Source organism: Panthera leo, chromosome C1 (assembly GCF_018350215.1).
Source record: "Panthera leo isolate Ple1 chromosome C1, P.leo_Ple1_pat1.1, whole genome shotgun sequence".
Taxonomy (NCBI): Eukaryota; Metazoa; Chordata; class Mammalia; order Carnivora; family Felidae; genus Panthera; species Panthera leo.
This window is the reverse complement of record NC_056686.1, coordinates 28449266-28520141: the sequence shown is the minus strand read 5'-3', so window position 1 is coordinate 28520141 and position 70876 is coordinate 28449266. Positions and strand designations below refer to the sequence as shown.

General features: G+C 48.3%; 3 long non-coding RNA genes across 5 annotated transcripts; 1 reads left to right on the top strand and 2 right to left on the bottom strand.

Moving 5' to 3' along the window:
* Window positions 1–11593: 11593 nt before the first annotated feature.
* LOC122227423 lies at window positions 11594–39240 on the top strand. Of its 2 annotated transcripts, none has more exons than XR_006206026.1 (4): window positions 11594–11732; window positions 14603–14672; window positions 27640–27719; window positions 38737–39240. It is a non-coding gene; the product is annotated as an uncharacterized LOC122227423 (long non-coding RNA). The 2 variants fall into 2 exon arrangements; XR_006206027.1 differs by lacking the exon at window positions 11594–11732 and adding an exon at window positions 13033–13118.
* A 6966-nt stretch (window positions 39241–46206) lies between these two features.
* LOC122227216 lies at window positions 46207–53258 on the bottom strand. The gene is made up of 3 exons (XR_006205925.1): window positions 53239–53258; window positions 52099–52232; window positions 46207–46755 (listed from the first exon to the last, which is right to left on the bottom strand). It is a non-coding gene; the product is annotated as an uncharacterized LOC122227216 (long non-coding RNA).
* Window positions 53259–53326: 68 nt separating this feature from the next.
* Window positions 53327–65295, bottom strand: LOC122227215. Of its 2 annotated transcripts, none has more exons than XR_006205923.1 (4): window positions 65137–65295; window positions 62292–62547; window positions 62025–62136; window positions 53327–53455 (listed from the first exon to the last, which is right to left on the bottom strand). It is a non-coding gene; the product is annotated as an uncharacterized LOC122227215 (long non-coding RNA). The 2 variants fall into 2 exon arrangements; XR_006205924.1 differs by lacking the exon at window positions 53327–53455 and adding an exon at window positions 59517–60136.
* Between the last annotated feature and the right edge of the window lie 5581 nt (window positions 65296–70876).

Sequence of the window (70876 nt, the reverse complement as noted above, 5' to 3'; positions counted from 1 at the left end):
TTGGATTCGGTTTTTCTTTTCGCCTCTGGCCTGGGTGTGGGGAGCCTGGGCTCAGGCCTGCCTCGGTCTGAGGGTACGGTTGGTGCTGGTGTCTCGCCTGGCCGGGCGCTTGGAGCAGGGTTATGGGCCCGCTGTGGCATCCCATCAGCATGCCACCGGGCAGACAGGCATCTGCTTAAGTGGGTAATTTCATCAAGGGGGAGCGGCAGTCTGCTCTGTGCCTGGAATCCTAATGGGGGCGGCCACGCAGAGGACACGTTTAAACTCAGGAGCACCGTAGCTGGACCCCGGCTGCTGCCTACGCGTGGTCCCCACCCAGAGATTCAGCCCCATTTGACGACTGTAATCAGAAAGAAGCAAGAAAGCCAGAGAGAAAGGAAGGAGATTTGGGGGGGTGGTCTACGAACACAAAGGCCCAAGAACCTCCTGGAAACACTCACCTTAAGAGAAGAGAGGAAGACAGTACAGTCAGTTCAAGGTAATAAACCATCTGGGAGGGGAGATCTGAGCCAGGTGGGGGGGGGTTCCCTTGGAGGGGTCCCCAGCGCAGCCCCTGGGCCCGGCTTGAGTTCTGGGGCAGGGAGGCTGCCATCAGAGAGACCCTCTATTTCTCTGCTGTCTTAGGCGTTGAGTACCAGAAGCCCACGGAGGCTGGCTTAAGCAGAAAAGGAACCGTGTTGAGTGACATGGGGTGTCTCCCGGAAGGCTGAGAGTCAGAAGCTCTCCCAGTTCTCATTTCTCTTCCCTTCTCATCTCTCTGCACGTGCGTGACCTCCCTCTGCTTCCTCATGCCCAGAGTGTAAGGGGACCCCTCCCCGACCCGGGGTTCATCCGCAGCCACCGGCAGGAACCGACCTCGGTCCAAATTCCCGAGAGAGAGAGAGAGCTCTGACTGGTTCTGCGGGCTCAGGTGTCTCCCCGGAACCCTGTGAGCTAGGGCTGGGGGGCGCAGCCTGGCATTATTCCAAACACGGCTTCGGGGCCTGCCTGTGTGCCCGAAGAAGCAGTTCTGGTTCTTGGGCTCCCCACTGTGCCCACGGTCGCTGTGACACACTGAGCATTCAGGGCATGGGCCGCGTGGGCCGACCGTTTGGGCTGCAGTGGACAGGCTGGCATCATCGCGCCCAGGCGAGGCGCCTGGCGACTCTAACTGAAGGAGACCGTCGCCCCGAGAGCTGAAGGAGCAAGCAGCAACTTAAATGTCGCACCCCTCATTTGCCTGCCTGGAGTCCCTGCCTCCTCGGTGAGGGGAGTCTGCACCCCCCCCCCCCCCGCCGTGAGCAGCACAGGTACCCCTGGACACTGGCACCCTCCAAGCGGACGGCAGACGCCTGCAGAGGAACGCATTGCCCTGGGAGGGCGGAGGGGGCGCCCTTGTCGTGTGTGGGCTTGGCAGTACGGGAGCATCCTTGCAATGAGTCATAAAGTAGCAGAGACACTCAGTGGCCTGAGAGTCGGCGACATGCTCCTGGGAAGTCCCAGAGGCTTGTGGGAGGCGGAAGTGGGGCGGAGGTGGCGCCCCCCTTATGTGGGTGAAGGGACGAGCCAGAAACATACCAGCTTCTCGCTGCTACCATGAGCTTGCTCTTACCTCGGGGGCTGGGGTGGCTTGCAAAACAGGCCAGGGTCAGGGTCACCTTCCTGGGCCCAGTATCATCTGCTCATGACAACGGTCCTGGGCACAGACAGGCATTATCGTCTTGCCTGCATATATGAGCAAGACGAGGCTCCGAGGGGCCATGCTACTTACTGGCCAGTTCACGTCACTGCCATTTGAGACTGGAGGGGTCTGCAGGGAGCCCTGCGGCCACCTGCCCTGTGCACACAGGGCACCTGAGGGCCGGGAAGTTGAAGCGTGTGCTCACTGTCACACAGTATCAAGCAATGGAATAAACCCCACTGAATCTTTTTCTTTAACCTCCAGCCCTTACCGATCTTGCAGAGTCCAACTGAAGCTTGATTAGGACACCCTGCGTTTCTAAACTGAGGACAAATACCCCCAACCTGGTGTGTTGAGAGTTAGCCCCACACCCTTGTGAACTGTTTCCGTGGGCACACCGGTCTTCTCTGCCCGAATCCCCTCCTTTGCCCACCCTTGCACCTGCCCAGGGTGTCTCTTTGATCTTAGCTGATGTGGGGCAGCTCAGCGAGGACTTGTCACAGATCCTACTCAGCTAGAAGATTCCAATCCCGTTCCTGGTCGCTCCCAGGGGCTCCCCTCACCTTGAGGGAGAGCAGAAGGACAAAGTCCAGCCAGGCAGGAGCACGAAGGACACCCCCTCCCAAAGCCTGACAGTGTTTGCCCAAGTCCCAGGTTCCCTGCCAGGCAGCTACTGCGTCTTTGAAGCTTGAGCCTGTGTTATTGCTCTTTAAAAAAATGATGAATTTTAAAGCAATAAAATCTGTACATTAAACAGTCTGCCCTGGCTGCAGCAGCAATGTCTCCGACAACCTGCCAGTTCACTTTTGAGTCGGCTTTGCAGGGGGGTGGGGGTGGGGGCTCCATTACCTCCAAGTTCTGCAGAACTTCACCTCTAAAACACATTTGCAAGGGATATGCTGCGGTTTGAAGGGGATGCAAAGCACTAGTCTTCTAAATAACCCTCGGGTCAAAGAGGAAATCACAATGGAAATAGGAAAATGTTTTGAATTGAACAGAAATGAAAACAGGAACAAATCAAAACTCGCAGGAATGCAGTTAAAAGAGTACTCTTACCTGGGGTAAGAATTCAGGGACCCTGTGAACTTGGTTGGGAAAAAAAAATTTACACATTTATTTTAAATAACCTGGAGCTGAAATTTAGCATCTCCTTCAATCAGAAGTGTAGGCAGAGGACCACAATGGTATCAGAGGTATGCGTGGTGGCACCAATGGATATCACAGAAAATGGATCACCGCCCATCAGTTTAAGGATTTAGTGGATTCATTTTCTCTGCCTTGGTCTCACAATGTGCACCCAGGCTTGCCTAGATACAGGGGCACAAATGCAAGAGTTTACGCTTTTTCTCGCTTTATGAGCTATCTGTCAGCATGTGCACTGAAGAAAGATGCCTTGAGTTTTGCCAAAGAGGGGGCCTGGGCAAGACTTTTAGGTTACCGCACACAGAAACTTCCAGAGGTGGACCTTGCAAAGAGGGCAGTTAGGTTCGTAGAGCAGCCTGAAAAGATCTCAGATCTACTATCAGCCTCATTTACTTTTTAAAAAACCTGTTAATTTTGAATAGACTTCGATTCACAGGAAGTTACAAAGATAGTAGGGAGAGGTCTCATGGACCCTTAGCCCACAGGTTACGCCTTAAGTAAATATATCAAAATATATCAAAGTCAGGATATTGACATTGATAGGAAGCGTGTCTTCGGTTCTATGCAATTTTTGTCACATGTGTAGCTTTGTGTAACCACCACAATCAAGATACAGAACTGTTCCGTCACCGCAAAGATCTCCCTCATGCTAGCCTTCAGTGGACACACCCACGATCTGTCTCTCTCAAAAATAAATAAACATTAAAAAAAAATAAATGGAATGCGTAGGAGACTTTTGAGATTGGCTTTTGCGCTTAGGTAACGTCCTCGAGATCCATTCAAGTTGCTGCGTGTTATCAGTCATTTATTCCTTGTTAGTGCTGCGTGGTAGTTTACGGTATGTGTGTCCCACAGCGTGCGTAACCGTTCGACGATGGTAGGACATTTTGGTTGTTTCCAGTTGGGGGCTGTGAACAATTGCGTACACGTGTTTCATTTCTTTGGGATACGTGCCCACGAGTACAAACGCTGGATTGTACGGGTGTATGTTAAGTTTCTAAAGAAACTTCCAAATTATTTTCCACATTGCTGTAACATCTTAACATTCCCACCAGCCACGTCTAAGAAATCTGCATCTTTGCATTTGATATTGTCACCTTTTAAAGCTGTCAGTGTTGTAATAGGTATGTAGTGGCATTTTGTCGTGATTTTAATCTGCTCCCCCTATGGCTAGTGATGTGGACGTTCATGTACTTATTTATCACCTTGTGTTTTCTTTGAGGAAATGTCTCCTTGTGCCTTTTGCCCAGTTTCTAATTGGATTGCTTCTATACTGCTAAGTTTTAAGAAATTACGGTAGGATACACATAACATAAAATGTCTCATTTTAATCATTTTTAAAATGTTTATTTATTTATTTTTGAGAGAGACTTAGAGAGAGAGAGAGAGAGAGAGCAGGGGAGGGGGCAGAGAGAGAGAGGAAGAGACAGAGAATCCCAAGTGGGCTCTATGCTGCCAGTGCAGAGCCCAATGAGGGGCTTGATCCCACGAATTGTGTGAGCGCGACCTGAGCTGAAATCAAGAGTTGGACTCTTAACCGACTGAGCCACCCAGGTACCCCTTATTTTAACCCTTTCTAAGTGGATGGTTCTATAGTGTGAAGTATATTTACATTACTGTAGAGCCAATCTCCACAACTTTTTCATCTTGCAAGACTGAAACTCTATGTCTGTTAAACAACTCCCATCTTTCCCCTCCTCTGTCCTTGGCAGCCAGCATCCTACTTTCTGTCTCTATTAATTAGACTGTCCTAGATAACTTACGTGGAATGGAATGGAATGGAATCAGATGGTATTTGCCTTTTTGTGACTGGCTTATTTTATTTAGCATAATGTCCTCAAGGTTCATCCATGTTGAATTTCTTTCCTTTTTATGGCTGAATAATATTCCATTCTATGAACACACATTTTTCTTATCTATTCATTCATTAATGATCACTTGGATTCCTTTGACCTGTTGGCTATTGTAAATAATGCTGTAATGAGCAGGGATTTACAAAAATCTCTTTGAGACACTGCTTGTAATTCTTTGGTTATATATCCAGAAATGGAATTACTGGATCATATGACAATTCTATTTTTAGTGTTTTTTAAAAATTTTTAATATTTTTATTCATTTTCTGAGAGGTGGAGAGACAGGGTGTGAGCAGGGGAGGGGCAGAGAGTGAGAGGGAGACACTGAATCCGAAGCAGACTCCAGGCTCCTAGCTATCAGCACAGAGCCTGATGTGGGGTTTGAACCCACAAACCTCAAGATCATGACCTGAGCCAAAGTCGGACGCTCAACTGACTGAGCCACCCCCAATTTGAAATGCTTTTGAGTCAGCGTTATACTGTTTTCCACAGTGGAAAACACCATTTTACATCCCCACCAACAGTGCACAAGGGTTCCAATTTTTCCACATCGTTGCCAACACTTGTTATTTTGTTTATTTTTCATTTTATTTTTTTGTTTTTTTTTTTAATGTAGTAGCCATTCTAATGGGTGGTAGGTAATATAGTGTTGAATTTAAGAGTTCTTTATCCTAGATATTCGCTCTTTATCAGATACGTGGTTTGCAAATATTTTCTCCCCATCTGTAGCTTATTGTTTTTATCCTTTTAGCATGATTCTTTTCAGAGCAAATTTTATAATCTCAATGAAGTCGAATTTATTGATTTTTTTTTCTTTTATGGATTGACCCTTTGATGTTCTTCACCAAGCCCTAAGTCTAGAATATTTTCTCCTTAAAGTTTTTATAGCTTCATGTTTTAGATTTCAGTCTATGATACATGAGAGTTATTTTTTATATAAGGTGTTCACTTTTGGTCAAGGTTAATTTTTTTCTCTCCTGTGGATATTCAATTGCTCTGACATCATTTGTTAAAGACTATTGTATTCATTTCTTTAGCCTGTTAATATGGCAAATTACATTGATTTTCAAATAGTGAATGAGTTTTGCATTCCTGGAATAAACTCCACTTGACTGTAGTACATAATTCCTTTTATATATTTCTGCACATATTTTGCAGCTTTTTTTGTCCGGTGCTGTGCATTTAGGATTCTTATGTTTCCTTGGTGGACTGATTCTTTTATCATTATATAATGTCTATATTTTTCTGGTAATTTTCTTTGTTGTGAGTGCACTTTATCCGATAATAATGTAGCCATTCCTGCTTTCTTTTGATTAATGTTTGCCTGCTGTGTCTTTTTCCATTCTTTCACTTTCAACCTGCCATATTGTGATTTTTGAAGTAAATTTCCTGTTGCCATCATATAGTTGGGTCATTTAAAAAAATTCATTCTGCCAAATCTCCATCTTTTATTTAAGGTATTTAGATAATTTACATTTAAAGTAATTATCACTATGTTAAGGATTAAGTCTACTTTTTCGTTTGTTTTCTCGTTTTTTTGTTTTGTTTTTAATCTCCTTGCTTTATTTTTCTTGCCTTTCTGTGGATTAATGATTACATGTGGATTACATATTAAAGAATTCATTTTGAATTTTCTGTGATATTTTGAGTGAATCTCTTAGTATAGACATTTTTAAGTATTTGCTGTAGGCATTATACTATAATACATACCCTCATCACAGTCTGCTCATGTCAACATTTGTCAGTTTGAGTAATGTTTAAGAAACCTATTTCCTTTTGTATCCCTTCACTTTCCCCATTTATCATGTAATTGTCTTAAATACTTCCTCTGCATATACTGAGAACCATGTCAGTGTGATAATTTTTGCTTCACTATCAAACATAATTTAGAAAACTCAAGAGAAGTTTATCTTTTTTGCCTATATTTTTATTCTTCCCATTGTTCTTTCTTCTTTCCTGATGTTCTAAGTTGCCTAATTTTATCACCTCCTTTCTGTATTCCCTTATTGTCTTATCTTCTTAAATTCCCTTAGCCATTATTTTAGGGTACATCTGTTGGCTACAAATTCTCTTGGTTTTCTTTCACCTCATAATATCTTGATTAGTTTCATTTCTGAAGGATATTTTTGCTAGATATAGGTTTTAGTCAGCTCTTTTCAGCACTTGAAAAATGTGCCACTTCTTTCTGGCATCCATGGTTTCTGATGAGAAACTACTGTCATTCACAGTAGAGTATTGTTTTTCTCTGCTTTCAAGATTTTTTTTTTTTGTCTTTACAGAAATTTGTCTATAGTGTATCTTGGTGTGGACTTCTTTGGGTTTATCCTATTTGGGGTTGCAGCTTCTTAAATTCATTGGTTTGTGTCTTTTGCCACATTCCAGAAATTTTCAGCCATTATTTGTTTGAATATTTTTTTCAGCCCACCTTCTTTTTCCTCTCCTTCTTGAACTCTGGTAACATGAAAGTTAGGCCTTACATTAAAGCTCCACAGTCTCCTGAGTTTCTGGTCATTTGTTTTTCACTTTTCTCTATTGTTAAGATCTCTTTATTTCTATTCTGCAAGCTCACTGGCTTTCCTCTGCCCTCTCCATTTCACTATGGAGCCAATCCATTGAATTTAAAATGTGTAGTTATTATATGTTTCAGTGCTAAAATCTCCATTTAGGTCTTCTTTATATGTTCTATTTCTTTGTAGAGATTCTTTTATGCATATATATAAAATTTGTTTCAAATGTGATTGTAATTTTTTGGTAAATCATTTTTATGATGGCTGCTATCAAATTCTTGTCACATAATCTTAACATCTGTATCATCTCAGTGTTGGCATGTGTTGATTATCTTTCTCATTCCAGTTGAGGTTTTCCTGGTTCTTGGTATGATGAGCGAAATTGGGACATTTGGGGTATACTGTTATGAGACTCTGTATATATTATTTCACTCAGCTATTCTGTATATTCTTTCCCACAGCTATTTTAGCAGGACCCATCAGACATAGCTTGGGGGTGGAAAGGGGGAATGTTGTATTGTTACTGTCAGGTGGGGGATAGAAGTCCAGTTTTCCCATTCAACCATGGTGGGGGAAGGCTACTTGTTATCACAGTGTGGGGACGGGGATGCAGTCTTCTACTGATGCCACTCTGTCTGGAAAAGGCAGAAGTGCCTTGTTTTTGCTCTCCACATGGTCTCCTTTAACATGATGGGGATGGTGGTGGTGCTGGTGGTGGAGAGGCCTCATTAACTCTGGGTGGTGGTGAAAAGTCTCCACTCCTCACTAGGCCTCCTCTGATACTTCAGCAGGAAGGGGGGGGGAGGGGACTGTTAAAAAATGTCTATTTATTTATTTTGAGAGGGAGTGGGGTGGGGGGCAGAGAGTGAGGGAGAGAGAGAATCCCAAGCAGGCTCTGTGCTATCAGTGCCGAGCTCAACCTGGGGCTCAATCTCATGAACCATGAGAACATGACCTGAGCAGAAACCAAGAGTTGTAGGCCCGATCAACTGAGCCACCCAGCTTCCAGGCACCCTAAGGGAGGGGACTTTGACACAGCTGTGTGTGGGTAGAAGTCCAGGCTGCCCATGTTATCTCTACTGACACAGCAGAGAGAAGCCTCATTATTACTCGGTGGGTGTGAAGGTCCCAGTTCTCCATTTGGTCTTTTTTGACACCACCTGGAGGGGGATGGGAGAGGGTTGAGCACCTCATTTTAGCCTGATGATGGAGTTTGGACTCCCCCATTTAGTCTTTGATGGTAGGGGTGGGGATGGGGCCAAAGATTTTCTTAGATGTTTAGCTGGAGAAAGGCACTTATTATCGAGAAGTTTTCTGCTTGCTAAGATGCCCTTTTCTTGGTCCTTTGTCTACAGAAAGCAGACTTGACCCAAGGTTTTTCTTTTGTCTGCACCCATTGACATTTCCAGGTTGCTGGCTTCTCCAGCACTCAATGGGGTATATAAGGCAATAAATAAATAAATAAATAAAAAGATCCAGGGAGCTCATTTGACTCATTCCTTGGTTTCTGAAATCCTTAGCCAGTCTGTCTTCTTTTTGCTACCTTTCAGAGCCTTATGTTTGTTTTGAATATAATGTCCATGGTTTTAGCTATACTTAGCAGGAAGAATAGGGAAAAGTACATCTACACTATCTTTCTAGAAGCAGAAGTGCACTCTCACTTACTAAGAAAATTACCTAAGAAATAAAAAAAAAAGATCAAGCTTCTTTTTGCAAATGTTGGGCAATTTGATTATTTTGTTCTAAGGCTATGTCAGCAAATTCAAGAGCCGTCTGCCTGCAGTTCGAGGTGTCCCCATAATTAAGACCAAGACTTGGCACGGTTATGAATAGTGTACCTCCACGGTTTGGCCTTAACGATTTTGATGGAGTGTGTTCAACCTTGAACAAGGAAACTTTGCTAAATAAGCTGCTTTTGCGAGTCACTTTATCATTAAGATGAACAACAAATTCATTCTGCTCCTCAACGTTTTCACACTGGGTTTTGATGTCTCAGAAACACTGGCCAGCCACTCTCCTTGTAAAACCGGTGCACATTCATGAGGCAGAGCAAACTCTTCAAGGCGCTTTCCACAAGATGAGTATTCAAACCAGCCCTTGTTACAGAATTAACCCATCTTACTCCCCCACTGAGAACACTGAGGCAGTGGAGAGGCAGATCCTTTGAGGTGAAGCGTTTGGACAATTGAGGCAATGCTTCCGGCTCATTCGGAGGGTGCCTGAGCCCGCCCCTGTGGCTCTGGCAGTTCTGCCTGTCAGAATTGTACCTCCATCTGTTCACTTTCTACAGTCAATACCATGGTTTGCCCAGGAACTCATATTATGTTGTTGAAATTTTCTTAAACAGTTATTTCACCATCAAGAAATTTGCATTTAATGTCTCCCAGGCAGCATCATTATAAACATAGTGAACAAAGACCAATAAAATGCCCGAAACATCAACATCTGTTCAGTTGCACGACTGTAAGGTAAAGAACCCACGTAACCCTGTCTCCCAATTGGTGGTTCAAACATGCCTTTTTGAACACATTAAAATGCGGTCTTTTATGGTTCAGCCTATAAGGGCATTTTTTTTTTTTTTCTAGCTTGGCTGCCACTTTTGATCCCAAATCTCAGCCATCCTACAAACTACAGTTTGATCCCTCATCTTCTCTCCGTCTCCCCCGGTATGGGTGCTCTTTCATTCCAAGGGGATTTAAAAAAATTTTTTAATGTTTATTTATTTTTGAGAGACAGAGAGAGACGGAGCATGAGCAGGGGAGGGGCAGAGAGTGAGGGAGACACAGAACCCGAAGCAGGCTCCAGGCTCTGAGCTGTCAGTACAGAGCCCGACGTGGGGCTCCAACTCACGGACCGTGAGATCGTGACCTGAGCCGAAGTCGGACGTTCACCCGACTGAGCCACCAGGGGCCCCAATTCCAAGATGATTTCAAAAAAAATTGTGATACAATATACACAACACAAAATTTACCATTTTAGCCTTCTTAAGTGTCCATCGATGGGACATTTGTTTTTACTTCTTGAGTCAGGTTTTTTGATGAAGTCTTTGCCTGACTTTTGTTTGCTTTGTCAGGATACTTAATTTTTTGCCACCATTTTTGTCTCTCTTCTATCATCCTCCTTTCTGCCTCTGCCCTCTGTTCCTCATCTCTCTCCTGCTCCTTTTTTGCAGCATGTTTGGTGACTGTGTGATGTACCGCTGGGCTCTTGCTTAATGTGGAAAACAGATCATCTATTTCTCTAACTCAGTGAGGGTGAGTCCTGCTCGGTGCCTTTCTGAGGCAGATCCAGCAAAGTGAATTGCACACTAATGACCAAGCTCCCAGGGGGAATCACCATTTCACGGTTCACGTTGCTGGCACAGTTACATACTTAGTAGAGTGGCACAGTTAGCTCAGGCAATGGTGATGTTGTCACCCAGATTCCTTAGCTCTGGACAAGATAGTGGGACAATGAGAAAGAGATGTTTCTTAGTGTGGTTCCCCAATTCTAATAAATATTTTCAGAGAGCAACAAGAAAGTATTTCACCTATATAACAGTAAGGTGCCTGGGTGGCTCAGTCAGTTAAGCACCTGACTCTTGATTTCAGCTCAGGTCATGATCTCGCGGTCTGTGGGATCGAGCCCCATGTCAGGCTCTGTGCTGACAGTGTGGAGCCTGCTTGGGATTCTCTCTCTCCCTCTCTCTCTCTCTGCCTCTCTCTCTCTCTCTCTCTCTCTCTCTGTCCTCTCTCAAAATAAATAAATAAACACTTAACAAAACACAATGAGATACTGTAAAGATCTCATGGAAATAAAAATGATAGTTCACATTTAAAAAAATCAGTGGAAGACAAAGTCAAGGAAATAGGACATAAAGCAGGACGAAAAAGATAAAGGGTTGAACAATAAGAAAATGGTGGGGAGACACTTAGGGAATATACCCTAGAAATTCCACACCTGACTAAGAAGGCCCCAGAAAGAAAGAAAGAAGAGAGGAGAATGAAAGACACAGAAGAAAGAATCTAAGGACAAAATTTCCAAATTGAAAAATGTCAGGCTCCTGATTGGAAAGGCTCACATGACAAAGGGGAAACATAAGAATAAGAGAAAAAAGACCCGTGTCAGGACACATCATAGAAAGGTTTTAGAACCTGGGATTAGGAGATCCCTTAAAAGCTTCCCCCAAGCAAAATAATGCAAAACAGGTCACACACAAAGGACCAGAATCAGAACGGCATCAGACTTCTCTGTAACACCAGAAAGCAACAGAACGGTGGCACCAAAAATCTTACGGAATATAATTTTCAACTGGGAACTTCGCACGCTGCCAGGCTACTGATCCATTGTGAGGGCAGAATTAAGAATCTTCACCTCCTCCTTGCCACCCGCCCCCCCCCCCCCCCCGCGCCCAAGGCAATTAGCCTGCTTGAAACTCTGTCACAGAAAGCATTGAGAAAATGTTCCAGCAAACCCTGCGTCGTCCAAAAGAGGGGAAGTTACTGGAATTCAGACAATCAGGGAAGAGAAGGTGTAGGCTGACGACTGAGACGGACCCCAGCCAGGAGCGGAAGAAGGGGTTAGAGACGAGTATGTGGAAAGAATTAAGGATATGCTTATGGGAAATTTTGCAAGTAAAAATAATAATTAACTTTCAAAAACCACCAAAAAACCTGTACATGCAAAGAGGTCTACTCGTATACTGCTCAGCTCTGCGGTGAAACTATAAATAATTTGCTGCACAGCATAATGAAGTAAATCCTTATGTTGGTGAGGAATCTTCCCTTTGCAAATAACTCAAAGTGGCTTAAACCATAAAGGGATTTATAGTAGTTAGCTCACATGACTGGCAACTTTGAAGGCAGTTGAAACTGCAGATGAGGCTTGATCCAGGCACTCTCGAACACGTTTAATATTCACCCCTCCTCTGCCATCTGCAGTATCTCTATTCAAAGTAAGATGGCTTTTCCGCGTGGTTCCAGGGCGGATTCCAGCACCTTCTAGGGGCTTCGTGCTTCCTCCTTCAGGTCTATTAGGAGGAAAACATTTCTCTACGGGCCTCTACCAAAGAGCAAGGAAATTTTGTCCCAGTTTCCTCCAGGAAGCCTCTCGTTGGCTGATATTGGGTTACAGACCTTTTTTTGACCAATCACTATAGCTTGGGGGACGGGGTTCAGCCAATTGGAGCCTCCCTGTAGCTAGAGAGGGCGTGGTCACCCAGAGAGGGTGGTGACTATGTAGCGGAGCGGTGGATTGATTCCCAGATGGAAATCAGAGCGCAGTTAAAAGAGGAAAGGGAATCGATGTAACGTGGCCACCGAACAGTAAATGTGTTTCTTACGGCACAAACGATTTAACTACAAATAGTGAACTAGCTGTATGGGGCAATGCAGATTGGGGAAATGAAAGAGTCAAACCCACATCCATCATAATTCAAAATCAATAGAGAATGTCTGGAATGTATGGATCAATAAATAGCAGTTTAAATAATATTATTTAGAAATATGGAGGTAGCTAGTAGGAAAAAAAAAAAAAGCAACCGTGAGAGTTATAAAGAGTTATAAATTGTTACCTCCAGGGAGCCAGGCTAGAGAATGGAGTGGGATAGGGCACGGCATTATGATTTTTCATGAGAAGTTCTTTGTATGCTTTGATTTTAAAGCTGTAACTTTGCTTTAAAAAACACAGCCGTAACTTTGCGTGTTACTTTGATTAAAAATGAAAAAAACACCCCCATGCTTTCATGAAAAAACACGAAATCGCACAACAGGGAAAAGCAGGAGGGTGCTGGCTTTGCCCGTGACAAAGACGGGTAAGAGTGCAAAGTTTCCGAACGTCTACGCCGCCCCCTCCCCCGAGCCATTTTTCAGTTAAATCCGAATGCCACAGTGTGCGGTGTTGTGCGGCTTCGTGGGCCCTCCAGCACATGGCTGCATATCCCTGCGGGAGGGGGAAACGTGCCCTACTTGGAGAAGTGTAGGTGAAGACACATCAGGGCCAAGTGTTTGAAACGTTTTAGAAAGGGAAAACTCAAACTTTACTCCAGAGGAGCACCAAGGCCAAGGCCTCCTGTGCACAGAACACAAAACAGTAATACAAAAAGGAGTCTTAAAAGAGGCAGGCTTTGGGGTGCTATCAGGAGTTCTGCCCTGCCTCCCTTCTTTCAGGTGGCCCGATTGGTATCGCATTGTCACAGGCAGTATGACTGTTCATGTTGTTTCTTCTCTTAGCAAGCCTTTTTTTTAGTTTGTACCAGCAGCCTCATCCAAAACAGTTCCTTCCTCCAGGGACCCCCGACCCAGCAGGGTAGCATCCTGGAAAGAGCCATTTCTGGAGCGTAAATATAGGATGTCTCTCTTGGGGAGATTTTAGGGGTGAAAGGACCGACCACAAAGGGGGAGAGTGGTTGAAGAACCACAGGCCCTTCCCAGCTGCTGTGTTTGGAGATAACCTCCAAAGTAGAAAGGTGGACCCCAAAATTGATGATTAGAAGTGGTAGGAAAAGGTGCTGTTTTAAAAGCTAGCAACTTCCTATTTCACCAAGGGGATATTTGTGTATAACTCTGAGGGCAGTTTATGTCCTAATTTAAGAAAAATCCTTTGATGGGACTTTTGGCTCCACAACTGTAAGGCAACACATTCTTTTCTGAAATGCAGTTTGGAGGCAGTGAGGGATGAAACTACTCTTCACAATGGTGTTAACACTCTCCTTTTTTTAAATGTTTTATTTATTTTTGAGAAAGAGAGACAGGGCACAAGCAGGGGGGAGGGCAGAGAGAGAGAGGGAGACACAGAATAGAAGGCAGGCTCCAGGCTCTGAGCTGCCAGCACAGAGCTCAACGCGGGGCTCGAACTCACGGCCTGCGAGATCATGACCTGAGCCAAAGTCGGACGCCTAACCGACTGAACCACCCAGGCGCCCCGTATGAACTGTAAGTTTAATGCCTATATTGGAATTTTGCATTTTGTGTTGTTGGCATACCCTCCCATAGCACACCAGGTAAGACAGTTACTAATTAAAATTTAAATCACGCAGACATCACCAAACTCATACAAAAATTTTGATTCAAATTAGTATCATGAAACAAACGCCCTGAACTAAGGATGGCACCGGATTCGAATTCTATTAATGGGGGTTGCCAATTTGTATCCCCAGTTTCACTGATTGGATCCCCCAGTTTTCCCATCATTTTGCTGACGAACAGAATGCTGGCCCCAAAGTGGGCTGAGTTCTCAGGGAAGTGGCCCCAGCCACGTGGAAGCATCACAAACGGGGAGCTCCTCTCTGGTGGCTGGATGGGAGAGGTTCCTCCGGGGGAGCCTCCCAGATGGAGCCCCGCACAGATGGTGTTTCTTCTTCCTCTCTCTTGCCTTGAGCTGAGATTCCCCCTGGGGGGTTACGGGTTCTCAAGCAGCTGTCCTTGGGAAGCTGACCTCCTCTTTTCTCTCTGGCCCTCCAGCCCACAAGTTCCTGGCTCATTGCTGTGGCTGAAACATTTACAAGTGCCTCGTCCAGGCATCCGGTGGGAGGTAAGAGAGTGCGACCGTTGCGCACTGCCTTTGACGTCGGAGAGCCTGACTCAACTGCTTACCCTCTGTATGACCTTGTGTGAAAGATTTCAACTTGGATCTCAAGTAGGGAGGTGATAGACTCTTAGCTCATGGGGTTGCTGTGCTGCTGACGGAGATGTTGTGTGTGCTATCACCTCCTGCTGGAAAGTAAGGAAAGGGGAAATCGTTCAGTTGAGTCTAAAATATGAAATCAGGGGCGCCTGGGTGGCTCAGTTGGTTAAAAGTCTGACTCTTGATTTGGGCTCAGGTCGTGATCTGCTTGGGATTCTCTCTCCTGCTCTCTCTCTGCCCCGCCCCTGCTCTCGTGTGTTCTCTCTCTCTCTCTGTCTCTCTCTCTCTCTCGTCTCTCTCTCTCAAAATAAATAAACATTAAAAAAGTTGAAATATAAAATCAATACTTCCATCTAAAATTCAATTACTAATAGCAATTTTTAGGCCAAGGCCTTGATGGTTCTCCTTTTTGGCTTGTCCTAGAGCAGAAATGGATTAAATAAACAAGACCGGATTGTTTAAGAACATATTAACTCCTAGTTAATCAATATGTAACTAAGGTATTCTTTGAAGCAAGCCTGAAAGGCAAAGTAGACATTTGTCTGGCAGACAAGGGGCCAGCCAGGATGGCAGATACATGCAGTAGCCTGTCCTCTGCACTTCCCACCCGCGCTGCGTTTCCCCTGCCTGAGGCAGACATCATTAATCAATCCTAGATCTCATCTTGCTGAACCTGGATTCTGCATTATGACAGTTCTCTTTCTCTTTCCGTTTCTCCGTACTGAAGTATTTGAAAGCAAATCTCAGGTACTGTGTCATTATAGCCCTGTGGGATATACTTCTAAAAAATATAGATGTTTTCTTACCTAACAACAAGGCGTTATCACGCTTAACAATTAGCAAAAAAAAAATCCTTTGTATCGTCTAATCTTCAGTTCCTAATCCAATTTCCCCCGACAGTCTCAAAATATTTAGGATTATGTTTCACACAGCTGGGTACCAATGGTCAGAGTTTCAGGCAGGAGAAGTGACGTTTTCAGGCGCATGACTCAGAAGCATCTGCAGGCTGCTCTTTGAAGAAAGGGAAGGAAGGGCATCTTCTACCTCAGGACAGCTTTTTCCTGCGGTGTGGGAACATCTGTTTTCTACCATCTTTTCTAAGGATTGCTAGTTCCCTGAATCCTTTGTTCTTCCAGGAAGCTCGGAAGACTTCTTTGTAAACAGGACCCTAGGACTCCAGGGACCCCAGGTTTTCCAGGGGTGACCCAGGTGATCAGGCCCTGCTCTACCATGAGTGGGTGGGTGATACAAGTAGGGTTATGGAGATCCTCAGTCCTCAGGAAGTTTCTGATTCTACCCTGGAAGGCTGGCCATGGGAGTTAGACCTCCCCCTGCCCAGGCAGTCTCAGGTCCCCTCTGCATCCCAGGGAGCAGATGCCCTGTGTGCTTTGGAATCCACAGCCAGAGTGTCAGCAGGGACCGGCATGGATTTTCCATTTCCTGTGCATGTCTGCGAGGAGATTGGAGACTCAATTTCAGGATGCTTGGGCTTGCACAAAGGCAGTGATGATGTCTATTGTCTGGGAAATGGCCCATTGTGAAGATGGGGTGGGGGGCAGCCAATTAGGGAGAGAGTCTCGATCGATGATGACTGTCAATTCCTTCCTCGGGGAGCTGAGACTGTGCTCCCGCAGACAAAGGTCTGATTTAGTGTAAGACACAAGTCAGAGAGAATGTCCCTGTGGGGGAGAGGGGGAGCTGCAGAGGATTTCAACTCAGATCCACAGTCCTCAGGGTCTTGCTTAGGTCAGGGCCTCAGGCAGCAGGGCAGGAAGAGGAGCTATTAAGGGGCTACAGGGGTTACCTGGAAACTTTGGGATGGAAAGAGAGAGCGGAGGATTTGTATGTTGACTTCACGTTCTTTATGACACTGCCTTAGCCCTTCCAGTGAGGGTGGGACATTGATGTTTCCTGTGTCTCTCTCCTTTTTGTTTCTTTTTCTCCCTCCCTCTCTCCTTCCCTCTTTTCCTCCCTCTCTCCAACCCCCCCCTTCTTTTATTTCTTCATTCATTCATTTATTCACTCATTTTTCCAATAACCAATTATCAAGGACCTTCCTGTATGTCAGCCATTGTGCCCAGGACTTAGGTTAAGAAGGTCAAAGAGGCTGACATGGCCCCTGCCCACATGGGATTTATAGGCCCAGGGAGAGACAGACACAAACCAAGTGACAAACCAAGTGGCTGGTTTTGAGGTTGGTATTAGATGCATACACATTTGAGGTTGTTCTGTCTTCTTATTTGATACCTATCATATGAAATGTCTCTCCTTACATCTAGTAGTATTCCTTGTCTTGAATTCATTTCGTTTGATATTAGTATACCCACCTTGGCTTTCTTTTAATTACTGTTTCCATGGTGTATCTTTTTTTCCATCTTTTTTACTCTTAATCTTTCTGTGTATTTACACTTAAAGTGTGTGGATATAGCTGGGCCTTGGCTTTTTATTGTCAATTTCTGCCTTTAAATTGGGGTGTTAGTTCATTTACATTTAATGTAATTATTGATTTGGTTGGATTGAAAACTACTGTTTTGCTCTCTGACATCTGGTTTCCCCTTTCATTATTTTAAAAATTTTTCTTTCCTTTTTTCCTGCCTTCTTTGCATTTTGAGAGAATTTTGTATTCTATTTTTTTCTCATCTACTAATTTTTTAAAAATCCATATCACTTTTAAAATGGTTGTTGTTGGGGCGCCTGGGTGGCTCAGTCGGTTAAGCGTCCGACTTCAGCTCAGGTCACGATCTTGCGGTCCGCGAGTTCGAGCCCCGCGTCGGGCTCTGGGCTGATGGCTTAGAGCCTGGAGCCTGCTTCCGATTCTGTGTCTCCCTCTCTCTCTGCCCCTCCCCCGTTCATGCTCTGTCTCTCTCTGTCCCAAAAATAAATAAATGTTAAAAAAAAATTTTTAAATGGTTGTTCTAGGAATTGCCATATACATTCTTAAATTGTCAAAGCCTACCTTGAATTTATATTGTTCCACTGCACACAGGATGTAAGACTCTTACAACAGTAGATTTCCATTTCCCCTGTCTTTTGTTCTATTTTGACATCTATTTTATTTTTACATATGTTAACAACCATTATGCATTATCATTATTTTTTGCTTTATATAGTCATTTTTCTTTTTAAAAAATTAGGAATTGAGAAAAGTCTTTTGGGGCTCCTGGGTGGCTCAGTCAGTTAAACGTCTGACTCTTGATCTTAGCTCAGGTCTTAATCTCAGGGTCATGAGTTCAAGCCCCACCTTGGGCTCCACACTGGGCTTGAAGCCTACTCATAAAAAAAAAAAAAAGAAAAGAAAAGTCTTTCACATTGACTCATGTATATTACCATTTCTGGAGTTCTTTAGTCTTTGATAGGGATCTTAGCTCCCATCTGGTACCATTCCTGTTCAAGGAGAGAGGAGCAGGGGGTCAACAGGGGAAGGGAGCCTAGAGAAGGTGGTGAAGTATTGCTAGCTATATTTTGTTTATAGCTTCCCAGTGGGGCCCCAAAGAAAGAGGCAGCTGTGTGTTATTGAGCTTGTTGAAGAGGCAGGGAGAAAGGGGGGCTGCTGGAGAGTGCAATTAGCCAACCGTTTGAGACTGATGAAGTGGATGATGAGAGGTGCTAGGACAGATTTTTGTGCTAAAAAAAGGAGCTGGAGGAGAGACTGTTGCACGTTAACCTGCTCAGGCCTGATCTGTCAGGAACCAACTTCTTGCCAAAAATCCAAGGGCCAGAAGACTCCAAGGCTGGGCCAGCACCTCCTTCCCAGGTAGCCTCCTTGAGGATACTTACCATCCCCCTCCTCATCATTAACCCCGAAGATCATATGAGCTAGGTCTTGTGCTGAACAACTCTTATGCATCACCTTATTCAATATCTGAATCAACTCTATGAAGTTGGTTTTATTATAACCCATTTCACAGATGAGCAAACTGGAGTGCAAGGGAATAAAGGAATTTTCCACCGTCCTAAGTAGTGAAACTGACTTTCTCCCTATGGTCGGATACCCTCGCCTAATACAGACAGTTTTGGTCCTGGTCTCATTGTCAAGTTATACTTGGCTCCAGGAGTGTCCTCAAAAGAAAAAAAAAAAAAAAAGGAGGGACACATCTCCCAGCACCTGCTGTGTGTGAGACTCTATGCCAGACTCTGAGCCAAGCAGGTTACATTTCTTCTATTTTGTTTTTTCAATTATTTCTAACAACACTCAATGAAAAAGGTACTGTTTCACCAAAATTTTACAGAGGAGAAGGCTGAGTATTGGAGAAACTAAGTATTTTGCCCAAAGAACCAAATCTAGCAAATTGTGGAATGACATTGGAATGCATTAAACTTCTAGCCAGCAATTATATATTGAATGCCTCCTATGTGGTAGGCTTTATTCTAGGTATTAGAGATATAGCAATGAATAGAACAGATGCAAACCTTGCCCTCATGGGCTCACATTCCAGGGCGGATGGGGAGCATTGGCAGACAATAAATGAGCCAGACAGAGGCAAATGATACAGAGGAAAATAAGGCAGAGGAGGTGGGAAAGGAGGGTGTGGTACAGAGGACATAATTTTCCGTAAAATGTCAGGAAGGTCTCCTGCAGATGTTGAGGGGATTCAGACCATGGATATATACAGAAGAACACTTAAGCTAAGGGGACAACAAGTGCAAATATCCAGAGGCACAGAGTTGCCGAGTTGCCCAATTCCACGCACAGCATTCACAGAGCAAAGCGACAAAGTGAAGGATATCTTCTGGGGTGGTGCAGCGAGGGGTCCCAGGATGAGGTAGAGGGCGTGTGGGGCTGGAGCGGAGTGTTGGAGGGGGAAAGCAGTAGTTATGCATTAGAGGGGTAACTGCCATCAAGTGTAGGTGGGCTATCTTGCTCATTATATGGACACAGAGTCTTCTCTGATGTGAATAGAGAATACTGATCCCCAGAAGGGCAGTCAGCCACTTTGATAGCTTCCAATTTGCCTTGCGTTTTGCCTTCCCCTTGGGCTCTGCCACCCTGATGCCTCTTGCCCTTTGGCTGAAGTGATCCCACTTTAAATTCCAAAGTGTTCTACCGGGCTCACCGTAGCCCAGGTGAGACAGCCTAACACTATGAAAAGAACTTGCCCAAAACATATGAATGAAGAGGAAATGCCACTCACCCACTGTGTGACCTGGGCAAGCACCTGCCTTGGGCTGTCCCCCTCCACCTGTTGAGTGGGAGCCAGAGGAGCACCCACCTCACAGGGTGGTTGTGAGGCTTGAAGGAGGCAATCCCCTCCCTGGGGCAACGGGTGGAAGGTCCTTCTCTCACCCAAACACAAAGACCTGGCCTTGTGATACATAACACATCCTCCTCTTGTCCCCAGTCCCCGCTGCTGGGAGGGCCACCTCCTTTTTCTCCACTCATCAAAGTCCTATGCACCAAATTTGAGGTCCCGTAAGAATTACACTCCCCCCACCCCAACTCTCACTGATTAATATCTACACAATTCCTAGGCATCACGTTCACTGGAGAGGCAAGGACAAAGGTTTTAGCTCCAGACAGGCTCCCGACTTGCCTACATCTCTGGGTGACTTTAGAAAAGTCACCACACCACTGGAAGCCTCAGTTTCCTCATCTGTAGAATGGAAGCATTTGTCATGGAAGCATTTCAAGAATGAAATGAGATGATGCAAGGAAAGCACTTAGCATGGATGGCTCCACTCAACGTTATCATGAGCACTTCAGTAGGATCCCCAGACTGGGCCCTCAGATCAACCACTTAGAGTTTATCCAGACCAGAGGTCTGCAAACTTTTTCTGTAAACGGCCAGATAGTCAGTGTTTTAGGCTTTGCAGGTCACTGGGTCTCTGTTATAGCTGCTCAATTCTGCTGTTGTAGCTTGAAATCAGGCATAAATGAAATGTAAATGAATGGGCGTGGCTGTGTTCCAGTACAACTCCATTCACTAAACAGGGGATGGGCTGGATTTGGCTCGGGGCCATAGTTTGCCAGTCCTTGGTTTAACCCAATCACCTCACTTAATAAAAGGAGGAGAAAGAAGCCCAGGGCCAACAAATCACTGGTCTTGGGATGGTTGAGCCACCCAAGCACAGAAGGAGAGCAGGCAGGCAGGAAGCCTGACTTGGGATTCTGTCCTGAATTGTTCTCTTGCTGTTCCATATGAGCTAGCTTCCTCTCCCCAGTTGGTTTGCCAGTTGCACTCATGCTAGTTACTCATTAAATATTCATTTGGTTGGTTTAATATAACAATATATCTTTGACACCATCTTGGAAACGTCTCGATTTGTCCTTTGGAGATAGCTGTGGAAACAGAAGTGAGGAAGGAATCCTGGCTGCCCCAACATCCCTGGGTGAGTCAAGAGTTCCCGCTCCCCAGCCCCAGAGGGCATTGTCAGCATGACAAGGACATTCTTGCAGCACCAGCCAGTGTGGCAAGGCTCTGCAGCCGTGAAATTCTTCCTTTGGTTTCTCCAAGAAAACAATCCTCTAAAAAGAATCCCGTCTATTAATGTGATTATTAATCTGGAAAAAAAAAAAAACACTTCTCAATAAAATGAATCTATGACAAGACAGATGTAATAAACCTGGTTAGGATTTATGATGTGCCCAGGCAGCGTTTTGCAAAAGATAATGTTCCCCTGTAATGTTGATTTGCCGGATGAGAACCATGTAATTTATTCTGTCAATGTACATAAGAAATGTTATCTGTGTGGGGAATGACTGATGGCCTCATGAAAGCTGGCAAGGAAACAAATAAAACAATTTGGGCCTTAAAAATATAATCACCTAATGATCACGTCCCAGCATCTGCAATGGGAAGAAGAGGACTGGGGAGCTGTGTCTGTCATGAATTTGCTGTCCAGACTTGGGGCCATTTACCCCTGGGCTTGGCACCAGAGGGCAGCAGGGAGCCCTGAGAATCTCTCTTGACTGTTCAGATGCCTCTCTCTGGGCCCTTGTTCAGCTTGTTCCCTCTTCCTGGCTGTTCTTCCACTTATCCTTCAAGGTCTGACTCAGCGGGTCTCTCCTCCATGGCGACCTTCTGTGCCTGTAGTTCTCTAGACATATCTCCTGGCAACAACAGGGACTTTTCCTTCTTAGGACTCTTGAACTTACCTTCTGGGCCTCTTGAATGCAGCTCAACACTTGTTCCCATGGAAGCGAGTGATTGATGTCACCTCCACTTTGAGATTGCTTCCTCCCATCTTGGTTCAGCATCTTCTATAGGAAGGATCCTATCATGGTGTTCATGAGTGTTTGCTGAACTAATTAATGCTTGGAGGTAGGGCTGATGTTTGTTGAACACTTTGGAAGTGTCGGGTGCCGTGCTAGGTGCTTTGCAACAAGGACACGCAAATGGAACCACCCTGGGAGGTAGGGACCATCGTTGTTTCCTTTTTTACATAGTGGGAACTGGGGCTCAGCAGCCACCTGACTTGTCAAAGGTCATATATCTACCAAGAAGAGGCGCCAATTTTCAAATCCAGACTGCAGAGTCAATGGTGATGGGACACCGAGCCAACTCCTCACGCTGTTTGCCTTCTTCTGGTGACTGCCCTCTCCTTGAGACCCTTTCTTCTCACGGTTTCTATATTCTACATTCTCCTGGTTTTCCTTCCACTTTTCTGACCACTCCTCATTTATCTTTCCAGAAATTTCTTCCTCAAATGTTCCTTAAATCCTCCATCAGGCTTCGTGTTCAGCCTTTCTTCCTCACTCGGCAATGTCTTATTCACCCCTTAGCTTTCAATGCAGGGTCTTGAATCTCAGTTTTCTACCTGTGTCCCAATGCCTCTACCTCCTGCATGCACATCCCCAAGTGCACATTCTTAAGGCATTTCAACCCCAATATACCTGAAACTGATTTCGTCACCACTGGCCCCACGCCTGGCTGCTCCCCAAATCTGCTCCGTCTTTCGAGTTCCTGAGATTGGTGGCACTTCCATCCACCTAAAATAAAACATGGAGTTTTGAAGAGAAGCCAGAGTGCAGGACTGAGGACCAGACAGGGCCTCTCACCAGGGCAAGGCCATCTAGGAAGTGGCTGTGCAGCAAAGGGCAGTCCTGAGGAGGATGTGATGGTCAAGGTGCCAGACGTGGGGCAGGAAAGCCTGTATGTTAAAGGCACCCAAGCAAAAGGCCTGTAGAAGAGCCTGGATTTGGGAGATATCATGGGGCTTAGTCAAGCAGGCTTCAGATCACCGGGGTTGGACCTTGAATTTGGCAAATATGACTATATCATTCCGGGTCTGGTGAGAAACAGAATTCATCCAGCATGATTCGAATGAAGAAGTCCTAATGGATACACTACTTACAGAGGTAAGGGCAGGATTGAAGGAATCAACGAGGTGCCACTCAGAAAGGTACAGCAGCAGAGAGCTGGCCCTACCCCTAGGGTTGAAGAGACAAAGGGAGGAAATCATGCTCCTGGGGCCCAGTGAGAGCTGAGCTGGGGGGTTGGCTGGTAAGAGCTGTTGGTCACAGAGGGAAGTAGCTGCTGTCAGAGACACGGGGCCAAAGCAGGAAGTAGTGGAAAAGAAATGACCTCTCTCCCTTCCCACCTTGCCATTGGTTGAACCCAGCAGCAAGGTCAGATTCCTGGGACACAGAACAGATTAGAAAAGGAAGCAGAATTGGCCCCAGGTTGGGCAGAGTTTACTTAAAAAAAAAAGAAAAAAGAGGGGCACCTGGGTGGCTCAGTCGGTTAAGCATCCGATCAGGTCATGATCTCATGGTTCATGAGTTTGAGCCCCACATCAGGCTCTGTGCTGACAGCTTGGAGCTTAGAGCCTGCTTCAGATTCTGTGTCTCCCTCTCTTTCTGCCCCTCTCCCGCTGGCCCTCTGTCTTTCTCTCTTAAAAGTAAACATTAAAAAAAGAAAAAGAATTAGAAAAGGAAAGAGAATTGAACTGGAGGTAGGGAAGGACCAAGCAACACGGTGACTCATTATTGAATCTCTCCAGCTGGTATGCTGAGGATGTATCTGGAATTACAGTGCAGAACTGACTCATATACTGGCTGCTTTACAGGCTGGGCTACAAGGGGTGTAGTTTTGAGATCTGGGGAGGCAGAGGCAACAGGGAAAAATGGGGAGCCCCTCATGGAGATGGATGCCTCTCTAGTTGACCCTCTGTCCTTATCTTGCTTGAACTTCAAGCAAAGATTGAACATGGAGTCTGGGCTCTGATGAGGCTAAGAACATGACCCCAGGATTTAGTTTTCCTAAGCGATGTTAGATCAAAGCAGCAATTCTCAAATGGTGTTTCAAGGAGCTCCAGAGCTTAGCAGAGATGCTTCAGGGGGTGGTGGGTATGGAGAAGGGAGCAAAGAGAGTTAGGTTGGAAGGATTCCTACCAAATGCTAATCCAGCCAGCTGGTTAATGCAGAAAACCGTCCTTGCATTTGACTTCAGGAGAGGAGCGCAGATGAGCTGAACTTGGAGCATTTCTGGCTAATGCCAGAGGAGGAATGGTAACAATAAAAGCTTTTGGCAAGCTTAGACTGTGGTCCATGATCCAAGAGGCAAGATATTGGGAGGCAGTTGGGGTGGGTCCCAGGCATGGCCTGGGAGATGCTATGGACCAGGCTGGGGAGCTGAGGGAAAAGAGAGGAAATCCAAAAATCATTCAATGGGGAGAAAAGATGGAAACATGTCCAACCAAAACCTCAAGATCTTTGAGGATCTCATCTGAGCCCTAAGTTTGCCAGATTGGCTGTCTCTTCAGACAGAAATGGAAATGCTTCCAAGGAGAGTGGAGAGGGAGAAGTTCTAACCAAATTCTTTGATGCATAGAAATGCTGACCTTCAGGAAAAGCATCTCTCACCCCTCTAAGAGCTTCCCAGACCCCCTTAGAACTCTCCCTAGTTCCGAATAGAACCCCATTTGGATTTTCCCCAATGGCTGACGTCTCCTGCCCTCTGCTTGTTCGTGCTGGAGTGTTGGGTAGCCCAGCTCAGCAACTGTGGCTTTTGTCAGCTTTTCTGGCCTTTACTTCTTGGGTCCTTTTTCTTCCTTATGCTGTAGATGCCACCATGTCAGGCTCTCCCAAGGCTGACACCTTCCCTGGGGTTCTGCCCCGAGCAACACTTGCCTGGTTTAAAAGATCTCGCCCCTAAGGCGCCTGGCTGGCTCAGTTGGTTCAGTGTCTGACTCTTGATTTCAGCTCAGATCGTGATCACGGTTTGTGAGAGTGGGCTTTGCACTCATAGCGGGGAGCTCGTGTGGGATTCTCTCTCTGCCCCTCCCCCGCGAGAGCTCTTTCTCTCTCAAAAATAAATAAACTTTAAAAACAACTACATTTAAAAAGAAAAAAAGATCTTACCCCTGACTCCAGGTCTTGGGCACCCCCTCCCCTGTTCATAAGCTTCCCCACCAATCCTCCCAGGACCCATGGAGTTTTTGGCACAAGCTTTCAGTCACAACTACAAAAGGATCTGCTCTTTGTCGCAATGTGCCTAGGGAAAAAAAAAGGTTGAAGAAAAGCTAGCCAACACCTTTGCATGCACAAGGCCGTTTAATTTGTTTGAATGTAGCTTCCAATCATAGTAGTGGCTAATGGTCATTGAGTAATTACAACATGCCAGATGCAGGTGCTAGGTTCTTCACACATTACTTCCGAGGGTGTGTCCTTGTTACCCTTGACCCCACAAATGAAGAGACCGAGGCTCAGAGAGGAAGTGCCTTGCCCAAGGTCACACAGCTGAGACGTGAGAGAGCCTGGGTCTTCGTGTTGGAACCTGTGTGTGAAACAACTATTCGGCATTGTTCTGGGTTTGGGGAGGGAGGTGAAAAGTCCTTCCACCACCTCTGAAAGGGCCCTTCGTCAGCCACAAATTGAGCAAATGGTACAAAAATGCAGACAAGTGACCCAGAAAGGCTGATCAATAAGGCATCATCTCTAGGAAACAGAACAATTAACTGAGGAAATGGAATAGCTTTCCTGCCTCTAAAATAATGGGCTCGTATTCATTTAAAAATATTTTCACCTCATTGTCCATGGTACGAAATCCAAGTGTGATTCCTTCTGCTTGGATCGCTCCTCCTTGTCTCCTCTCTTGCTGGCTGTTTCTCATCCCTCGGGCCTTGGCTTGACTGTCACCTCCTTAGAGAAGCCTTCTGTGACCTTGCAAACATAAAGTACGTCTTCCCCATGGTTGTGTGCTGGTCCTTGGTTCCTTTTCTTCATAGCAGTTATTTGCACACGTGTGTGAGATTGTTCTGTCTCCCCTGCTAGACTGTAAGCTTGGTGAGGCTACAGACCGTCTCTCATGCAGTCACCCCTGTGGACCCCGCACCCAGCACTGTGTCCGACATGTAGCAGGCACCTAGCAGGCATTTGTCAGGGAAATAGACAAAGAAGTGTGATGTATTCTTATTTACCAGAGTTCAGAAATCCATTTTTATGTTCTCTGATCTTATTTAATAACATATCACTTAAGAACAATTTGCCACCCATTGCCATATGCAAACTGGGAAATCGCGTAAATGTGGTTATTACTTCCTGGCTGGCAGCGATGCCTCTGTGTGCTTGGAAGGGAGAGAAACGGAATAAGGGAAAGAGCATTGCACTGGGAGTTGGAGATCTGGGTACGAGCCCTGGCTTTGCTCCTTACTAGCTGTGTGACCTTGGACGTGACCTTTTCCCTCTCTGGTCCGGAGTTTCCTCAGCTGTAAAATGAGCTTGGGCCAGTGACTCTCTAAGGGCTCTTTCAGCAGTAAAAGTTTACACTTTGAGAATTACATAAACTGAACTGGTATGTGGCTGGAATGATCGGGTGTGGCACATCAAAGTGTGTTTTGGGCTGCACTAGAAATAAGATGGCATTTTGTTAGGACCCAGTCCCAGCCCAAAGCCTGGATGGCTCCTTGTGTCGTCCTCAGGGTGGTGGGAGACTCCTGGTCCTCTCGCCGTGCTATTGCAAGCATGGTGGAGAGAAGAACCACTCCCCTTCCTCCCCGATCGAGCTCGTCCTTTGCCCCATTCCATCCGGAGAAGCCCCGCAAAGGGAAGCTTGGTAAGGAAGAGGCCACAGAAGAGGAGCAGCAATTTCCCCCTTTCTACCCCCCCCCCCCACCCCGCTATCTCCTTGTCCTGAGACCACAAAGCATCCAATTGCTGCTTGGCGACTGCACTGGAATGAGAGTCGAGGAAGATGCATTGTGAGTTTCCAGGCATCATGGTCCGAGGAGCCCCGAGGAGCCCGCAGGAGCCTGAGGTCGCCGGGTCTGCCTGGGCCAGTGCTGCAATGTCTATTAATCGGTATTTAAGTAGCGTGGAGTGGCTGTCGCTGCTGCTGAGCTCAGCCCGGGCCCAAGGAGCCGGGAGCTGGGTTAATAACACCTTATTTAGCAGAAAATTCCACTCCACTGGAGCATGTTTCAGAGGAGTTTGATTTGAATGAGGATTGATGTCAATCCTGCAAGGCAAAGGCGCCTGAAGCTGCCGCCACCGCCACCACTATATAACGAGCCATTTGTGGTGACCGCAGGGACGCATGCTGAACATTGCAGGGCCCCACGTTCCTCCACCCCCACACAGCTATTCAGGCGCAGGGATTGTCCATCCTGGATGGGTAGAACAGACGGCCTTTCGAGGACTGGCCAGTGGGAACCCTGGTGCATCGGAGATTCCCGAGCATGTTTTCCGCTTTAGATCCAACAGACCAGAGTTCAAATTTGGGGCTGCCAGTTCTTAGTCGCGTGATCTCGGGCAAGTTATATAACCTCTCATGGTCTTGGTTGACTCATGTCTGCCATGGAGGTATCGATGCCAGCCTCGCAGTGTTGATGTGAGGATTAAAAGAGCCGGGGTGAGGTGAATCACAGAATTAACACACTTGGCTGCCATGGAGTCGGCCTTGACATCATCTGAGGTCCCATCTCACTCCTGTTGCAGGCCAAGGTGGGCACGCGGCAGGTGGCAAAAGGAGTGTGGATTCAGGAGAAAGTTTAGAAGCGCTCTTGCCCCTTTCTCAGGTAAGTAGGGGTGGGTTTCACCATGACTTGACTCCAAGGCTTTTGCTCCAACCTGTGGTTTATGACATAGCTCCCTTGAACTTAGTGCTAGTGAAGAATCAGACCCTGTCTGCCCGCAGCTCCCAAAGGTGGGGTTGTGGGGCCTGGTGGCTGCAGTCCAGGGGTGTCCTCTGAGGTCCAGATTAGAGACAGTATGGTTGGATAGCTGGTCTCCGTAGATCTGTCTAGTAAAGGTAATAAATAAAATCTCTTGTTCCCCCCTCTGTTCTTGCTGTGATTCTCAACTTGCATGTTAGAGCCCTGCCTATGCAATGTGCTGTTGGAGAAAGCAGTCCAGGGGGGAACCAGGAAGCCTGTGTCGTAACCTTTTCTGAGTATGTGGCTCACTCTGAGTCCTTGAGCCCTCCTCCCCCGGTTGCCCTCGGAGATCTCATCAAAGACCCAAAGTTATAGCCTCCAACAGCTGTAACGTTCCTAGATTTTGAATCCTCGCAGGGGAGAGGTTCTGTGTCATTGTCTCCACAGCCCTGCTGGGAGCCACAGTCTCCCTTTCAAGGCAGAAGTCAAGAGCCAAGTCTACAGCTACTGCAGCTACTTGTAGCTGCAGGAGGATGGGGCCCGGGGAGCGGGTGCGCAGCTCCATTGTGTCTCCACTGAAGGGGTTTGCAAGTGCCTCTGAACAGCACCCAGAGCAGTTTTCATGTTTATTTTTAAATCTCTGTGGGCTTGCTGTTCTTGGTGGTACCGGTTTTAATGTTTCTCCTTCTCTGAGTCTTTCATATGGGAGCTGGATGACAAGGCCTGGGCATGGTTGTGTTTGCCCAAATGCAGATAAGATCAGTCCTGGCAGATCCACTGAGCCTCAGCTCCCGAAGAGAAATGGAAGATAATAAACAGGTACCACAGGGGATAAATAGACAGGATTAAATCGGAACAAAGGCAGGAACATCTGGGACATACAAAAGCTCACTCAGAGAATTTCTTGGGAGAGAACGAAACGAAGAAGAAAGCAGTCCACTCCACTTTTACCTGGCTCCTCTACTGGGCTCCAGCAACACAATGCACTCAGGGACGGCCTCTTAAGAGGGGCAGAGATGAATCTGTGGTCCTGAAGGATCCCAGGTGGCAAAACTTTGGTTGGCCCCGCAGCTGTTCTACAGCAAAGGCCAAGGAACACCTGGTCCCCAGCCCCTCGTGTCAGCCCTCATTTGCCCTTCCCATGACTTCTTTCACTCTCCCCCGGGGATCTCCTGACTCTCCTCCCTCACAAAGCTTCTGTGGTACCCAGAGATGAGCAAGCAGCCTCTACTCTTCCTTGCATTGTGTTTGGGCCGATTCCCTTCAGATCTGCTTATCTGATAGAGCATGAGACCTATTTCAGCTCCTGGATCACTGGGTAGATCAGAAGAAAGAAAAAATGTCTTATGTGAGTCTGTTGGACTGATGCACTTTTCCACAGTCACGCTGCTCCTACTGCTCTGGTTCTGACAGCCATCGCTTCTCCCCAGTAAGATTCTCTTAACTGTCCCCTTGCTGCCTGTTCCATCCCTCCAATCTATTCTCAATGCAGAGGTCAGACAGAGTCTAACAAAATGACCTGATCATGTTAGGCCCCAGTTAAACTCTTCATGAAAGGGAAGAGCTTCTCTAACAGAAGAGTAAGAACTTTCAGGAGTCTGCTCTTCCATAAAAGCAATGAGAACACTGGGAAAATGTTCAACACCATTATTTTCAGAATGCTGGAAATTAATAAAGGCTTGCAATAATCCAAAGAGTGTTTATTTGGGAAAAATAGCTTCACCTCAGCAAGAACAATGAGCTTTGTGGCATTTTAACTTGTCTGGCTCCCATGGCTCTTTCCCCAGCTCCGCAGTAGCCTTGAGAACCAGCAGCACCACAATCACAGCAGCTGTGCGAACCAGCAGCCTAGCAGTCGCTGGATGGGGAAGTATGAGTTTAGAGCTTCCCAAAAGCTCTATCCTCAGAGAATTGTCGCTATTTGACTTGCACAGCAGCTCCCATAAAAGGACTCATCTTTATTTGCTTTGGCTCAGAGCAAAACACTCTACCTGGATAGCAGTTGTCAGGTCTACGGCCATATCACCCTGAACGTGACTGATCTCATCTGGATAGCATTTGTCAAAAACAATCATAGGCAATTGTTTAACGTCACAGTTACCTGAGGTGGTAATACCTGTTGGGCAAACAGGAAGCTGTCCAAAAAACTTAAATCTGGTGAATGAGATGTTCCCACAGAGATCTTTGAGAAGCTCTGACATATTCTTGGGGATTTAGAAGGCCACGCACATGTGTAGTGCTCTGTGCATCCCCAGGAAAGACTTGAGAAGGCTCCAGTCTCTCACCTCTGGCTGATCTTGGGACTCTGCACAAACAGAAATTGAAGGGTTCAGGCAGGGTTGTAAATTATCAGAGACCTTAAGGTGTGCACCAACACAGAGCCCCTCAGAAAAAGATGAAAGTCTTAGTCATTGAAAGCATTTAAGGAAATCTCTTCAACCATTAGATAATCACTAAGCTAGCTGAACAGAGATTTCAGTGGCTGCATATGACAAATAATACAGACTTTACAGAATTCTATCAGAAACGTCACTAAATAAACAGCAACAACAACAAACAGAACAATGACAAATCCTGTGGTGGGCAGAAGTCTGAGTTGAAGGGTTGCCACAATGTATTATTTAAATGCTTAGTTTTTAACAAAAAATTATGAGGAATGAAAATAAATAGGAAAGTATGATCCATACGCAGGGGGAAAAAAAGCAGTCAATAGGAATTCTCCCTAAGGAAGCCCAGAAGTTGGACTTACTAGACAAAGACTTTCATCATCTGTTATAAAGTGTTCAAAGAACTAAAGGGAAAAACTTCCAAATAATTAAATGAAAGTATGTGAACAATGTGTCACCACATAGAGAATATCAATAAAGAGGTAGAGATTATTAAAACAAAACAAAACAAAACAAAACAAAACAAAGAACCAAATAGAAATTCTGGAGTTGAAAAGTACGATGACTGAAATAAAAAAAAATTTCACTAGATAGTCTCAACAGCATATTTGAATTGGCAGAATAAACGAAGAGCAAACTTGAAGATAAGTCAACTGAGATTATCTAGTCTGAGGAAAGAAAAAGAATTAAAAAAATGGAAGAACCTCAGAGACCCATGGGACACCATTAAGATTACCAACATGTGCATAATGGGAGTCCCAGAAGGAGAGGAGAGAAAGAGGCAGAAACACTATTTGAATACACTTCTAAAACTTCTCAAGTTAGATGAAAAATATTAATCTACACATCCAAGAACTTCAACAAATTTCAAGTCGAATAAATTCAAAGAGATCCACACTTAGACACATCACAGTCAACTGGTCAAAAGTCAAAGACAAAGCAAGAATCCTGAAAGCAGTAAGAGAAAAGAGAAAAGGGATCTTTAATAAGATCAAAAACTGGCACCTCATCAGAAACTATGGAGACCAAAAAGCAGTGGGATGATATATTCAAGAAATGAAAGAAAAAGGTCAACTGAGACATTCCAGCAGAACCAAGCTTCAAAAATGAAAGAGACATTAACACATTTCCAGATAAACAAAAACTGAGAATTTGTTGGTAGCAGACTTGCCCTACAAGATATATTCATGGGAGTCTTCCAGGATGAAATGAAAGCACATGAGACAGTAACTTGAATCTGCACAAATAAATAAAGAATACAAGTAAAGATAACTACATAGGTTAATATAAAAACAATGTAATAAATGCATTTTTGTTTTATAATGGTTTTATTCTGATTTAAAACACAACCGCATAAAGCAACAATTATAAAACTGTGTCGAAGAGCTTATAATATGTAAAGATCTAATTTGTATGACAGTAAAACAAAGGAGGAGGGAACAGAGATGTATTGGAACAGTGGTTTTTGCATATTATTGAAATTAAGTTGGCAAAAATTCAAACAGAATTGTTTTAAGTTTAGGTGTTAATTGTAATTCCCAGGGCAACCACTAAGAAAGTAACTTTAAAAATATGATAAAAGAAGCAATAGGGAATTAAAATTATACACTTTCTACTGTACTTCTAACAGAAACAGAAGCACAGAGGGTCAGAAAATATAAAACATGTGAAAAACAAACAGCAAATTCCAACTGCAAATCCTACCCTATCAACAATTACGTTAAACGCAAATGGACTAAACATTCCAATAGAAGGCTGAGATGGCAAAATGAATTGGAAAAAAAAAAAACATGATCCAAGTATATACTATCTACAGGAGGCACTTTGGATTCAAAGAGACAAATAGATTGAAAGTAAAAGGACAGGAAAAGATACGTCATGCTAACATTAACCAAACAAGACCTAGAGAGGCTATACTATCAGACAAGTAGGTTTTAAGACAAAAATTGTGAGTAGGGACAGAGAAGGACATTTTGTAATGATGAAAGTGTCAATTTCTCATAAAGACATAATACGAACATATATGCACCTAACAAGTCCCCAAAATACATGAAGCAAAACCTGGTAGAATTGAATGGAGAAATAGTTAACCCAATAATAATAATAGTTGGAGACTCTAACACCCACTTTTAGTGATGGATGGAACAACAGGGCCGAAGATCAGTCTCTCCTCTTTCCTGGTGCTCTGCATGCATGTGCTGCATGGTGCTCCCCCAACTCCTGCCTGGACATCAGCTAAGGCAACTAATGTCATTCGAGTACCTACTGTGTGTTTGTATACTGTGCCAAGAACTTTATTTTAATTCATCCCCACAACAATCTCAAAGGAGGCTTTCATTTTCTCTGTTTTACAAATGATAAATTCGAGTTTTAGAGAGGTTAAGTAATTTTCCATTCTGTCCCTCATTCCATACAATAAATCATACATTAAACTCAGGTCGGTCTGGTGCCTACTCTTTCAAGTATACTGGACAGGGTCAGGCCATTCCCCTGTTCAGAGAACTTCCATATATGTTTTATTTCCCACAGATAAAGTCCAAAGTTTTCTCCTTGTCATTCAAGGCCCTCCATGAGCTGTCCCCTACCTGGATGTCTAACTAAACCTGCCAGCTGGTTGCTCATATTTTCCTTTGTTCTTCTGAATTTTAATTTGGCTTTTTTTTTTAAATCTTGAATAGAAAAGTTCTCCCTCTTCTGACTGGAATGTTCCCTGAGGTATGCCCATTGTTGACTTCCCTGAGTGCAAACAGAAGAGTCCCCTTTTGCTTTGTAATAGGAGAAGGGCACATTCGGAAGCACAGGCTTCTGGAGTGGGAGGGGCAGAGGATCTGGGAAGGAAGGGAAAGCAGGACATTCGTGATGACTGAACCCAGCGATTATTACTGGGAATTATTGGGATGTCTATATAATTTATGATCCAAGTGGAACCACACTGGAGAGTTAAAAGGGTGCTATTAATAATTATGCTGGGACAAGAGGCAGAAACTGAGATTCTCTTTTGTTTAAATTTTTAACGTTTATTTAGTTTTGAGAGACAGAGCATGAGCATGAGCAGGGGAGGGGCAGAGAGAGAGGGAGACACAGAATCTGAAACAGGCTCCAGGCTCTGAGCTGTCAGCACAGAGCCCGACTCAGGGCTCAAATCCATGAACCACGAGATCGCAACCTGAGCCGAAGTCAGATGCTCGACCGACTGAGCCACCCAGATGTCCCAGAAACCCAGATTCTCTTAAGAAACCAGAATGTGTGGCCACCCTGGTAACTACTCCTATTATGAATCCCACCTTCCAGAGACAGAAGTCAGGATTCACTTTCCCAGCCTCGGTGTTAGTTACTGGGAAGGCATGTGACCTGGGATCTTGCATTTGGCTGCATCAATGAACCGCTTCAGTTCAGAAGAAAACACACAGAGGAAAGAGGTGACGTGTGGCAGTCATGAACTTAGCCAAGGAGTGGAGGGCAGCAGAAGGCCGTCAAGGTTTCAGAGACAGCAGTGCGAGTCCTGGGGATGGCCTTTCATGCTGCAGTGCCTGTCCCCAGGACAGGGACCCTATCTGCAAGGGGGCCAGCCCTCTGAACTTGAGGGCTGTCCCTAACGATGTCGAAGACCAGCTCTATGGCCTTCTCTGAAACTCTCTGTGTTGTCGAATAACTTTTGATACATGTATTTTCTCTCTAAAACCAGTTAGAGTAGGTTGGGGGCTCAGACTTGTGCAACAGGGAAATGTGTAAGTTTTTGTTGTTGTTGGTTTGTTTGATCGCTCTGAGTGTGTGTGTGTGTGTGTGTGTGTGTGTGTGTGTGATGGAAGCAAATTTTCCAAAGCATAGAAGATGGCAGCCTCGAGGGTGTAAGGAATAGAGTTTAAAACACTTGTTCACAGCCCTGGGCCTTCCTTACAGGGGCTTGTGCAGATGCTTAGGCAGCTGAGCGGAATGTGGCCTCACAAAACTCAACTTCTGTCTCGCTTTCCTGTCTCTGGCCTGCTTTTGTGTCTTGTCTTTTCTTTTCCTTTTTTTTCTTTTCTTTTCTTTTCTTTGTTTTCTTTTTTCTTCTTTCTTTCTTTTAAAGAAATTATGTAGACACTTGAAGACACTTCATTTTATTTTTTTTAATGTTTATTTATTTTTGAGAGAGAGAGAGAGACAGAGCGTGAGCAGGGGAGGGGCAGAGAGATAGGGAGACACAGAATCCGAAGCAGGCTCCAGGCTCTGAGTTGTCAGCGCAGAGGACCTGAGCTGAAGTCAGACGCTTAACCGACTGAGCCACCCAGGCGCTCCATGCAGTATTTTTTTTTAATTTGCTGATCTGAGAACTTGCTGTCAGCCCATAGCTGGGGCTTTCTTGAGCACAGGGTCTGTGTTGTCATGTGATTCTGTCTGGTTTTCCTGAGTAGATGGCAAGCCCTTCGAAGGAAGAGATTGTGACTTAGGCACCCAGTTTCTTCTCCTTACTTCCCTTTAGTGCATTGACTGAGTGTCTTCCTTATAGGAGAGGTTCAAAAATATTTGTTGAAAAAAAAAAAAAACCCAAACCCAAATATGAAGTAGAATCAAATGAAAAGTGAGAAGAGTTAAATGATTTGCTTTGGCTAGTTTCTGTGCGTGTCCACGCGGGAAGGTTCGCTCCTCTGTGAAGTCCCAAGTCACCAGTCGAGGAATTTGGCCAAAAAGGATCTTTTGCTGTCCTCCACTCATCGGGGACAGATGCTCTTTGGAGCCAGTGTGGGTTGTGGCCGTGTCTGCTGGGGCATTGTGTTCTACAGATGGAGAGCAGGGCCTCCGGGACCAGACCTCCTGGTTTTGATTCCCAGCTCCTCTGCTCTTAGCTGCTACACTCTAGGTAAGTTACTGAGTCGCCTCGTGCCTCAGTTTCCCCACGTGTAAAATGGTGATGATAACCATACCTACCTTCTGGGATTGTTGTGCGGATTGAATTAGCTATGCTATGTGAAATGTTTAGAAGGTACTTGGAAATGTGTAGCTATGGTTATTACTAAAAATGGTGATGTTAGGAGAAAAAGAAAAAAATGTGTGTGTGTACAGGACAAGTCCCAAAGAGAAAGATCGCAGAGCAATGCAGAAAGGGTTCCAGAATTCTCCAGCACGTGCATGTCCCTATGCAGAGGGACCTCAGGAAGAGGCAAGAGAACTGAGGCCTGGTGTAGGGGCTTGGGAGCTAATCCACTTTCTTGGCATTTGGAGGCTCTGTACCAAATGACCTTCCAGTCCCGAGTGCCTGGCCCCTTGCACTGTGCACCAGCCGGATTCGTATTCCTCCTAAAACAAGTGTGTGTGATTTTTTTTTGTTCCCAAGTCACATTGGATATCCCAGCGGAAAAGCAGCTTTATTTTTAGTTTGGGTGGTTCTTTGGAGCCTCATCCATCCTGCCGGGGCTCTGTTCTATGGTCCTCCGGCCCCTTTTTTATTTTGCCGGCGACAAGTGACTTCTGATTTCAGGCACACAGCAGACGCTAGTGCCCGTGCACACATCCACTCCTCCCTTCCTCCTGAGCACACGGGAGACCACAGCTTCTTTGCAATCACATGCAGACATGTGGCTGATTCTGGCCCATGGGACAGAAAAAGATGTCACAAAGTGCAGAGGACTACGTGTTGTCTCTCTGTGCATACTTCTCCCCTGCCCGCTGCAGGGAGCATGAAGACCAGGCTGCAGAGGGTGACGCCTGGGTCCCTGAGTGACCGTGAGGAGCAGAGACCCCAGGTCCACCCACAAAGAGCATGCAGGGCAAGCAAGAAATACAGCACTGCTCGTGCAACCACTGAGGCTAGAATTTGGTGCTGTGGTGTCGCCTACGCTGTCCAGACTAATACAAGTGCAAGAGACTCTCCCCTGGGAACATCCTCCCTGCCCCTGGTCATGATAACTCCCTGTGGCACCCGCAGCATTTACCATTTGCGGTAGCAATGAAAGCCGGGATTCTCCGCTGGCAATTTCACTCTATTGAACTAGGTATTGTATTCGTTCTGTTATTACTTTGCTCCCCTCCGATCCGCTCTGTGCCCAGCAGCCAAAGGGATCTTTTGAAAAAACATGAAATCCAATCAGATCTTGTCACTCTCATGCTTAATGCCAGGCAATGCACCCCCCTCCCCCCAAACCCTTGTACCCAGAATCCCTACAGATGACTTGCTATGGAGCAAGGACCCCACCTGCTTCCCTGACCTTGTCTCCTGTTCTTCCAGCCACATGGGCTCCTACTTTACAGTCTTCTCACCTGGCTGTCCCCTCTGCCTGGCTCGTTCTTTCCTCTTATTATTAATCACAATTCAGCTTAAATGTCATCCCAGAGGGGCCTTGCCTTCCCTGACCGTCATCGTTGCTAAGATGCCCCTCACCCACATACTCCCTGCTCTCCTGAACCACCCTGCTTATGCCTTTGTAGCACTGAGCACCACGGAAAGCATCCTGCGTAATTCTTTGTTTATCTAGTGATTCTCTTTCTTCCTCACTAGAGTATAAGCTCAAAGAGGGCACGGACCTTTCTGTCTTGTTTACCATCACATCCCCGTGGCCAGTCTGGTACCTGATATAGAGTGGATGCCCCATAAATACTTCTTCCATGAATGACGGAATAAATAAATAAATCATCCGCAATATTACTGCTGATAAACCCTCCTCTGTGAAGCTGCTTGCCTTTGAACTTGGCCTTTCTGGTGGAACAGCTAGTTTCTTTGTTAGCCATTCTGACCACGCTCCTTCAGAATAGTTCAGGGCAATCGTGCTTCCTATGAGCCGTAGAAAGTACCTACAGCAGTGGGTGAACACGCCCCCCTTCCGCTTTCCAGATAGCCACGTCCCTAACCGTGGCAGTGTCCTTTGGCATAAGTCCCCGGGGACTTGGTAGATTTGTTACTGTGGCATAACCCAGTTGGTCCTGACTGGTACAGGAACTTCTGGGAGATTCTCCTCCCTCTGGTTCACCTGTGCTTCTTGTGTCTTCAGGCTGCATATGGATAAACAACACAAAACCAGAATCAGAGGATGTTAGTGCCAGAGAGGAAACTGAAGGACCGACCTGTTTTCCTCTTGCAGCTGAGGAAACTGAGGCAGCAAGAAAGGAGGGAAACCGCCTTATGGGGCCGTTCACTTGATCGCTGTGGTAGAGGTTTCCCCTTCTTGTGAACTGCTCCGCACGTGTACCCCATTCCTAGGAGGCCCCTACCCGATGACTCCCCCCCCTCTCACTCAAGGAAGTAAAAATGCAAAGAACTCCCGTTCCCGGGCTCCCTTGCGGCTAGGGTGTGGGCACGTGACTCAGGCTGTGTGCCCATCAGGACACCAGCCTCCGTCTCTCGATCGAGTTCATAACGTGAAGAAGGAGGAGCGAGTTCAAGTTCCCAGAGGAACAGGGCACATCGTTGTTGGAAGGGTCAAGGGCCCACGGCTGGGGATGGTGGTGGTCTCAGCGACAGGGGCTCGCTGTTATTGAAGACAGCAGTGGTGCCCTCACCAAACGTGTCCTGCCATGTGGCCGGCACAATTCTGCTGTGTGGTCCTGAGCCTGGGTCTCCAGAACTTGCTATGATTCTGTGAGCTAGCTGACTGCCCTCGGAGAAATCGTTTCTTCCCCCTTAAATCAGGCATAGCTGGTTTTGTTGTTTGCATCTAAGAATCCTGACTGGTTTGTTTAGTCGTTCATATGTGGTGTATGCTTCTAAAACACCTGTTGTGTGTCAGGCACTGTGCTGGGCGCTAGAGAAACAATGGCGAGCAAGATGGATTAAGTGGGGCCCTCTTGAAGCTCACACAGTAGATGGTCAAATGACTGACTAGAGAAAACACACCAAATTGCATTACATACCCTACGAGAGGACATCCAGGGGAACTGGGGGTCTCAGCAACTGGCTTTGTGGGTGATGATAGCAGAGTACTTCCTGGAGGAGGTGACACGCAGGCTGAAGGATGAATCGGGGTGTTTGGGGCCAAGAGGGAGGAGAAGGACAGCTTCAGGGACATCTGTGAGGGTCAGAGCAAGAGGGAGGAGCTCAATGTAGCCGGAGTAGAGCATTCCGGAGAAACGGCGGGTCCCAATGGTGCCTCCCCATCTTAAGGTGTTTGGAAATCATCTTAAGGACAAAAGGAGACGCTGAAGGCTTTCAAGCAGGTTGATGACAAAGCTGGGATTGGAGCCCAGGTGCCCTTTCTCCCAGTTGTTTCAACAAAAATGGAATCTGGGGGGGCGCCTGGGTGGCTCACTCGGTTGGGGGTCTGACTTCGGCTCAGGTCATGATCTCGCGGTCTGTGGGTTGGAGCCCCGCGTCGGGCTCTGTGCCCACAGCTCAGAGCCTGGAGCCTGCTTTGGATTCTGTGTCTCCCTCTCTCTCTGACCCTCCCCTGCTCATGCTCTGTCTCTCTCTGTCTCAAAAATAAATAAACATTAAAAAAATTTTTTAAAAAATGGAATCTGGGTCCTGCAAGATGCAGCTAAAACAATTCAACACAAAAGAGGCAAGTCACACGCTTCACAATGGTCTCGGAGGAAATGCAACGAAATGCAATTTCTTTGCCTATTTTTTCCTGTAACTGCAGGACCGCCTGTGCCTTCACAGTCCAAGGTGACACGGCCAGTACTGAGAAAGCGCGGTGACATCGAGAGGAAGATTGAGGGGCGCGGAGGCTGCCTCTGAAGGATGGTCCAGGGAGACTGTGAATAGCCGTGTCCTCCGTGCCCGCTCCGCGCTTCGGGGAAGGTTGGGCCAAGAGGACAAGAAGGGGCACGGAAAGCCCCGCTGGGAGACAGGTGAAAGATGCCCGGCTTTGGGCCAGAGCCTCACCAAGGCCTCTTCCAGAGCCCAGGGGACACTGGGGGGACCTGGGGACCTGGGAAGGTGGGCCCTGAAAGACAGTCCCCCATCTAGGGCCCTGGGTTTAATACCGTCTAGCAGATTTGAGGTTAGTTCAGGGAATGTCAGTGGAAAGCAAAGGCTTTGGGGTCAGTCTGCCCTACGTTCAAATTCTAGCACAGCCACTGCGTCCTGTGTGATGTTGGGCAAGTCACTTAATCCCTCTGTTCTTCATTTTCCTCATCAATAAAGCGGGTATAACAACAATAATAACCCACTTCAGAGGATGGTTGTGCAGTTTAAAGGTTTATTTATTTGAGAGAGAGAGAGAGAGAGAGAGAGAGAGAGGCAGGGGAGGGGCAGAGAGAGAGAAGGGGACAGGGGATCCAAAATGGGCTCTGTGCTGACAGCAGCGAGCCTGATGCGGGGCTCGAACTCATGAACTGTGAGACCGTGACCTGAGCCGAAGTCAGACAGTCAACTGACTGAGCCACCCAGGCGGCCTCTAAAAGAGCTAACTCTGTGAAGCACTTGGCTCTTGGGTCTCGTGACCGGAGGGTTGGGCCCGGCATGGAGAGTCCAGGGACCCAGGTGTTCAGCTGGAGCTCCAGCCAGGGTATCAGCATCTTGGCAATGCTCGAATCAGTCCATCTGCAAACTGGGCTGGCTCTCTGGGGACCAGGATACATCTGTCCACTCTCTTCCAAGAGAGGGGACAGGAAAGGGCCTGGTGGGTCCCAACTTTCAGTCGAGAGGGGCGGGCTTGGGGCAGGCAGGCTCCTGGTCTAATCAGGGTAACTAAAGTACAGATGGAGGAGACATGGCGGGAGGTGAGGAAGGGCCACACCACACGCGGGGCAAGGAGCCCTCTAACCCACAGCCACCTGTTCACTCCCTCACTCATTGAGAATGAACGAATTGAGCACCACTGGCCAGTGTCTGCACCGGGGCTGGAGAAGTAGCAGGGAACAAAAGACCACAGTGCCTGCCCTCGGTCGCTTCCACTCTAGCAGATAAGAGCCAACTGCAATGGTAGTAAAAGGTGCCATGAAGCGGGGGGGGGGGGGGGGGGGGGACGACTCGGTGGGGTGTGAGAGTCCGGGAAAGCTTTCTGGAGGGAGTGGTGTGTTAGTGGAGAGCTGAAGGGCGAGTAGAATTTGCCTGGGGAGGAGGGGAGGGATGGAAGGAGAGCACTGCAAGCAGAGGGCATGGTGGGAAAGACACAGGCAGAAGAAACACGTTTCTTTGGGAAAGGGATAGAAGTCCAGTGAGACCAGAGCTAGAGATGAGGGGATAAAGCTTGAGATGACTGGACAGGAAGGCCGGACAGGGCGCTGGGAGCCATGCTCAAGAGCTGGACTTCAGCCATAGGCAGTGAGGGAGTTGTCAAGAACTGATTTTAAAAAGCAGGTGAGTGGGGCGCCTGGGTGGCTCAGTCGGTTAAGCGTCCGACTTCGGCTCAGGTCACGATCTCGCGGTTCATGAGTTCGAGCCCCGCATTGGGCTCTGTGCTGACAGCTCGGAGCCTGGAGCCTGCTTCAGATTCTGTGTCTCCCTCTCTCTCTGGCCCTTCCCCTCTCGAGCTCTGTTTCTCTCTCTCTCTCTCTCTTTCTGAAAAACATTAAAAAAAATAAAAAAAAATAATTTAAAAAGCAGGTGAGTGGCACTACACTAATGGGGACACATTCTCTAGAGTTGTGCAGTGAGCAACGAGCGCAACTGTATGAGGTGGGCCTGAGCCACGCAATGGGGCAGAGGTTCTGAGTGTCCTTCCTTCCTGGGGTATGGGTGTGGTCAAGAGGGCAGTGAGGGCTCTTTGGACGCTCCCAGAAGAGAAGCTGACGGCCACACGGGGCAGGTCTGGTCCTCAGGTGCCCTTCAGAAGAACGGGAGGGTCCCTGTCCTTGAGGCAGTCTCTGCCCTGCGGGGGGAGGGGGGTGGCACAGGAGCCCCCGGGTCAGCCCCACGAGGGCGCCGATGTAAGTCACTATGATGCTGGAGGTGATTGACTTCTGGGATCAAGACATTTCTCAGTTTGAAACCCAGTTTAAAAAAAAAAAATCGATGTTTCACATTCAGCGGTGTTTGGTTAAAAAAAGAAAAATAGCCGCAGCTTGTGCTTTAACGGCAGAAAAGAGTGAGCCCCATCAATTACAGCGGGGAAAACAACAGTGTCTTGCGGCAGTTTTGTTCCTTCGACTCCAAAAATATTAAGCCATTTAGCCCTACAAACCGTCCACTTGGCGGGCGGCAATGTCTTCCTTTGAGAAGCACGGGCGCTGGCGTCCGGAGGGCAGCGACTTTCTCCCAAACCTGGAATGTTGGGGAGCCCGGGGCCCCGTCACCTCCCGCTCACAGGCAGAGGCACCGGACTGGCCGCCCGCCTGACCCGAGACCCACGGGAGGGAGCCCAGACTCATCACATGCCCCGCCCAGGCCCCCAGGCCCTGAGAGGAGCTCCCTCTGGGACCCTGGCCACGCCCTTAGGAAGTGACAAGCACCCCCGTTCCTTCAGCCCCGCCCCCGGCTCACCAGCAGCGCTCACAGCCGTTCCCAAGCCTGGAGTCACCCGGCTTTTGGAGTCACCCGGGCTTTTGCCAAGGCCAGCGCTCAGGCAGTGTGCCACACCCACGAGATCCCAATATCTGATGGTGGCACTCATGCATTTTTACAGAAGTTTCTTAGTGGAGCCCAATGTGCAGCCAAGGTCAAGAACCAAGCAATATAAAAAAGAAAAAAAAAAAAAAAAAAAAAGAACCGAGCAATATGGAAGTCTCCTGGAGGGTCTAGTGTGAGTCGAGGTTTTTCCTTGACGTGTTTGTTCCAGCTGTTCCTTCTCCAAAGCCCCGTTTGCCCTGGTGATGTTGAGACCATGAAACGAGGAAGTCAGAAGGGGAGGTGTGATGTGTGGCTCTTCTGGATGAGTCTCATCAGGGGCTGTACTTTGACAGCAATAGCCCGGTTCAGCCCTCCAGGTTCAGATACTTAATATGCCTGCAGGGAATGAGACTCAGGGAACCAACTCAAACTGACTAGACTCACAGATGCCAGATGTACAAGCCAGATGCCATTTATTACAGTGCAGGGGGGGGGGGTGGTGGTGGATATGACTTTATTTCTATGAATAGAACTCTTATATTCACCATTCAGAGAGACTTCTTCATGGTAAAAAAAAAAAACAAAACCTACTTTGTATTTTCTTCCTATCTTTCTTTTTCCACACATAGTTCTCTTTTTAACAAACTGCAAACAATTTGTACAATGTAGTCTATCTTAAGTGATTTCTTGTATAGCTACATATGCACAATCATTGTGCAAACGTTCCATTGAGGAATTATACGACAGTTGATGGAACCGTTGGATTTTTAGATATTTAACTATTTTCACATTTTGGTTGTGACATCATGCATGTGGTTATTTCCACGTTACGCACCCGTCTCTTAGGCCTGATCCCCAGAAGTGGGACCTCTGGGTCACATATGTGACTCTCTCTGGGACAGCCACGCATCCTGAATCTTCTCCCTGCTGCTGTGCACTGTGTGTGTGTGTGTATGTGTGTGTGTGTGTGCATGTGTGTGTGTGTGTGTGTGTGTGAGAGAGAGAGAGAGAGAGAGAGAGATCCATGTGACTAGATCAGTAATTTCCAAATGTTCCAGAAGGTGTAAATAGATGTTTCTGAAGGGGATGGGGGACGAGGCTCTGTGGTCAAAGTTAAAACACAAAGTTGGGCTAAACACAGTTAATGTAAGTTTCTTTCTGTCTGGACCTCTGTGAAAATCAGAGTGGAGTCAAACGCCAGTGAGGGAGCATCATCCTTGTGGCGGGGCCTCACGGGGCCTTTATCACGCTAATGTGCCCCTGGCCTTGCCTTCACACCCGCATTTTTTGGAATAGGGGTCTTGGTCCCAGCAGTCTTTTTAGTGGAGCCAGTTTTCCAGGGAAGGCGTTTTGGGAAAAGCCAGGCTAGACCTTGGATTCCTTCACGGGCCGAGGTCCTGAGACTTTCAGTCCAGTAACGAACCCCTGTCTGCCATCCCTCCTGTTCGAGTTCATTCTTCCAGTACATTTCCCCTGATGCTGTTGCACACCAGGCCTTGGTTTTCTCTCCCTAGAATGACTCCAGCAGCGGCGGTCCCTGGGCCACCTCATTCCCCTGCTCCACCCTCCACCGCTGGGCAGACCTACCTCTTCAGACTCCCCTCTGCTCCCCCCACCCCTGCTCTCCAGCTGGCCTCCCACCTTCCCGACCCACCTTCTCCGGCCATGCCGGCCTCCTTCCCCTCGTCCACTCCATCCACACGTGGGCCAGGACCTTCATCCAGAGGGGACTCAGCCTGTGGCTGCCCAGGGAAGTCCTGGAGGTGAGTGGGAGGTAGTGAGGACACAATGGGGAGACAGGGGAGGGCGGTATACAGGATCCCCCTTCCATGCCTTCCCTCTTAAACTGGATAAAATCAAGAGCAGCAAATGCCGCTTCTGGTGGAGAGGCCGGTGCCCTGGGCCCCCGCCCTCCCCATCTCCATGGCAACCAGTGCACAGAGGTCTCCGTGATGGAGCTGGGTCTCACCCCTTTCTTCTAGGAACCTGAACACCAGAGGGCTCCTCGGCCTTGACCCTGGCATCTGCACTTCCTGCACTCTCTGCCTTTCTCTCTTCTCCATTTACCCAGCCCAGAGCCGTGGCACCTCTCCGAGTGCAGTTCCTGTGCTTGAAGATGGGGAGACGGTGTGAGCCGAGTCTCTTGGTTTCAGCTGAGCAACCATCGGCTCCCGTGACATGTGCCGACTCCGCCAGCAATAACGTAGCCCTTTTATTGCATCCCTACCGTGTTCCAGGCCCTCTTTCATATATATTATCTTATTTACTCATAAATCATGAAATGTCAGAGCTGGAAGGGGCCTTAGGGACCATCACTCCAGCGTTTTTCAGATTTGCTCACAGCCATGAACTTCTTTTTTCCTAAGCGAAACTTTGCTGCACTAGCTCTGTCCCCGGAGCAGGTCAGAGAAACCGTGCTGGCCGCGGACCCCAAGGTTTGCTCCTCCGCCTCCCCTTTGCCTTACGGGGACTCTGGGGGCCCATGGGAAGCCACTGGAAAGCCACTGATTTAGCCTCATCCTTCATTTCACAGGGAAGACCCGAGGCTCACAGAAAGGAGGCCGCTGCCAAGTTTACACAGGGAGTGAAAGCTGCCTGGACACGGCCCTGCGTCCCCTGGCCCCCTAGGATGTGCTGCGCTTCTCCACCCTGTCTGGGGATAGGCACTGGTCTGGGCTGAGCTCTGGCAGCCTCTGTCTGGCCACAGCGGCAGAAGCCAGGCCTTCTGTTTAGACTGTGACCCAGTTGTGTGCAAGATGGAGAGACGCCCTTTGAGCAGGTGGTGTGGGCAGCTCCCACAGATGCCGTCTGGAGTGGCCAGATGTGTGGGCACCCGATGCCCTCCTAGGGCAGGCTAACCTCTTGTGCTGCTGAGATCCAGCCGGTGCAAGGCTGCTCTGAACATTTCTAGCACCTCCTGGGAGGTGGACACCCCTCACTTCCGCTGCCTAAGCAGGCTCGCATCACGAGGGGATGGGAAATGGAATTTGCCCTGGAGCTGGCTGATCCCAGAGGAGTGATTGGCCTTTGGGAAACCCAGATTCCCAGCACCCTGCCCCGGGGAAGGCCTGCACAGCCGGGGCCTCCCTTGCCAATCTGAGCTGTCATGCTCCCTGGTCGGCTGGCCTCGCTTGTTGAGGAGACACTGCCGGGAAGCGCCAGAGGGGGAGGGAGGTGGATCCTTTGCTCCTCTTGAGGAAACAGCTTTCTTCCCAGGCTCCTCCAAAGGGCGCCCATGCCACTCACGGCGGAGGAGGGAAGGACAGCCCTGATCCTGCTGCAAGGCCCCCACTCCTTTGGGTGAAGCGGGCCGTGAGGCTGGCTGCGGAGGCGGGGATGGCCGTGGCTGAGACATGGAGCAGGTGAAGGAGGCTGAGAAGGGGAGGAGACAAGAAGCATTTGGTGGTCAATCCACAAACGTGACTGGCGACGTTCTGCACGCCAGACACTGCGAGGTGCTGGGAACGAGGCTGAACACGCACGCCCCTTCCGGGGGTCTCCCTCAAGCTTTTCCGGCCCCTGTTATTTGCACTCAGGAACCCTTGAGCTTTTCCTCCGTAGCACACGCCACAGTGTGTAAATTAGGTGTTTGTGATCCGTTGCCGCCTGTGTCTACCGCCAAACGGCAAGTTTTGTTCACTAATGTGTCTTCAGGCCAAGTGCGGTGCCTGGCACACACGAGGTCCTCGTGCAATGTTTATTGGATGAATAAAAAGAGAGTTGCTTTTGACGATCACAACATGCACTCTCTTCAGAGTCCCAGCATGTACCGTTTAAAGACTGTACCCTCGCAGACCAGGCACATGGCTGGTCAGGGGCGAGCAACTGAAGACTCTGCTGCCTTAAGGGATATAAAATGCTTGAACGCTGATAGGTGGGATGGACAGCATGGATGGCAGAGCTGGGGGACTTCATCCAGGGAGAAGAGGGCTGTGGTCTTACCAGATGGAATCCCCAGCTTTTCTTCTGCCTCCGGATCCTTAGTGAGAGAGCTCCAGGGGCAGGAGTAGGAAGTGCACATGTCAGGGAGCTGTGGCAAGCTATGCTGCTCATCCGGACTTTAAGGGAGAGTTGGGGAAATTGGGGGCTCAGCTGGCATCCAGTTGGCATGCTCAGAGGTGGGCGGGGCATAGGATTGGTGCCATAGCTGTCATGGCGGAGAGGGAGAAATCCTCCTGTCTAGGGAGCGAGTCATGTGCCTGTGGTGTCCACAATAGGGCCCTGTTCCAGAATCTCCCACCGGAGGCTGCAGAGAAGCTTGCTATGAGGATGGGGGTGGGGCAGAGGTGGACGAGTCCTCCTCAGGTGGCTCTTGGCAGTGACTTCCTAACCCCGGAAGCTCGAGGAAGCATTGAGACAGACATTTTGAGAGGGATTGTGACACCTGGATATTACACACTATAATGGAACCAGCCAAGTGGTAAATGTAGCTTTTAAATAGGTTTTGTGTTCCCCATTAACTGCCCTGATGTTGATTAGCCCTGACAGCCAAGGAGAAGGGGTTGGTCAGCAACTTTCCCCTGACAAGGCTTCCCTGCTCCCCAGGGCTGTGAGAGCTCAGCCTACCAATTCAGCCATGTACCAGAAATTACGTGGACATACCTGGGCAAGGGGCGGGGGGATTGCTTCTTGAAGGAATCTGATGGGTGGGCTTAGCCCTAGTCTCCTATTTTCTTTCCACCCTTTTCCTTACCCTTGCACCTCAAGTAGGGTTGACCATGGAGATTTTGAGCCAGGTATAGGGGATGACCTCCCTTTACTATATAGGTGTGGAAAGGGGGCCACACTATTGAGGGACTTGCTTAGTCTGGTGGTGGTCTGGGAACAGAATTACCCTCCAGAATTTGAAACACATGGAAAGGCAACTGGTGCTGATCTGTTTCATGGTCTTCTCTAGATGCACCTTCCGACCTGGTGCTGGAAACAGGTAGGTTCACACACAATGATCGAAACCGTGGAAGATTCCAGAAATATGGTAGCTCCCAGACATATCCACCTTCACGGCATATCAGAAGAGATTATAATGAAGGAATCTGTAGGATTATTGTCCCTGGGGAGAAAGAGGCAGGAGAGGCTGGGGAGATTGAGTCCCACCTGGTAGCTATGATCAGGGTTCATAGGTATGTTGGTGGCTCCAGATGATGGAGAAGATTGGCTGTGTCCTTAGCTGGCAGGAAGAAAGAATTCAGAGAAAGTCGATCCGGGGCAGAGAAGTAACCCCAAGGTTCTAACCAACCCCAGGATGCTGAGCTTAGAGGAACAGGTGTGGGGGCCACTTCTCCAGCCTGCTACTGTCGTCATGTATTCTCAAAGGAGAGTTTTACCAACTGATCTCATTTATGTATTGTCCAGTTCAGGCCCTAGGTCCCGAGTCTGTGATCAAAGAAGAAATATCCCCTTTGTGTGCCTTCCTCTGGGTGAATGGCTTTTGCTCAACCCCCGACTGAAGAAGGCAAAGTTGTAAAGTCCTGGAAGTTTATCTCAAGTGGCTCCCTCCCCCTTTTGCATCTGTCTCTGTGGGTGGCCTACATCGGCCTCACAGTCCTTTACTCCACTGCACTGGCAATGTCCACTCCCCCCGCCCCCAGGATGAAACCTTTGAGAACTCTTTCAACTCATTAGAGGTAAATTGCAGAGCCGAGTTTTAACTCTTTTCCATCTGACTCCATGCTTGTGCTCCTTCAAGCACCCCATGTGGTTTTCCCATAAAAATGCTCATCATAGCACAATCTACGAAATAAAAAACTGGAAATAACCTAAATGCTCAACAATTAGGGGGTTGTTTAGTAAATCATGGTGCATTCATTTGTTAGAACATTACACAGACATTAAAAGTGATCATTACAGAGACTGTATAGCAACTTGGGGAAAGGTTTATGATACGACACTAAGTGAAAATACAATGCAAATACTACAATTGCTTCAGTTGCAATGATGGAAAATATGTCAGTGTGTCAACAAGGGCTGAAAGATAATATGTAGAAGTGAAAAATGGCCGTGTTAGAGTAGAGGAGTGATGGGGTGTCTTTTTTTCCCTTTTAAAATAATTTGCTTCCCTTTTTTTCTTTTTTCTTAGTCTTTTTTTCCCCTCTGAGATAACATTTCAAGGTTGGTATAGAACATATAGAATATCCGATCAGACAAGACCAGAATCGGTGAAATTTCCACAGTGGGAAACTCCCTAGAATAGTGATGCTGACTCCTTCATGCAAAAGGAGCCCAGCTCAGACAGAGAACCTCTATATTGTGGTTAAGAGTATGCGTGGTGCAATCAGAGAGACAAGGACCAGAATCTCAGATCCATTATGACTATCTGTATGAGCCTGACCCAGAGAAAGTATTCTTAACTTTGCAAAAGTGCAGGGTCAAGGCAATCTGATATAGAAGATACATTTCTCAACACATTTTAATTCCACAGAATGTCTTCCTAACCCCTCCTCCCTCATCTACTATCAGTACTAAGTATTTAGATTTCCCTACTCTCTTCCAAAGCAAAACCTAATGTTTGGTGGGAGAGGGGAAGGAAGGAGAGCTGGCTTGGCTGTTGCTGTCCATGGTTCTGAGCCAGTGCTGCACAGAAGTACGTGGTTCTTTCTCTGGGAAGTTGTGGGAGCTAACACTCCTCCTGCCCTATCCTATTCATCTCTGAAACTAGATTTATGCTACCAACTTCAATGTAGTCTTCATTCACTGGGAGAATGAAAAACATTGGGACTTCTGGAGCTGGCCAGGAAAGGGAATTAGAACAAGCTACAGGTCGGGGACAGGGAAGGTAGATGACATGTCAGCCCTGACTGACTTCGATCTTGGTTAATGACAGCAAGACACATCATATCTTGGGCAGAAAGTGAAAGTTTTAAGTACTAGTATTCTTTGTAAACATTGAAACCAGGAGTGAAAAACTACAGGACAGTTAGTGTTGGTGTCATTTCTCTAATCTGTAGTTGTCAGAGTCTTGGTATATTTTATAAGGTGTAAAAAGTGGTTTTGATGATCTATTCCATAGACTATCTCCAAAACATTGCTTGATAGCAAGCAGCAAACAGCAACTCCAATAAGAAGTAATCTGTGTCCACTCTGTCTCTGTCTCTGTCATATTCTTTTTCTATTTATCTCTGTCTTTCTCTGTACTCAGGTAGTCTCATTCTCTCCCTTCCTCTCTCCCTCACCTCCCCTGCCTCTTTGGCATTCCTCCCTCTTCTCTCCCCTCAATCTATTTTTGCTTGTCATAAAAATACTATGTAATTTTCTTTAAAAATTAATTCTACTCTACAAATATGTCTAAAATATTCAAGAGGAAAAAAGTTTCCTTTAAGAGTAGCTTACATTAGAACTGCTTCTTCTAGTATAATCAAGTTAATGAGCACCCCCTTAGAATCTAATGCAAAGTAACTTTCACACTAGTGAAAGATGAAGGTGAGCTTCAAAGATGGATGAATAGATAACTAATAGCATGGTTTCCTTGGCAACCAAGGTAAACTTTGATCCTGATTGGTCAAAAATAGTCAAAGAAAGGATGGAATTAAGTACAAACAGCCATATTTGTCACCAGTGCTCTTTGAAGCAATGAGAAGAAAAGAAATGCAGTAATGGAAGGCAGAAAAGGGTAGGGATGGATTGTGAATCTGAAGTTAGGTGCACAAGTTTTCTTTTTGGACTATGGAATTTGGTCTTGACCTTGCTGGAGGAACTAGGAGGCAGGAGTGACACCCTATTCCAATGAAACCAAAAGCAAGAAAAAAAAAATTCATTCCAGAGTGTTGGTTATGGTCAATCCATGAGTAGCTGTAGCAAGCCATCAGATAGAGGTGGATCCGTGCTGCCCATTAGCCCTGAAAGCCAGAGCCCAAAGCAGAGCAAACACAGCCCAGAAGGCTGCTGATGTAAGGACATGTTCAAAGAAAATTTGCACCCCAGTCACTCTTTGAAGGCTGTGGACTCTTTCCACTTAATAGCATTTTAATTCACCCATTTTCTCCATTCCCCACTGCCTTCACTCAAGCTTTTATCATGTTTCACCTGAACTACTGCAACATCTTTCTAACTTATTTCTACATAGGCCAGAAGGGTTCTTCTCAACTACTCAAATCCAGGCAGGCCATTCCCTACTTAAATCTCTTGGAAAGGACAGGAATACTTAACATAAGCATACTTGATATAAACTCTCTAGCATTGAATACAAGGCCCTTTGTGATCTTGTTCCAGACTTCTCCTTGCCAGCCAGCCACACCTCTCATCTCTCACCTATCCTGCCCCACCATGCAGCCTATTATTAGACACTCTGAACAATCTGCCATTCCAGTAATTTTTGTGTCATTCTCTCCCTTTTATCTGGGTTCATCATTCTGATTGAATTGTCTCTTCCTCTCCTACCCATTTCCAACTACCTCATGTCCTTCAGGATTCAGATAAGGTATTGCTCCTGCCTTCCTTGACCATTACCTCCTTCAGAGTCTTGGCTGATTACCTTTACCATATATTTCCTAAACATCAACACACACTCTATTTCAACACCTATCACTTTCCCCTCTAACTGTTGATTTTCCTGTCTTTCTGTTTTTACGAGGGGCTCCTAGAGGGCAGGGACTGTGTTTTGCTTCTTGTGACACCGAAGCTCTTAGCATGGTGTCTGGTATATGCTTGGCACTCAGTAAATGTTTGTTGAATAAATAAATAAACTCAAGATTCCCAAGTCAAAATTAATTACAGACAAGGTTGAAAGTGAGAAGGGAATAAATCTGTCCCTTAACACTGTGTTTGTTTAAGTCTCTCTTCAAATAGAATTTTCTCCTAATTTTAACATATAATTGGGGAGTTAATATCATCAATATTTGTGAAATTTCATGCTTTCAATAGAAGAAAAATAGCACCTGTGAGCAAACAGCAGCTGTGAATGAAACATGAATGGTGATAGGATGAAGTGCTTTGGGAGAGCAGAGGGAGGGAGAGGTTGCTATTGAGTATGATGACAGAGAGGCCCTTTGTAGCACTTAGGAATCACCTGTTCTGACACTGTGCCTTTAATTCAACATGGTACCCACTCATGAGCTATGACTGGTTGCTAACATGCTGAATTTCTGGAACCTCAGCTCTGGCCATGAGAGTGGGACAGTATCTTAATTTGCTCCACCCTTATTCTCATCCCTGGTTTGTCCCAAGGTCTCCCTGGCTTTGGATCCTTCTGGTTCATTTTTGTTTCCCCTCCTGGTTCTACGTTTGTATAAAAGATACGCTCTCTATGCTTGCTTTCTTGGAATCCTAGGGTTTAGACCTATCAAGCGATCCCTGCTCCTAGATGTTTTGGATAACCTCTGAGATCTTCAATGTGGTGTGCAGTTGGTTCCCTGCACCAGGAGTTGGGAGAGAAGTAAGTCTTGAAGGATGGTGGTAGCTTAATAGACAGAAATGAAGGATGGAACATAAATTCTTCAAAATGAGGGAGAAAATGAGTAAATGCATAAGTGGGCAATCAGAGGTAGAGTGCTGATTTGGGCGTGGTGTTTAATCCAACCACAGATGGTGTTCAGTGAGAGAGCATGGCACGAGGAGAACAGTTACTTGGAGTGGTCGTCGCACCTTGGTGAATGCCCACCACTGATGACACTGGGAGAATATGATCCAATAAACAAGGCAATGAGCTGCAGGAAGACCTGGCAGGAGAATCTGAAACACACTGCAACTGGGGTCAAGCAAGACACCGAACCAAGGACAGCCCAGCACTTAGAGCCCAGAAAGCCATTATGGACATGCTTCAAAACAAGTTTTCTCACAGGTACATAGTTGGGGGCGTGGCCAGGGTCACAGACCAGAAAGACACAATTAGAACTGCCAATCTCCATAGATCATTTTAGGGCTTAAATTTGACAGGGGAAACCAAGAGACCAAGACCAAGACCAAGAGGGATGGGTGGTTGGCCTCTGGCAAGGTCATTCTGGGAGGCCCGCCCCATCCCTACAGGTACACCAGCAAACATATATTCTATCTGAAGTCTTCTGGACCAGAATCTAACATCTGAAAACAGGGTAGGAAGGCAGTGTTCATGGTGCTACACAATAAAGAGAATTGAATTTGAAAAAGTCATTGGCTTGGTCAATTTGGAAGACTTTCAGGGAAGAATAAGAGTGCTGAGCCAAGTTATAGGAGGTCAGAAGAAAAGGACCCTCCCTCCTTGACAGGTATGGCTGTGGAGGAAGGCGAGAACTAGGACAGCAGCTAGGGGGCTAAATGGAATCTTTTATACTGTTATTTTAATAGTTATAGTTTTCATGTAAAACATGGATGCTGTACATCCATTTCTGGCCATGAACTCCAAGGGAAGAGTCCACCTTAACGAGACTTTCACTCCAGTAGTACAGCCCAGTGCCTGACAGGACAAAGGAATTTCCCGCGACTGTCATCTGGAAAATGGGCCCTTGGATCTGCAGAGGTCTGTGAAGGCAGCAGGGTTTCCTTTGTGTCCTTTGAACTATTGTCAACGTCGCCCAAAACTCAACACAAAGGATCCATTTACCTGTGATCAGACTGAACGAGGCTGATGACTCAAATGGCAGATTTCTTTGCTTTTGGCTGGAAGTACAGCAACTGAGTGTGGCAACATGAGCGAGCTCCTGCTGTTCTGAAGCTCTGATTGCCAATTATAGACGTCTTTGATGAATAAAAAATGGGAAAGTGAATAAATTATTACTTATGAAATGCAGATTGTTTGGTAGACAAATATCTTTCAAACTTTGGGGCCCTTCAGGGAGGATAACAAAAGGAACGATGAGAAGGTTGGAGTCCATGGATCCAGGGGCAACTTTGAACACCCAGCGCCATAATGAATGATGGCAGCTGTCTCTCTGTCTCTCCCTCCATCTCTGTCTCTCTCTGGGTTGCTACCCAGCCTTTCTGTCTTCCTGACTCTAGGTTTCTAATTTTCTCTGCTTATGCCCTTGTCATTTGGTTCCTATCTTCAGTCTCCCTCAGTCAGGGCATGACTCTAGTCTTCCTGTGCACACAGTCGGGTTCTCAGGGTTCTTAACTACTGTTGGTATCTGTCTCATGGCCTCCGTATCTCCTGGCCTTTTTTGGTGTTGTTTTTCTTGTGGCTTCTCTATCTATGTCTCCTCTCTCTCTCTCTTTCCCTTTCTCTTTTCTTCCTCTTCCTTCTCCTCCACCTCCTTCCTCTTCTTCTCCCCTCTTCCCTCCCATCCTCTTTGGTCGGCTCATGGTCTGTAATGGCATTTTCTGCCTCTTCTCTGGTATCTTAGTCTCCCTGGTTCTCAGTTTTTCTATTACATCATCATCGTATTTTATTCTCTTGTTATCTGAAATCATTATGTTTTGGGGGGTTACTTGTGGATTGTCTGTGTCTCCTACCCTGACAGTCCACTAGCCAGGGAGTTCTTTGAGAACAGGGTTTTGCCTCAGTCGTGTCTGTATCCTCAGGTCCTAGAACTGTGCCTGGCAAATGGCAGGAGTGGTGGGGGGAAGGTGTCAATAAATAGCTGCTAATTGCCTGGGTTCTATGTCTCTGAGGGTCTCTGCTTTTGTTTTGTTTGTCTGTCTGGGTCTCCGTGAGTCTTGAGTCTCTCCCATGATCTCTATCTCTGTCTTTATCTGTTATGGGCTTTCTGTCTCTTTCTGTCTCCAGGCCTCTCTTTCTCCTTACCTCGTGAAGATTTCTCCTGGCCTCTGTTTCTGTCTAAGTTGGCATTTCCCTCATGCCCTGTCTCTCCTCTCTCAGCAGCATGGGAAGGGGCTGGAGGGCAGTCTGGGCCATTCTGCACTGGCAGAACCAGGGTCCTCCTCCCAGACCTTGTCTTCTGTCCTGTGCAGACCTTGCCTTCTGTCCAGTGCGGACGGCTGCTGGGCTTACCTCAGGGATCCTCCAACAGGAACAATAAAAAGACAAGGTTCCTTTGTTTGGAAGCTAACAATGGTGGTCCCTGATAAGACAGATAAAGCTGCCTCTGATTTGATTAACTCCTCCCCTCCCCTCCCCTCCCTCCCTGCCTCCCTCCCTGCCCCGATTTGACCAGTCAGAGTTTTAAAGGGCTGCTCGGGACAGTGACTGCAGCTGGCTGGCCACTGGCTGGGTTGTGGTGTGGGAGCCCCTTTCTTGACAGTTCTTGCCTGCTTGTAGGCTGAGTCATGGACAGATGACGTGGTTACTGAAACCAGCAGCTGCCTCTCTGGACCCATAACTCTGGTTGGATTCATCCAAACTTAATGCAGGGGTCTAGACCCTGGGAAGGGTCAGCCTTGGAACAATGAGGCTCCAGGCTGTCAGGGTTAAGAGCACGAGTTACACAGATGGATTAAAATCCCAGGTAAGACACTGACTTCATATCTCAGTTTTCACATCTGTAGAACGGGAACAGTAGCCTTTGTCTTATAGGGAGGGTGGTGGATTAAATGTGATAATACGCAGCAAAGAAGGCATCTGGCCCCGTGGTAAACACTTGGTCAGCAGGAGCTATTGGGAATGCTGGAAGGAAGAGGGCATATGCAGGAGTTCTGCTGAAGAAAGTTCTGTGAGGGCTGTGTGTAATATGAGCAGTAACACAAGATCTCTGGAGGGGGAGGGTGCCTCCCCTGGCCATCTCGTCCAGCCCCCTGCCTCACGCAGATGTCTTTGTAGGCCACCGGGGGGGGGGGGGGGCAGACAGAAGGTGCCGTGTTCCGGAAGTTCCCCAGAGGTGGACTCTGCAGGCTCTCTCTGTGCCCCATCTCCAGCCTTCCTTCTGTGACAGTCAGGGTGGCTTCCTCATGTCCCCCATGCAAAGCCTCTTGCTTTCACACTGCCTGGTGGCTTGTGGCTAGTGTTCCCCAGACCTGAGAAGAGAAGAGCTCTCGTGCCGTCAGCCGACATGGTGGCCCTTCAGAGACAGCGCCTCCCAGATGGGAGCCTTCACAGTTCCCCGTTTCAGCGAATTACAGGAAGTCAAAGATGACAGAGTCTGCAGTGTGGAGCCAAGAACTCACTCGAAAATATCTCTTAAGCCTTTCCCAAGTTCCTGGAAATTGACGAGTGTTTCCAAGACTCAGCCTTTGGGACTGGGCCAGACTGGGCCCTGCCTTCCTCTCCAGCACCCCTCCTGAACCTGCGAGTGCCAGCCCATGCCCTGAGCCTGCCTCACCGTGGTTCTTCACCAACGCCGGGCCCATGGCTCTGGGCTCTTCGATGTGCACCCCCCCCCCCCCCGGCCCCCGGCACCTGCAGATGCGGCAGAATGGGAAGGGGGAGGTTGGGGCGAGACTTCCCATCTTTGCTCCAGATGACTCACCACCTGCCTTCGTTTTTCTCTTCCCATCGTTACGTAAGCCTGGCTCTAGGATTAAAAATACTCTGCTGACTACCCCGTCCATCTGTCATTCTCTCGATCATATATATATATATATATATATATATATATGATCTTATTTTTTAAAATATTTCAGAAAGAGCACTTCCATCATTCATATTGTATTAGAGATGGGTTTCCGAGTCAGTGCTGGCTTCCTCAAGAACAGCTGTCCTGAGGGAGCCAGATTTCCCCAAGCCTCTAGGATTGCCGTCTGGTCCATGCCTTTCCTGTCCTTCAGGCCTGCCTCAGTTCAGAGGTCTGTCTTCCGAGCATTCGGTACTTCCTCAGGTCAGCTTGTTGGCCCTTCCCACAGTCCGGGCTGGCATTTATGACATGGGGTTGTCCTCCTCTCCAGCCTGGGAGTTGGAGGAGGGGGTGAGCAGGGTCACTTAACTTGGGGGTCTGGTGGTAGATGGCCTGAGTCCAGTCATCAGGGCGGGGACCCCTGCTCCCTGTTCTGCCCTCATCTCATGAACCAGCTCCTCTGTCCATGTACCAGAATCTTCCCTGGCCTGATAGAGAAAAAGGGCAAGAGTTGAGCTCTGTTCTTGTTGCCACAGAATCTGAGGGCTCTCCGGAGCCGGGGGGACCAACTCTTGTGCTTGGAAACTCACTCATCATTTGCTCATTTGATACATGCTTCTTGGCGGTTACCATGTGCTTGGTGGGTCAGACAGACTGTACCTGCCAAGAGGGTGCAGCCCAAGTAGACGAGATAGTTTCATGAGGACAAGAGAATTTAGTGTCACTGATTGAGCGACAGGTCCTAGGCAGGGTCCTGTCTCAGCTGGATGTCAGTTATGCGACATCCATCAGAGCTCCCAGAGCCTTGCTGTCCCCATCTGTGCAATTGGTATGACAAATTCCATCTCCCGGGACTGACACAGCATTCATGGGAATGGAAGTGCCTTGGGGGCAGCTGCAGTGAGCAGAACTCGTCATTCGGCATGCATGCGTGCTTTCAAAGCCGGAGATGCCTGTCAGAAATACAAGATGGCTATGGGAGCAGCCTCCCTTCTGACCACTGCCTTCAGCCACACCTCCTTTGATCCATGATCCACCCTCTGTAGGGGCCACCGACTGATCTCTCCCCGCTGGCCATACAGCCGCCAGTTTCAATATCTCAGGATGACGCTGGAACCCTCTTCCCCCGCGTCTTCTTGGGACTGCTCCTGGTCCGGTGATTATGTCTCTGTGTCTTAGTTTCCTCATCTGTATAATGGGCCCATGAGAGTACACCTCAAAGACCATAAACCAGCAAGCACGTGAAGAGCACATAGAACAATGTCTGGCACATGGGAGAATGGCCAAATGGCCCAAAGGATTTGTTTCTAGTAGTTGTGGCAGCTGCTGGTCCTCTGTGCCTTTCACAGTGCTGTTTCCGGTGCCTGGAATATTCTGTTTCCACTACCTCCTCACACCCCCCCCAATCTGTCAACTCCCACCTGCTGCAAGGTTAGTTTAAAAAAATTTTTTTCTTAATGTTTATTCATTTTTGAGAGACAGAGAGAGACAGAGCGCAAACAGGGGAGGAGCAGAGAGAGAGGGAGACACAGAATCCGAAGCACGCTCCAGGCTCTGAGCTGTCAGCACAGAGCTTGATGCGGGGCTCGAACTCACGGGCTATGAGATCATGACCTGAGCTGAAGTCGGATGTTTAACCAACTGAGCCACCCAGGTGCCCAGCAAGGTTTGTTTTAAAAAGTAAGCCTGTCGGGGCACCTGGGTGGCTCAGTCGGTTAAGTGTCCAACTTCGGCTCAGGTCATAATCTCACGGTTTGTGAGTTTGAGCCCTGTATAAGGCTCTGTGCTGACAGCTGGGAGCCTGGAGCCTGCTTTGGATTCTGTGTCTCCTTCTCTCTCTGCCCCTCCCCTGCTGGCCCTCTGTCTCACTCTCTCTCTTAAAAATAAGTAAACATTAAAAAAAAAAAAAAAAGTAAGCCTGTCCCGGTCCTGACCTTTGCTTTTTGTTTTTTTTTTTTCTTAATATATTTTAGTTTTTAAAAAATTTTAAAACTTATTTATTGTTTAATTTACATTCAAGTTAGTTAGCATATGGTGCAACAATGATTTCAGGAGTAGATTCCTTAATGCCCCTTACCCGCTTAGACCATCCCCCCTCCCACAACCCCTCCAGTAACCCTCAGTTTGTTCTCCATATTTAAGAGTCTCTTATGTTTGGTCCCCCTCCCTGTTTTTATATTATTTTTGCTTCCCTTCCCTATGTTCATCTGTTTTGTATCTTAAGTTCCTCATATGAGTGAAGTCATGTTTACTTTTGGCAAGCCTGGGTTGAACCGTGTTTCCCTCACTTCCAATGGCACCACTGGGCTCTGTGAGCTCCTACTATGGGCCAGGTGATGGATCAGTGACCCCTCCCAGTCATCCCAAGAGAGACTGTGCCCACTGCAAAGGCGAGGACAATGAAGGCCAGTGGATCCCCGCCACATCCCCCAGGGCAAGACGCTCCCTTACTTTGGCTTCAGGATCATGACGGGCCCCCTGTCTGAATGCTCTTGACCTCCCAACCCTGGCGTGCCTAGACTTGCCTTCTCCATCCGGTCCCAAACTGAAAGGCTGGCAGGCACCCAGCTCCATGGCCCGGGCAGGGCAGACCAGGCTGCTGTCACTCTGTCTCCGCCTAAGCCATGCGTCTATCCTTCCAGTGATGTGCCCTCCAAAGCAGGACCTGCACCCTGGTGAATCTGAGGGTGGTCACCGAGCACGGGGACTTCTGCTCTGGACTAGCATGACACAGATGTCCTCTGGCTGCCCACGCAGGGCTGGCCTCAGCTTAGCGGCAAGGGCCGGCAGGGAAAGCAGGAGAAAGGGAGGAAAATTGCTTTTTTGCTGCCCCAACTCTAATCGCCTCCAGGCTGGTGTATAATCAATAAAATATCAGAGACTGTGATGGGCCTGTGCGCCCGTGTCCCCGGGAAGACCCAGCCTCTGTCTTGACTCAGTCCCAGTCCACTCTGTGATTGTTACCTGGGGCGGGGGCGGGGGGACGCTCATGAAGCTGCTCAGATGTGCCCCCCGCACGCACGTTCCCTCCCCGTGCACACAGAGCTACGCTCACACACACACACAGACACGGCCTGCTCGCAGGTCCTCCCACAGACCCACCGCGGACCCGGAGACACGCTTGCTTGCTCGGCTCGCAGACCCTTCTCACCCCGGCCCTTGCGGATGCACATCCGTTCTTAAACATGGAACCGCTTAAGGCTCTTCCCTTTGTCCTTGGTTCTGTCTCCCTCTCTTTCCAGCATTCTCTCTCTCTCTCTCTCTCTCTCTCTCTCTCTCTGTTGGAGATGAGGGGGATTTGGAAGCAGCATCTCTTTGTCTCTGGCTGGCAGCATCCGCACACACACGCGCCCCCCTCGCACAGATGTACAGGCCTCTCGATCGGGCTCTGATCTGCGGGGTGGCCAGTGAGGGCTTCCAGGAGGTGGTCCAGTTCAGACGCCTGGCAGACAGCCGTGGTGTCAGGATGTCTGACGATAGAAACAACAATACCCAGAGCAGAAACGCTGGCTTTCGCGTAGAAGGCAGGCGCGCCGTGGGGACTCTGAGCAGACTCACCCAGCCAGCCTCCCTCGGTTTGCGCCTGTGGCTCTGGCACTTACGGGCCGTGCAGCTTTGGGCAACTTGCATAACCTTTCTGTGCCTGGGTTTTACCGTGGGTAAAATGGGAGTATGTCAGCACCCACGTCACGGGATGGTCAGGAGTTAAATGGATTACTTAGAATGCTTAGCACACTGGACGCGTTAGCTGCCGTTCTGGCACTCCGTACTAGGCACTGTGACGAGGGCCAGATCTCTATTATCATATTTAATTTTCCTGTCAACCCTGTGAAGACGTTGCCCCATGGAGATTAAATGACCACATGCTTGTTAATGGAGGAGCTAGGCCTAGAACTCGGCTCACTGATTCCTAAGCTTTATACTCTGCTGGTCCCCCGTGCATGACAGCTCTCCTTTCCAGAGGCAGAATCTGGGGTCGGGGGAAGGAGGACAGCCTTGCAGAAGGACGGACACAAAACATGGTAGGAGCTAAGACCCCTCCCGTTGGAAGCTCTAGCAAAGCTGAGCTGAGCTCTAGCTCAGCTCTGGCAAAGCTGAGAAGCTCTTCCCTGCCTCGGGGGGTGCTACTCCCTCTGCTGACAGGCTTTCCCCCTACTCCCCTACTTGGCCAACTCCTGCCCCTTCTTTAAATCTCACAAGTCACAGGGAAACCATCCTTTGTTCCCAAGCCAGGTAAGATCCCTCAGGTAGAGCGCCACCTACCTTCCTCCCCCTGCAGCCTCCCAAGTCGTAGTGAAGGGGTATCTCTACCATTGCACCTGCTGCACCCCGCCCCGCCCCCGCCCTTCAGCTCTAAGCTCCAGAGGGTGGCAACCATGTCTGTTTTTTGACCCCTGCAGCCCTGATGCCTAGTGCAGTGCCTGGCACATCGTGGGTGCTCCGTTAGGACTTATCAGTGAGTGGATATACTACGGGATAGATTTAAGATTATTTGTACCGTGATGACTGTTTGGCAACAGCTAATTTCCAACATTAGTAAAGTCACTGAGACCAGAATAGCAGATGCATTCCACTTTAAATATAAACCTCTATGGAGACGACTCTCAGCCTGCACCTCCGGCAGAGACTCTTGTCTTGAGTTCTAATCTGGATCTTCGACTGCCCCCTGCATGTCCGACCCAGGATATCTTGGCTGAAAAAGGTCTCAAAACGCTTTGCTGGCTCTCCCGCTTCGGTCACTGGCCTGTGTTTTGTCTTCCGGGCATCCCAATCCAAACCTGGGCTGAGCCTGGTCTCCCCAGCCCCCCGGATGGTTTGTAGGGTGGCGAACGAGTGACCCTGAACCACAGGGCTCTCCTTCCAGGGTCTCCCATGAACTTTCATTGTGGGGAGGTGGGGTGCATGGGGCAGAACGTGGCGATGCCAAGCGGCAGGGAGTGGCTGGGAGCCCCGCGGACTCCCCGAGGGACTGGTTAGTATTCCACCAAGAGGCTGGGGTCTGGGCGGGACCACGAGGCCACAGCATGGACGGCCGCTGCCGCCGAGCGGACAAAAGGGTCGGCCGCCGGAGGCAAAGACCACCAGGATTGCAAAGGCCCAGGCAGGGATGGCGTTCATTTGTTTTTCTATAATTTATGATCTTGCTACATCCAAAAACGATGCGACGTCACTTGCTACAAATATACTGGTAAATGCCTACAGGGAGATTGAAAATAGATGGCTGGAGATCAGTAAGCAAATAGATGGAGGGGAGGAAAATGGCATCAGCCGCAGAAGCATCGTCTCCCGTTTGAACAGTGCTTGCGGCTTCCTGTCGTGACGGTCCTGGCCTCATTTGACCCCTACCGTGTCCTTTCATTCTGCAGACGGCCAGGGAGGCAAAGCCACCCATCCAAAGTCACTCAGCTGGCCAGTGTCAGGGAGAGAGGGGCAGTGGCCCCGGCAGAAGGCCCAGATGAGGCTGTCCCAAGAGTGCCCCTCCTCCCACTTTTGCAGCATCCCCTCCCAGCTCCCCCTGCAGACCCTCAACCCCGCCTCTGCTTTGCAGAAACATCCTGCATCTTTGTCCACCTGGAGCACCCTGTACACAGGGACCAGATTCATCTAGCCTCAACCATGGGCCTGCGACCCCACTGCTGCCTGGGTTCGAAACCCAGCAGCTCTCCATCTGCAGAAGCATCCACATGCCCCATGCCAACACTGCCCACGTCCCTCTCTGCCCAACCTGGAGGGTCAGCCTCAGGTCCTGTTCCCCTGCCTTTCCCACCAGGAAGCAGCCACAGTGGAGTCTGAGCTCCTTGCAGTTCTAGACCTCCCCTCCTCATGCACCTTTCCACTCAGACAGGGAACCTAGCAGAGCGGTCAGGCGCACGGACCCTGGAGCCAGATGGCCTGTGTTCCAACTCCAGGTCTGCTACCTTAGCTGTGCCACCCTGGACAAGTCCCGTCCCCTCCCTGCTCCTTGGTTTCCTCATCTGTCAAATGGCCTCCCTTATAGGCACCTCTTTTGGAAGGTGGTCATGTGGATTCGGGGGGTAGGTAACGCACGCCAGGGGCATAGAGTCATGCCTGGCCCTACCCGGTGCTGTGAGTATGAGCTATGCCCGTTGTTCACCCCTGTCTCCCGGCTTGGGCCCCCTGGCAGCCTCCACCACCACATTGGCCACCGAAACCCCAAACATCCTGAGGAAACATTCCAGGGGGACCTCCTCTCCCCTTTCCGCGATGCCCTCTGCTTACGGGGATGGCTCCAGCTATGTGTTTCCCACGGTCTGAGAATTTGTTTGAATCCTAGGATGCTGCCTTTGATCAAGTGGGTTTTCTCTGCCTTTCAAGAGAGTGTCTTAATACCCACCAAGATGGTGAACTTCCAGGACAGGGACCCTCTCTTATCTTCCCGTGAGAGTCATAGCAGGTGCTTTGCAAACCCCTGTCAGGCTTACGTTTTATAATATATGCCCCCTTCTGCCCTGGCAAATCCTTCTGCTCACTCCCAGAGGGGGATGCTCTGGCCTGGGGGTGTGGAGACATTGGACAGTCTCCCAAAGGCATGTCGTAGATATGTCACTATGAGCCAGGTGACATAGTGGGGCCAGGCGGGGGTAGGGAAAGGGACTGCCAGCCCAATCAGATGGCAGGAGGGTAGCTTCCCAGACCCAGAGGGTAATCACGGGCCAGCGAGTCGGACCAAGGCCATCCAGGATAGGTTGTCTCTGCTAAGGTCAAGAGCGGCCATGGGAGCTGGGCACCAGGAGGCTGACAAGAGGCCACAGAACTGGGAAGGAGGAAACAAGATGGTCATTCCCTATTGTTGCAATCATTTTTCCTGCTTCATTCATGCTGGGCATTCTAGTACCTCGACCAGCCCCCTCCTGTCTTCCCTCTTGCTTACTAAGCAGTCCTCAGCCTCAGCCCCCGGCCTGTACCCACTGGCTGCTGACCTTGGGCAAACACTTGACTTTTCCAGCCCCACCTACACAGAGGGACCAACAGTATCCTTCATGGCATTCTGGTGGCGAACGTGATGCAAAACACTGGTTCCCAGACCTAGCCGGGCAGGGGAAACACCCCAGGGGTTACCTACCAAGGCAGGTACCGGGCCCCACCTCAGTTCAAGGATGCTCATCAATCTGTAGTTTAAAAGAAATCCACAGGTACTCCAATGTAGCTTGTTCAGAGATGACATTTGAGAACCACTTAAAAAAACATGTCAAGGTAATAATTGAGGTGAATATCATCCCTTCTTTACTATTTTCCTTCCTTCTTAATTAATAGGGAGGGTTGCCAGGCTTAATTAAGGAAAATTCCCCAATACCCAAGGGTTTGAAAGAATTCCTGCTGTTAAGGATACCTGCTCCATCGGACCAGGGCCACAGCAGGTCCTGGCAAGGCCCTCGGAAGATTCTTGTCACCCCCAGAATTGAGTCTGCAGGTATGGGAGGGAGGGTAGGAAATGAGCTTCTGGAAACAACATTTGCCCCTCTTCAGTAATGTAGACCTGGCCGTGATTTCTTTCTACCCTATATATTTGCTCAAAAATTCTCATTGATTCAACAAGTACGGAGCGTCTCTTAGGCACCAGGCGCAGTGAGGAACCTGTTAGCAACCTAGAGAATAAAAAGCAAACACATAGTTAGTCCCTGCCCTACAGTCCAGTGGGTGAGACAGAGCCACAGAAAACAGATCATGGAACGAAAGCAAGCGACAGATCCTGCCAGAACAGGCTGGAGGCCTGGGGGGGTTCCACAAGAGGGAAGGTTGGCCTTAGACTAGAGCTCTTTTATTAAGTTTCACAGAGGAGGTGCCGTTCAGGTGGACGTGTTAGCATAGTGGTGGCAGGCATGGCCTCTGGAGCAGGCGCTGGCTTTAAATCCCAGCGCTATTGGCTGTGTGTCCTTCAGCAAGTTACTCAACCTTTCTGTTCCGGGAGTTCCTCGGCTATCAAATGAGGATGATCATTTTCTTCATTTTTTATTGTTTTTAATTTTAATTTTTTTAATGTTTATTTATTTTGAAGGAGAGACAGAGCATGAGCAGGGGAAGAAGAGAGAGAGAGAGAGAGAGAGAGAGAGAGAGAGAGACACATACAGAATCCCAATTGGGCTCCAGGCTCCGAGCTGTCGGCACAGAGCCCGACGCGGGGCTTGAACTCATGAGCCGAGAGATCATGACCTGAGCTGAAGTCGGACGCTTAATCGACTGAGACACCCAGGCGCCCCGGTTTTCTTCATGTTTTTTTTTTAAAGGACTGTTGTGAATAGTAGATAAGTTAACGTATGTCAGATACTCAGAACGGTGCCTGGCATATAGGAAATTTTTAAAAATGCACGCGCACGTGCACTATCGTTATCACGGGCAGGGGGAGATCACGTGGAAAGGCACCGTGTTCGCTCACTGGCCACTCACCCGAGTCTCCCCGAGCCCTCCCACCCCGCCAAAGGCCCTTATGCTGGACAGAGCTCTTTCACCCCAGCGTTTCATCCGATCCAGCCAAGGGCAGGCTCTAGATCGGACTGCCTGGTGAGTAGCGGACATCCGGCTCATTCCTGGCTCTACGGACCCTTGGATCACCCTCGGATGTTTGGAGAACTTCCAGTCCCGCGTGCTCTGTGTCTCCGGGGGGAAAACCCAGAACTCTCTTTTTCCCCTCTTTGCAACCAGGGAGCTGGCAGGTGAGCTGGGCTCCGCCGGCCAAACCCACCGGTCCAGACTCTCATGAGAAGTGAGAGAATCAGGAAAGAAGACGCTCTGTCAAGGCTGCTGGCTCCGGGGGCGGCAGGGGTAAAGGTGGGATCCCTAGGGCAGAAGCGGTATCCACGCTGGAGCCAGCAGCAGGGGGCTGGAGCCGAAAGGCAAGTTCTCAGCCACGGTGTAACCAGCAGGGTGTGCCTGGCGGTGGCATCAGCTACGGAGGTGGCTTTCTGGCCAGGCTGAGCTCCGGGGCGTGGTTTTGGAAGCACAACCCAAACTGCTTCTGGTCACGCTTTGGATGAGCATCTTTTCCGCTCAAACATCCAGAACCAGCTTCTGGTGCTTTTGCAGCTAAGAGCCCTCTGAACACAGCTGTGCCACTTCCTGGCTGTGTGTCCTTAGACACGCGACTCAGCCATTCTGTGCCTCTGGTCCCCCCCTCTAGAAAATAAACGCTAACAGGAGCTGCCCTACAGTCTTGTTACTAAGATCCAATGAGACACGCCGCACGTTCCCCAGCATGCGTCTTCAGCCCGCCATCAAGATTAGCTATTATTTTCACTAAATTTGAGAAAGATGAGGAGAATACCTTTGTTCCATAAAGAGGCACAGAGGACCGAAGCGACTTATCCAGAGGCCCCAAAGTGAGCAAGGGAGGAGGTCTCTGGCCTCCCAAACCTAGAGGCTTGCCTTTCTCCCGCAGAAGCGAGTACATGTGTACGTGTGTGTGTGCGTGTGTGCACGTTCTTTATTGCATAAAGCCACTGTATTATGTGGGCTGTCAGATATCCTATTAAAAAGCAAAGTGGAGAAAACAGTGAGCAGTCTTCCTCTGCCTGTGCTTCCACTGATTACAAAATTAAATTAAGCTTTGTGGCTTGCTGGGGCTGTTTGATGGGGATACAATGAATTGTTCTTTGCCTCCTCGCAAGAAGTCCCAGAGAACAGTGCTGTGGGAGCTCGGCCCAAGACACTATTTCTTCCTTCCAATGCCCAGGGGGCAGAGCCTTCCTCTCTCCAGAAATGTTAAGCCCCTGAACCAGACTGCCTTTTTATTAGGTTAATAAAACACCAGGCCCATCAAGTCTCGGGCTCGTAAAGGTCAGTGAGTCATGTCTGAGTGCAGGGGAGAGCTAGTAGGGCAGCGGCCTGCTCCCCGGGGCTGCTGGGAGGGAGGAAGCCCTCCCCCGGGCCAGCGCGGACGCTGGTGCCGGGACAAAAGACGCAGCCACGATGGCAAGATGGACGGAGATCCTCGTGCGCCATTCGGGTTTCGTGGGCGTCAGCCGAGCCGGGTCCCCGGGGAAGGGTCAGGCCCAGGAGGTGGCTGACAAAGTCAGAGCCGGCAGGAGCATGGGAGACAGGCAGGCAGACGGGCAGGGGAATTACACCAGGGCAGCGGCACTCAGAGACTTTGTCGTTGCGCAGCTTGGTGGACGGAAGCAGGATCCGGGAGTCGCGGGGGGCTGGGTCCGGATCCTGCCTGTCCGTCGACTTCCGCTCACCTTTAGGTTTCGGTTCCCTGCTGCGGTGTCACACGCCACGCCAAAACTTAGTGGCTTAAAACTGCCACGCCCATTTGTCTCTCAAAGGTCTGTGAGCCGCCCGGGCTCTGCGGAGCGGTTCGCTGGCCCCACGCGGTGTCGGTTGGGCTGCGGTCCCCCGAGGCGGCTCGAAGTTCAGCGAGCACTGTTACCTGAGACGCCTCTCCCACGTATGTCTCCCTGTAGCTCGGGCTGAGTGTCAGTGGCAGAAACAGAAGCTGCACGCGTTGGAGGGCCCCGTCTTCGAAACGCCACTGCATCCCTTGTGCTGCATTCTGTTGGTCAAAATAGGACAAGGGCCAGAACTGAGGGGACAGGAAATAGACTTTGCCTATCTAGGAGAAGAGCAAGAAGGAACTAGAGGCCGTCTTTAATCCTCATGCTACTCAACACCTAGCTCACTGGGCTCCAGCCTCACCGGCCTCCCTCAGCTCCCCCACCATGCCAAGCTCTTCCTACCTCAGGGCCTTTGCACATGCTGTTCACTCTACCCAGAGTTAGCCACGCTTTGTCTGACTGGCTCTTTCTCCTTCCTCAGATGTCAGCAAGAATGACTTTCTCATTTAGTCAGTCAGCAAATACTTACTGTGTGCCTACTAGGGGTGAGGGACAGTCTAGGCCCTGTTAAGAATAGATCCTGTGTGGGGCGCCTGGGTGGCGCAGTCGGTTAAGCATCCGACTTCAGCCAGGTCATGATCTCGCGGTCTGTGAGTTCGAGCCCCGTGTCAGGCTCTGGGCTGATGGCTTGGAGCCTGGAGCCTGTTTCCGATTCTGTGTCTCCCTCTCTCTCTGCCCCTCCCCCGTTCATGCTCTGTCTCTCTCTGTCCCAAACATAAATTAAAAAAAAAAAAAAAACGTTGAAAAAAAGAATAGATCCTGTGTTACTGTCCACTTTAGCAACCTCTCTCACTTCTCACTTTAATCAAAGCCTATAGTTACCTGGTTTCTTTTGGTTTTTTCCTGCTCCTTATCTATATCCTCCACTAGAACGAGGGCAGGTCTATCTGGCTCACTGTGGTTTCCCTTAGCACAGGGCCCAACGCAGAGTAAGCACTCGACAAAACATGCACTCCACGAATGAATGCTTCCTACAGAGGCACGTGGCCTTGGTCAAGTGGCTTGCACGTGACTTGGTCCCAGGTTCAAGGCCCTGGTGATGTAGGGCAGACATAAAGGGTGATGTCTTTGGCAGCTGTGAGACTTGGCTTCACCACGACGTGCTGTGTGACCTCTGGAAAGTCGCTTCCCCTCTCTGGGCCTCAGCGTTCAGAAGAAAACCACAACTACTGCCCTTCCGATTTTCCGGGGCAGCTAGGAGTCAAGGCAACACCATGACACAGCACCGCAGGCACCCAGTGCTGCGTGACCTTGGCTGTCAGAGGCTGGCGGGGACGCTGCGCGTGAGAGGCGGGGTCGGGTGCCCGCTCTTCCTTCGGCAAGGCTAGCTCCGGGGTGGGAGGCGTGAGCGGGCACTCCCCACCAGGGTCTGCGCCCGCCTCCCAGGCCCCCTGTTGGTCCTCAGAGCTGACAGCGATGTTTGCGCGCCCAGAGGGGTGAGATACTCTGCCTGAGAATCCTCGTCCCTTCTTCCAGCCTGCCCAGCCAGGACTTGGCTCTCCTCCTTGGCGGGCACGCCAGCCTTAGGCGCTAAGGCCGCTTACCTCCTCCACCTGCGTGTGTAAATGTTAAGTGCCGCCGAGGGCAAACACGTTCAGGAAGCCCCGGCTGCCTTTTCATTTACCTTCCCCTCCGGGTGGGCAGAGATCCGACAGCCCAGGAGATGGGATGCTAATTTCAGCCCGGGTCTGCACAAAATAGCAATGCCCCCGTGGCCTGCAGAGGAGGAGCGGGGACAGAGCCGGTGCTCTGGGGAGCAGAAGGAACCCCGCCTAGGAGGACTAGGCTTGGAGCCTGCACCTCAATCCAGGGACCCTTTCCCGAGCCCTACAAAGACATCTACAAGAGACGTGTCCTCCTCTTGTTGGGATGAGCGCTGGGTGTTGTACGGAAACCAATTTGACAATAAATTCTATTTAAAAAAGAGAGAGAGAGAGAGAGAGAGAGAGAGAGAAGTGTCCTCCTGTGGGCCGTGACAGTTTCTCTTGAGTACGGTCCTCACACGTTTACACGCGTTATGTCAGCCGACCCTCCCCACCATCCTTTGGGGTTGTCACACACCTGGGCTGACAGAGACACTGAGGCCCCTGTGCCCAAGGCCTGGAAGACGGCAGTGACTCTTCCTCCAATGCTCGTTGCCCCACACCACGTGCACGGATGCAAGAGGCGGTACAGGCAGAAAAAATATGGCTAGGGAGAGAGATTAAAAAAAATTTTTTTTTAATGTTTATTTATTTTAAAGAGAGAGACAGGAACAGAGCGCAAGCCGGGGAGGGGCAGAGAGAGGGAGACACAGAATCTGAAGCAGGCTCCAGGCTCCGAGCTGTCAGCACAGAGCCCGATGTGGGGCTCGAACTCACTAGCTGCGAGATCATGACCTGAGCCAAAGTCGAGGCTTAACCGACTGAGCCACCCAGGCGCCCCTAGGGAGAGAGATTTTAGATAAATGCCTCATAACTGACTATTTGGGTGAACCAGGCGGCCTGTCTCAGTAGCGAGCACCGGGAAATGAACATTCTAGAATGCCCCTCTGGAGCTGGGAGTCCGGGGAAACACATTCAGGAAGCGAGGGCAAGGTGGCATAATGGACGGGAGAGTGTCTTATAGCCTGTAAGGGCTTCACGCAGGAAGGTGTGTTATTCTTAAGACCAGTAAGTTCTCCGCAAACAACATTTCAAAGGTCAGCGTGGGAAGGGAATTCTTTCTGAATCCTTGCCGCCCGTGACTCTGTGCCTGTGGGTCTCCGTCCGTCCCCGCGTGTGCGCATCTTTCCCACGTGTCTGTGCCCCTCTCTCTGGTGGCCCTCGTCTCTTGCCTCCTCCATCTGTCTGACTCACCTCCGATCTGTCCTGTCTGCTCTCTGTCCTTCCTCTCCCCCAGGCCCCTCACCATTTCTCCTGCCAGATGCTGTTTCCGAGTCCGCACACAGGTTTCTCCCGTCCCGAGTGATTTATGGGCCTGGCTCAGCCGGGGAAACGCTGAGTGGAGTCTGGGCTGATCCAGGAGCCGGTCCCTGGGAAGCAAGCTCCGCCCTCGGTCCCCAGGCAACTGTGCTCTGTTGTCGCTGCTTTCTCCTGGCGGTCAGGCCCCCCACTGTTGGTCCTCCAAGACCAAGACCGATGGCCAGGCTTGGAGCGGCCCCCCTCCCTGGAGGTCCCTGCTCTGTCTCTCTGAGCCACAGCTGTACCTCTGCCTCTGCCTCTGTGGGTCTCTGCTCCCAGTGTAGTTTCTGTCCCTCTCCGTCACTGAGTGTCTCTCTCCGGAAGCCCAGCCCCATCTCTGAGCTGCCACCTCCCCTCTCCCCCACCCACCTGCCTCTCTGTCTGTGCCTCTCGTCGTTACCTCTGTTCTTGGCCTCCCCGATTCAGCATGCAGCATTTAAGTGTCGCCAAGGGTGGCAAAGACAACCTGCAAGCGTGTTCTCCAAGGCAGATTACCCTCAGACAGCTCGGGACCTAATCTGGGACCTTGGGCCACGCTGCCCCCACCCCTGCCCCGCCTTGTGTTTCATGTCACATCGAGGAAGTTTCCTGAACTCCCGGTGACACGGCTGTCAGGGCCTGACTTACCAGGAGAGCATGAATAATTAAAAGCTGTAGCTGAGGCTTGTTCCGATTTAAACTGTATTAGTGTTGCCAACTGTCCTGACCCATTTAATATTCATGCCATTCTTGGCTCTTTTAAAGAGATGGGAGTTTGCTACCTGATTTAAATTGTGCCTGTCAGTTTCGATTAAAGATCAGGTTGACCACAGTTGCAGGGAAATTAAATGAACATTCTCTTAAGCAATATCATAGAATTTAATGTAGCAATTAATACCTATTGCGATGTGCTGCCCCCGTGAGCTGCTTAGAGTATAATCCGGGGCTCTTGGGGGTGAGGCCGGCGGTGGCCCCAAATCTTGACTGTCGCAAATGGGGCCCCAAGAGGGTTTGGCCATTGGTGGGCCTCTTCCCCGAGAAGCAGAAAGTACAGATAAGAGCTGTTGCTCTTTAGGGCTCGGGACTGATCACGCAGCCTTTTGTCCGGTTCACATTTGGGGAAACTGAGGCATGGGGCATCAGAAGTTTATTCGAGGCCAGTTTCGATTTGTAACCGAGGTGGCGCACAGGACGGAGGGAGGACCAGCCCCTGGGGACCGGAAGTGCCCAGGCGGCAGTCAGGAGCTGTGCACAGTCGAGGGAGACACGGAGGAAGACAGGCAAAGCTTTCAGACAGAAGGGCTGAGCGGGTCTTTGAGCACCTGCAGAAACAGAGCTCGTTCACAGCTGAGGGGTTCCACGGTGTGGGCCGCCTCTGATTGATAGCACCTGCCTACAGGGGGACCTGAGTTTGTGCACAACCTGTCAGCTGGGCCTGCCACGGGCCTGGCAAGGGGTGTGGTGTATGAGCGGGTACTGTGCCTGCCAGAGAAACCTTGGTTTCCTCTTCCGGGACACGGGGAAGAATAAAGTGCTCCCGAAAGGGCCGGTGCAGGATTAAATGCGCTGATCGCGGCAAACCACAGGCTGAGGAAAGGCCGTGCCGCCCCACGGTCAGAGACACGGGCTCAGGAGCCGGCGGGGTGGATGTGAATCCCGGCCCCGCCACTTAGAAGGTGCACGTCCTCGGGCAAGCTGACCTCCCTGACTCGGTTTCTCCAGCTACAAAATGCACATAGTAATAGTACTTTATCTCATAGGCTTTTCATGGAGATCGGATGTGGTAGCGCGGGTCGTGTTCAGAGTGGGTCCTGCTCCAATGGGTCACATGAATACTTGCTGTTATTAATGTGGTAGTCAGGACGCAACAGACGAAAAGATGGGGATTTCTTCTTACTCCAACGTGAAGTTGCTTGTGTGGCACTACACAAGAGAAAGGTGTTGCTTTATTGTCCCTTTTCTCTCTTTGTATTTCATCTGATTCCAGTAAGAGCACGTATCATATATATGTGTGTGTATGCATGTATAATACTTACGCGTGGGTATAATATGTATTTGTAAGTGTGTGTATAATATATAATATTATGTATATAAAGTGTGTGTATAATATATAATATATATAATAATATAATATATATATAATATATAATAATATATAATAATATAATATAATCTATAATATATAACATATAATTATATATATAAAGTGTGTGTATAATATATAATATATATAAAATAATATAATATATATAATAATATATAATATAATATATAATATATAATATATAATTATATATAAAGTGTGTGTATAATATATAATATATATAATAATATAATATATAATATATAATATAATATATAATATATAATAATATATAATTATATATAAAGTGTGTGTATAATATATAATATATATATAAATGTGTATAATATATGCATGTACATGTGCATATAATATAAATGTATAATATAAATGTGGATATATATGTAAGTTTAAAATATATTTGTGTCTATTATATATGTGTGTATATGTGTGTATTGTGTATATAGGTGTATTATATATGTGTGTATTACATATGTGTATAATATATATGTGTGTATAATATATGTGTGTGTCTAACATATATACGATAAGATAATAAAATGAATACCAATGTTTCCAC